Source organism: Canis lupus, chromosome 6 (assembly GCF_003254725.2).
Source record: "Canis lupus dingo isolate Sandy chromosome 6, ASM325472v2, whole genome shotgun sequence".
Taxonomy (NCBI): domain Eukaryota; kingdom Metazoa; phylum Chordata; class Mammalia; order Carnivora; family Canidae; genus Canis; species Canis lupus.
The window spans coordinates 46,753,515-46,825,603 of record NC_064248.1 but is presented as its reverse complement, the minus strand read 5'-3'; the positions used below and the strand labels follow the sequence as shown (position 1 = coordinate 46,825,603).

Genomic DNA, 72,089 nt, shown 5'->3' with positions numbered 1-72,089 from the left:
AACATAATGATGAAATCTAATAATCAGCACCTGGCTGGCTCAGTCAGTGGAGCATGTGACTCTTAAACCAGGGTTGTGATTTTGAACCCCACATAGGGGGGAGAGATTACTTAAAAATAAAATATTTAAAAATTTGTTTAAATATCTAATAATCAAATCAAACTTATAAATAACTATAATACAAAGGAAACTATAAGTGGCATAATAGAAGGTACAAAATATATAGGTCATCAAAGTTTGTATTTGCATGAAGACCAAGAAAGTCATCACCAAGGGGCTGAGAGATGCAGCATATTTAAGTATACAGAGAAGATTATGTGAATGTGTTTGTTTTTTTTTTAAAGAGTAAATACTTCAACTTTCCAATAGCATAAAGTGAATGTAAGGGTAAAACATGAATTAGAGTCAAATAAAGGAGTAACTCAAGAGATTAGGGAGATAAAATTAGTCTCTATTTTCTCTGCTTTCTTACACAGCTTCCTGTAACAGCTCAGTTACATGCTAGTTTTCATTTGTAATGTAGTTGGTCTGTCTTTTTAAATTCATTGAGGGTGTTAGGCACAGAAAATGATGTTCAAAAATGATTAATGAATCTGCTCAAAGACCACGAAAGTATACCACATCTATAATCTGACAAACAGGTTTATTTGCTGCCATAGAAATTTCATATTAGCAGAACTGTGGGTCATTTTACCATAACAAAGGTAGAGCCAGTGGGTGGTCTTCCTTGTTAGTTTGGGGGCAAGGTGGAGTTTAATTTAAAAAAATACTTTTAGGGATCCCTGAGTGGCGCAGTGGTTTGGCGCCTGCCTTTGGCCCAGGGCGCGATCCTGGAGACCCAGGATCGAATCCCACATCAGGCTCCCGGTGCATGGAGCCTGCTTCTCCCTCTGCCTGTGTCTCTGCCTCTCTTTCTCTCTGTAACTATCATAAATAAAAATAAAAATTAAAAAAAAATATTTATTTATCTTAATTCCAGTATAATTAACATATGATGTTATATTAGTTTCAGGAATACAATATAATGATTCAACAATTTTATACATTACTCAGTGCTCATTTCCGTATGTATACTCTTCATCCTTTTCATCTATTTCACCTATCCCACTACCCACCTCCCCTTTGGTAACCATCAGTTTTCTATATTTAAGAATCTATTATTTCATCTTTCTTTCTTTGTTCCTTTGTTTTGTTTCTTAAATTCCACATAGGCACGAAATCACGTGGTCTTTGTCTTTCTCTGACGGATTTATTTCACTTAGCATTATACCCTATGGGTCCACTCATGTTGTTGCAAATGGAATATATCATTCTTTTTTGTGGTTAACATACCATTTTGTGTATATGCGTGTGCGCATGTGTGCATGTATATATATATATATATATATATATCTGATATATATGTGTCTGCGTGTGTGTATATATATTTTTTTATTCATTCATCTTTTCATCATCCTTTTTTTTAAATAATAAATTTTTTATTGGTGTTCAATTTGCCAACATACAGAATAACACCCAGTGCTCATCCCATCAAGTGTCCCCCTCAGTGCCCGTCACCCATTCACCCCTACCTCCCACCCTCCTCCCTTTCCACCACCCCTAGTTCGTTTCCCAGTGTTAGGAGTCTTTATGTTCTGTCTCCCTTTCTGATATTTCCTACCCATTTCTTCCCCCTTCCTTTCTATTCCCTTTCACTATTATTTATATTCCCCAAATGAATGAGAACTTATAATGTTTGTCCTTCTCCGACTGACTCATTTCACTCAGCATAATACCCTCCAATTCCATCCACATTGAAGCAAATGGTGGGTATTTGTCATTTCTAATGGCTGAGGAATATTCCATTGTATACATAAACCACATCTTCTTTATCCATTCATCTTTCGATGGACCCCGAGGCTCCTTCCACAGTTTGGCTATTGTGGACATTGCTGCTAGAAACATTGGGGTGCAGGTGTCCCGGCATTTCACTGCATCTGTATCTTTGGGGTAAATCCCCAGCAGTGAAATTGCTGGGTCATAGGGCAGGTCTATTTTTAACTCTTTGAGGAACCTCCACACAGTTTTCCAGAGTGGCTGCACCAGTTCACATTCCCACCAACAGTGTAAGAGGGTTCCCTTTTCTCCACATCCTCTCCAACATTTGTGGTTTCCTGCCTCGTTAATTTTCCCCATTCTCACTGATGTGAGGTGGGATCTCATTGTGGTTTTGATTTGTATTTCCCTGATGGCAAGTGATGCAGAGCATTTTCTCATGTGCATGTTGGCCATGTCTATGTCTTCCTCTGTGAGATTTCTGTTCATGTCTTTTGCCCATTTCATGATTGTTTCTTTAGTGTTGAGTTTAATAAGTTCTTTATAGATCTTGGAAACTAGCCCTTTATCTGATGGGTCATTTGCAAATATCTTCTCCCATTCTGTAGGTTGTCTTTTAGTTTTGTTGACTGTATCCTTTGCTGTGCAAAAGCTTCTTATCTTGATGAAGTCCCAATAGTTCATTTTTGCTTTTGTTTCTTTTGCCTTCGTGGATGTATCTTGCAAGAAGTTACTGTGGCCGAGTTCAAAAAGGGTGTTGCCTGTGTTCTTCTCTAGGATTTTGATGGAATCTTGTCTCACATTTAGATCTTTCATCCATTTTGAGTTTATCTTTGTGTATGGTGAAAGAGAGTGGTCTAGTTTCATTCTTCTGCATGTGGATGTCCAATTTCCCCAGCACCATTTATTGAAGAGACTGTATTTCTTCCAGTGGATAGTCTTTCCTCCTTTATCGAATATTAGTTGACCATAAAGTTGAGTGTCCACTTCTGGATTCTCTATTCTGTTCCATTGATCTATGTGTCTGTTTTTGTGCCAGTACCACACTGTCTTGATGACCACAGCTTTGTAGTACAACCTGAAATCTGGCACTGTGATGCCTCCAGCTATGGTTTTCTTTTTTAAAATTCCCCTGGCTATTCATCCTTTTATTTTGTGAGTCCCTTGCTGCATTCTTTTAGAGAAATATTCATTAGTAAAAACTCCTTTTGTGTTTCCTACCTTCATGTTGTCATTTTTAGGTGGTCTTTCCTTTCTACTCCAATAGCCCTCTTCAAATATTTCTTGCAGGGCTGGTTTAGTGGTCAAGAATTCTTTTAAGTTTTGTTTGTCTGGGAAACTATATCTCTCCTATTCTGAATGCCTTGCTGGATAGAATATTCTTTTCCCCCTTCAATATTTTGGATATATCATGCTGCTCCTTTCTGGCTGCAAAGTTTCTGTTGAAAAATCTGCTGATAGCCTTATGAGGTTTCCTCTGTATGTAACTATCTTCTTTTGTCTTGCTTCTTCTAATATTTGTTCTTTATCATTATATTTGGCCTTTTTAATTACAGTATGCCTTGGTGTGGATCTGCTTTTGTTGATTTTGTTGGGTGTTCTCTGTATCTCCTGGATCTGGATATCTGTTTCCTTCCTCAGATTAAGAAAGTTTTATTCCTTCAAGTAAATTCTCTGGTCTCCTTTTCTCTCTCTTCTTCTTCTAGGACTCCTATAATATGAATTTTAATGTCTGATGAAGTCACTGAATTCCCTAAATTTATTCTCATTTTGCATAATTCTTTTTTCTCTCTTTTGTTCAGCTTCATTGTTTTCCATTACTATCTTCTAGGGCATTAACTCTTTCCTCTACTTCTTCCAGCCTGCTGCTAATTCCATCAAGCATGTTTCTCGTTTAGTTTATTGAGGTCTTGATCTCTGTAATACTTTTCCTTACCTGTGTTAATGTTCTCACTCATCTCCTTCACTCTTTTCTCCAATCCAGTGAGTACTCTTATGATCATTGCTTTAAATTCTCCAACAGGTGTGTTACTTATATCTGATGTTTCAGTTAGATCTCTGGCCATGGCCTTATCCTATTCTTCCAATGGGACAAGTTCCTCTGCCTTCTTAGTTTGTCTAAGCCTCTGTGCCTGTGCCTATGTTAGGGAAGTCAGCCATAGCTCATTTTTGAGGGTAGCGGGTTTATGAGGATGAGGTCTTATAGTATGCTGCTGCATAGTGTCTGTCCCCTGTTCCCCACGCTTTGGCACTTTCAGAAATACAGCCAGTTCTGCTGCATGCACTTTGCTTTTCTATCATGGCTGCTTTATCCTTCAAGCCAATCATCTGCAGAGGTTTTCTGTCTGTTGTAGGCAATGTTTGGTCCCTGGCCTGAATGTGGCATGTTTTAACTGGGTGTGTTCTAGTCTGCTTGTAAAATGAGAACTGCCACTGGAAGCAAGATCCTATAAACTCCTGGACTCAGAGATGCTATGTTGTCAGGGGTTTTGGCTAGTTTTCTAGGAGAGGGGGTCCTCAGCACTGGGACTGAAGCATTCATGACTGGGAAGGGTGGTTCTTGCAGAGCATGGGGTGCATAAGCAAATTAGGTAAGGAAGCCAGCACTGTACTGGTTCCTGTTCCTGGCTCTGTGTTTATGCTGAGGGACAGGGAGAGGAAAATGGTGCTTGCCAATTCCTTTGTTCCCAGAGGGTTCTCTTTGTGAATGCTGCTTCTTTGGGAAATGCTCCAAGATAAACAACTAACCTCCCCACTCTTCCCCAGGCACTCTTCAGATGCCTGTTTCTATGCTATATGTCTGTGGCCTGTTTGCTTGCCTTCTCTCCAAGAGAAGCCCCAGTGTTCTCGGAGGTCTCCCAGGGCCAAGCATGCTAACCTTTAAAATTCCAGGCTTTAAGCCCCACTGATTGCAGGAACTTAAAAAATTCGGACTCTCTCACTTTCCAAGCCAAATGCTACAGGGATTCATTTTTCTCATGTGCTCCTGAGTGTTAGTCTATCTCTTGACCTTCTCCACAACCATGGCTCCCTCCCACTACAGTGGCCACGATACATTTCTCTCCTAAGCCACATCTTTGTTCTTTCTCTTTCTTCAATGTGGCTTCTTTTCTATCTTTAGTTGTGGATTTTGTTCTGCCAATCTTCAGATCAACTTCTGGAGTACTTAGGATGGTTTGGTAGTTATCTAGTTGTATTTGTGGGATAAGGCCAGCCTAAAGTCCTTCTACTGCCAGAAGGAGGCAGAATAAGTCTGCTGCCATCTTCCCCCTCCAAAACATATTCTTATTATAAGACTAATATATGTTATAATATATAGTCTTACTATGTATAGAAATTAAATTTTAAAATCTTGTAGTACATAAAAATTATATATTCACATGGAGAAGATAGATACTAGTTTTGAGGAATTGACTCCTGTGATTATGGAGGCTGAAAAGTCCCACAGTTTTTCTTCTGTCAGCTGGAGATCTAGGAAAGCTGGTGATATAAATCAGACCAAATCTGAAAGCCTGAGAACCAGGGGAGCTGATGGCATAAATCCTAGTAAAGATCAGAGGTGAAAGATTTCAGCTTAACAGTGAGATAAGAAAAAAGAGGTAGACTTTTCCTTCATCCATCTTTTATTTTACCTAGGCCCTCAAAGGATTGTGTGATCCCCATCTATATTAGATTAGACAAGCTACTTTATTGAGTCCACCAAATCAAATGCTAATCTCATATAATACCACTTTCAGAGACAAACCAAGAAATAATGTTTAATCTGGGCATCCTGCAGCCAGTCAAGTTGATACATAAAATGAACCATCAGAGTGTATTTTTAATCATGATAGAATTAGCTTTGCTATAGTTAAAAAATATTAACCCTAAACTATTAGTGCATTTAACATAATAAAAGTTATTTCTTAATTATGCAAAGTTTGATGGGTATCCAGTAATTTTGTAATGCAGTTGTTATTGACATGGTAACTAGGTATTTTGTTATGTTTACCTGTCTGCCTATGTTTGCCTTATCTCTATAATCTCATTATGTGACCTCCATGATCACTGCTTTCACATCTACTCTTCCATGCTATAGTCTGGAATTGACACGTTACTTTCAGTAACAGCCCACTGACCAGAATGAATTACATAGTCCCACCTAAGAACAAGGGAGTTGGGAAATGAAGAACACATAGAATAACTGTTGAGCCTGATTGTGTCTGCCCAGGGGTCAAGGACAAAAGTAGCATAGCCATGAGGCTACTCCAATTTCACAAAGTTCATGGTGGCTTTGACAGAGTGGTAACAGTGAAGATGGAGAAAAATGGTTCAATTTATTATATATTTTAAAGGTAAAATCAGTATTTGCTGAATGAAGACTCACGGAATATAAAAGATAAAATCAAAATGGAGTTAGAAAAAGCTTCAGAGGGATCCCTGGGTGGCGCAGCGGTTTAGCACCTGCCTTTGGCCCAGGGCGCGATCTTGGAGACCCGGGATCGAGTCCCAAGTCAGGCTCCCGGTGCATGGAGCCTGCTTCTCCCTCTGCCTATATCTCTGCCTCTCTCTCTCTCTCTCTATCATAAATAAAAAAAAAAGAAAAGAAAAGAAAAGAAAAAGCTTCAGAGACTTAAAGAATATCAAGAGCTCAGTTTTAAACATGCTATGATTGAAATTATTATAGAACATGGAGGAGGTGTCAAAGTAAGCACTTAGATTTATGGTTTCAAGTTGTATGGAGAAGAGGTACAGGCTAGAGATATAAATTAGGAGTCATCAATATATGCATGTTTTTTAAAGCCATGAAACTTGTTGATATTGCCTGTAGGATGAATAGAGTAAGAAGAAAAGATTGAATCCTGAGAAATTCCTACATTTGGAGGTCAAAATGAGGAGGAATCAGCAAAAGAAACAAAGATAGTGACCAGAATGGAGGGAAAACATAGAAAGTGTGGTACCCAGCAGTTTTTCCAGAACATCTAGTCACCCAAACAACAGGATCCTTTGAATTGGGATCCAGAAAGGCTTCTATAACCTGTTAACAGGCTTGAGCATAAGATATGAGAGATTTAACAATAGTCAGTCATACTAGCATGAGACAACAAGGGATCGGTAGAAGGTTGTACACCAATAGATACTGGTCTGCCTATGACTATCTCACATGGTATGAGATTATACTTCCCAAATGGGGAACTTCTAACAGTCAGTAAGACCATGGGCAATACCTTAGAACAGGGAAGTCCAATAGTTTTGGCAAGTTTAGAAATGTTCAGTTTGAGGATCCCATTAATTCTCTCAACCTTGTCTGATGATTGAAGTGATAGGGATAGTGATAATTCCAAAAAGTTTTCAAGGTTTTCATTAAGGTTTATATGATTTTCCCAGTAAAGCACAGGTGTCTTGATCACTGGAGATCATGGAAAGTATACTAAGTAGGAAACACATTTTCTAACAGTTTTTTGCCACTGTGAGGACATTAATCTTAGAGTAAGGGAAATCTTCAACCCATCCAGAAAACACACATATAAGAATATTGAAAAAGGATGCCTAGGTGGCTTAGTTGGTTAAGCATCTGCCTTTGGCTCAGGTCATTATCTCAGGATCTTGGGATCGAGCCCCATATCAGTCTTCCTGCTCAGCGGGGACCCAGCTTCTCCCTCTCCCTCTGCCTGCTTCTCGCCCTGCCTGTGCTCTCTCTCTGTTAAATAAATAAAAAAATACAATCTTCTAAAATATTAAATTAAAAAAAAAAGAATAAGAACATAGTGGTAACCCATATTAAGTGACAGTTGAATGAAGTCCATCCAACTGGAGGTGATCAAAGGGACCAGAGGGAGGTGTGAAGCCTCTTGAAAAATAAAACAAAATGGTTTATCCAGGATTATGAATGTGAAATGGTTTATCCAGGATTATGAACGTGATGAGTCAGACATTGTTGGTAGACTATGTTTGCAATTTTATAAAAGTTTTCCCAACAATGTTTATTAATAATTTGAGTCATCTTGAATGCACAAGAGTATATGCAGATGTGTAAACACCAAAAATAAGCCTTGCCTGAGAGCCAGAAAGAACTGCACAGCCATCCTGGGTTTCCCATGGCCCTAACTGTTCATTTAATTTATAATTATTGTTTCTTGTTTCTTTGATTTAGAAGCAGACTGTTGCCATGTGACAAGGACATCAGGATGGCAAAAGTCTGGCACCAAGGGGTCATTTGCTGCAGAAGTAGAATAGATTTCATCCATATGTTCCACAATCTTTACAGATTCTGTTGCTGCTGCCTTTGCATGAAAGGCAGCTAAAGCATTTCCCTGATACTCAGATTTAGTCCTTTTAGTATGAGCCTCAATCTTGATGAAAACAACTTCAGAAGATAAAAGAATAATATAAAGTAATAATGTTATATCAAGTCACATGTGTCTAGGAATTTCACATAATTTCTAGAACTCTTACATACCGATACAAACACAAGGAAGGCATGGTATTAGTTCTTATTTGACAATATTTTCCATATAATTTACCATATCAAGTAAGTGTAATTTGCTTAACAAAACCTTTGGAATGTTAAAGGAAACTTCATCTAGGACAAAAAAAAGACTATTTAGAATTTGATTTTGGTAAGTTCGTCAAAATCACACACAAAGAAAATTTTAAAGTGCTTGTCTGAACAGTATCATAGATTATTATGAGACAATAATTATCTATTAGCAAAATTTAGCTCTTTTAATATTAAGAAGACTCTGTTTTCCTAGGTAATCAAAGAACTAATAAAAACAGCAGACATAGGAAATTATTTTTTAAAACAAAATCTTTGTTTTCTTAAAAGGTAAAGAAATTTTCATAATCTGTTATCAAAAGCAGACCAAAAGTCCAACACTTTGGAATGGGGCTCGATCCCAAGGACCCCGAGATCATGACCTGAGCCAAAATCAAGAGCCAGAGACTTAACTGACTGAGCCATCCAGGAGCCCCTGTCTGTTTTTCCTCTTTAGACAACCAGGCTCATTTTAGAACAAAATTACTTTCTTTTCTATCAACAAAAAAATGCATCTTGATTTCTCATACTTTCTCTTATTGAAAATACATGCTACTTTCTCGGTATAAGGATATGTTTCATTTATTATTTCTAGTAGTTTTAATCACACATATTAAAATTCTTAACCCTTAAAACCTTAATTTGTAGTGAAAATTTTAAGTTAGCAATTGTGAACCATTATACCTGAGAGTTGTAAGTAAGAAACAAGTGGGACCAGGTAGGAAAAGACAGGTAGGGGGCTACGTGACAAGCTCACAGAAATCCCAGAAATGCTGAAGTATACAGAAACCAGAAATCAGGGAATATAATCAGACAGCCTCGTTAAACATTACTGATGAGATATTCAAAGAAGTAATCATGGTGCTTTCAGTGGTGACATCAAGAAGATTTAAGTTCCCTGATCCATTTTCTATGGATCATTTTCTATGGATCCATTTTCTATGACCATTAAAGCCCTAGTGGCAACCCATTTGGGGGCCCTCTCACTCCAGTGGGCTTTCTTTGGGTTCTCATCTTCACTTATAAACTATCACTACACCCTTTTATGTCCCTTCATAAAAGGGACATGATTCATTTTTCAACTCCTAGAGACAAGAAAACTGCAACCCTGTAACACCAGCATTCTTTAGATTGGCAAATTTATGAATACATTTCATAATTTCTAGAAGCAGGTGCCTTTTTCAATAGAGCACTAACACATCCAAATATCTTTTAGTTTCTATGTAAGAAGAGTGGAAAATAGATAAATCTATCTTCAGTAATTAATGTTCCATTATTATCTTATTAGAAAATGATCCTGAAATTCAATGAATTTAACTTAACTCATCACTTAGCAAAACCTTAAGGTTTCAAGTTACTAAGATTTGGGGAAACTATTTTTTAAATGTACCTAAATTTTACTTATTCAATCTACTTGTTCTTAACAATTCTGTTTAGATTATGCATAAAAACTTCATGAGACACCAAAGTCAACTATAATTCTAAATTAGTTTTGCTGACAAACTGAAAATATTACATGAATTTAATTAGTAAATAAATTTAACTAGTAGAATAAATGTTGTTTACCAGAATTATATTCAATGTTGATAACTCTAAAGACATGCTTGTTTTAATTAAACCAATGAATTTATTAAACTCACTAATTTACTGAAGATAATCCCAGATCACAAGAACTTAAAAAACATTTAGGTTACTTTCTATTATATTTCTGAGAACTTTTAGGAATACTAATTTATGTAAAGTGCCTGTTTAAGCCAATTAAGCAGAGCTTTTTGAAATTAATTTTGGCAATACTATCTGGAGGTAGAAAATACCACACATCTACAACATAGATATAGATACACGTGAAATGTATGTTCAGATGCAACAGAGATTTTATAGCTTCTGTTTTAAAATTATTGCCATGAAATTGGTGCAAAATTCACTAGTTATAAAAGCTGGATCTAGGTTTGTTTTTCGGGTAAATGGAATAAGCTAAAATTACCTGTTTAGATGGCTAAAGATTTTTGTAGTATTTGTGGAGAAGACACCTAAGATTTGTTATTTATCCTTAACAAATCAAGTTCTAAATAATCTTTTTGTTTTCACTTTTTTCCTAATAAGAACTATCTCCCCAAAATTTGCTTTTTAAAAAGATGGTCTAGATAAAAGTTTTGGAGAAGACCTTGGGTAAAACATTTATAATTCAAAGGAAAAAATAAAGCAAGATGCTCTTAGAATGTTTGTTCCCTTTGTTCCCTTGTGGCCAGAGGTTTTACAAGTTTTACTTAGAATCTTTTTGAGATAAATAAGGGTGGTTTGGGGATAGGTAAAAAGAATCAGTGCACTGCAAATCGCTTCTGGACTCACACCATTGGTCCTATAAACACTAGATTTGTAAAACAAAGGCAACTATTTCAAATTCCTCAAACAATTAGTTTGGTTGCTACCAATGATATCACAGGACTGATGTACCCATCCACCTATGTTAGAATATCTTCTTTCCTTTTGGTTACATTTAGCCTATGGGAGAATGCCTAAAAAACTTTCTGTCAGGCTCTGAAGATCAGCTTCCACTTTGTCCAAATTTCTGATCATAGTTATTAAATCCTTCCAAGTATCTTGTTAGGTTTCAGCCCTGGCCAATCAATATTTCTGGCAGTATTAAACAACCTCATGGACCTATGAGGTGTCCTCAAAGAGGGTGCAAAGATTGTATCTTCACAAGATCTAGAGTTACTGTCAAAGATAGAGAAAGAACCAATAACCTGCACGTCCCAGGCAGGCAAAAAGACAAGTCAAATTCTTAGGATGCAAAAAGTAGATAAACAAAAAGGGAATAGCTATCCTGGGAGAGAAAGAATCAATAACCAATTGGCCTGGATTTGGAAAGAGAGAGACAGTGTGAAATTTTATTTTCCTCTGTTGACTGGGCTCAGGAGGCAATCTTTTTACAAAAAATTTTGAAGATCCTCCCTGGGTTTAAAAAAATCTTAATGATAGCCCTTAGTTTGGTCTTTGACTAAAGAGTAAAAGATACCTGAAGATTACCTGTAGCATTGAGTGGTCTTAATTTAAAAGGCAACTGTTTAATAGTCTCCTCAGAATGGATACAAATATTAAAATATTTTAGGTACCTTTTCTCTCTTTAATTTTTTATTAACCTTTTGCAATGAACCTTCCACTGAAATGATTTTGGAAGTTTGAAAACTTTTGAGGACTTCTGTGTGCAAATCAAAATAAGTATCCCGTTCTACTTAATTTGGGAACCATTAATTACATGTATTCTTCTTTTCTTTTTTAAGATTTTATTTATTTATTCATGAGAGACACACAGATAGAGAGGGTGAGAGAGAGGCAGAGACACAAGGTAGAGGGAGAAGCAGGCTCCATGCAGGGAGCCTGACATGGGACTCCATCCCAAGTCTCCAGGATCACACCCTAGGCTAAAGGCAACACTAAACTGCTGAGCCACTGGGGCTGCCCTACATGTATTCTTCTTAAACGTTTCTTACCTAATTGTAGCATTCCCCAAAATGGCCATTATAATTTCTGGTTGTTTTTAGTAAAATTGTTCCATCTTGCTAGATATCTCTAACTACCAAAACTATAGTTCTGAGTCACAAAATAAGCAGGTGTGCCAGAGGCAGTGTGCTCAACTCCCTAAAGTATCCTATTTCTTTTAGCTGGGCCTTTTAGCTACGTCTTTTGGAGGCAAACTAACATATATAAGAAAGATAGGCCAAGGGGTTGATATTTGTAGGGTTTTATAGTGTACCTCATTGCATGTAAATTTTCTTGAAGTTGGCAAGTAACCTACCATCAGTCTAAACCATTCCATAACCAACTTATCCTAACATGGGAGTTTCTTGAGGTGGCAAAACCTTTAAATGCTCAACCCATGCCCACCAGTGTTTGCAGCTTTATTTCTGGTTTCTAAGATTCCATTAGCAACTAGTTTTCATTTAAAATACCAAGACCTCACATTAAATGCAGTCCTGCTCAAATCAGACCCAGTTCAATCCCAGACCCATTCTGGTTCTTAGATCCAGTCTGATCCTGAACTCAGTCTGGTTCTTAAGTCCGACCCAATCCAGCTCTGGCTAGTTTAACATGGACTAAGCCAACAAACCCCAATAATAAAGACTGCAGACTGGAACTAGAGAAGGGATTCCAATATGGAATGGTAGTCTAAACTGAGGACTGACTGATGACCTGTTAGTGCTTCCTCTTAGTCTAGAGTGATCTGTTAAACCTGGACAAAAAAGCCAATTAGATCAGAAGCTCAAATGCAAAGCGTACAGAGTTCAAACTGAGAGGAACTCACCAACGGGCTTTGGAAACAGCTAGAAAGACCATGAATTAAAAAGGGTTCACAAGATGCTGTGCTTGTGTTTCTCACTCTCCCTGAATGTTGATGGAGATTTACTTCAGATCCCGTTGCTGCCACCAAATCTGTTAAAGAACAAAAATTCAATTGTTAAATTTAAAGATTCAATTGGTTTTAGTAAGTGATTCATAAACCAGGGAGTATCCCATCTAGCAAGTGGAGGGGAGCTCCAAGAAATAGTACAAAATAAAATGTTTTCATGGGAAGGAGAGTGGAGCAAGTTATTAGTAAAAGAAAAGAAAGGATTTTCCCTGGCAAGGTCACCTTCCCTTATGGGGGAATGGTAGGAGGGCTTATTAGGTAGCTTACCTCATCTTTATTTGGGGGCTGGAAAGGGCCCATCTGACAGATTACTTCACTGATCCTTAACAGGAAATTCCTGACTAATTAAGATTTTATGTCCAGGGGAGCTTGAAACTGTAATTCGGTTACATATTAAGCCTTGTTTCAGTGACTTGACCCAGTGATGTCATTTTGGGCCTGCAGGATTTTTTTCTTTTTAACAAATCTAAAGAAAATATGGGGGAATAAAAGGGAGACAACAAATACAAACCACTATTTCTAGGAGTTTTGCTATAAACAGAAAGAGATGGAGTGGTAGCTGGAGAGGAAGTGGAAACAAAAGCTTTTTTAAATCTGTATACTTGGTGCTATAAAATGTTGAGGTTTGGGAGAAAATGGTCAAGAAAGAATTCTTGAAATGTCCTTGGTGCAAAAAGGTGTTATTATAGTAGGAGGACAGAATCTGAGGGCAGAAAAGAGTTGCATTGGGAATGTAAAGAGTGATTGATTATATAAGACTTTTTATTCTATGGAGAGGAGGGTGATATTAGGGCTCCAGGAAATTGAGTCTATAGGTTTTTGGAGATCACTTTTTTCTTGTAAATCATTAAGACAATGCAAACTAATGGAGTCTCCTGTCCTGCATGACTGTGATCTCTATGAGCTAACCACTCGTTTTTTAATCTTTCCTTAGTTCTAGGCCAGCCAGGGGTGCCTGAGGAATGTCACACATCTTCCATAGGGGTGGGATTGGGTGGTTGGGTGTTAGCTTGTGCTTTGCCCTCATTTTGCCTTTTGCTCCTTCAATATGGGGGTAGAGATAAAGGAAGTTTCAAAAGGGACTTTTATATGTTAAAGAAGACTTATAGGGTTCTGGAGGTTGAGAGATTATCAAGCTAAGGTTGCCTTTTGCCTCTAGCAAAGTATTAACATTAAGGTAGTTGATTATCTGGAGGAAGGTCACTTTGCTTGTTCCAAGAATCTGCCAATGGCTATAGGTCACAAGGAAGTTTAATTTTTTTTCTATATTTCTTTTGCCTTTTCCCCCCCATATTATTCACTTTGCTTTTTTAAAAATCAAAATGATAGTAGCATATATACTAAATTGATTCAGTAGAGTACATGAGAAGGCAAGGGATCTACTTCTGAAGTGAGAGGTTGCCTTAACGAAGGAGGACAAATTCAAGTATAATTGATGGGTATGGAAGTCTTCAAGTTTTTTCAGTTAGAATAAGAAACAAGGTTATCATTTAAAAGTAAAGGTGGAAAGAAGGTTCAAAGGGGACAGAAGAGAAAAAAATGAAGTTGAAAATTTACCAAAATCAGTCCAAAGAGAAAGTGAGCTAGAATAAAAAAAGAGAAATTGTATGTTTTGTAAACCAAGGGAAGATGATGTTTCAAAAAGAATGTGGTCAAAGGTCTCAAGTACTACTGAAAAGCTAAAATGAGAACTGAAAAAGTCCAATCAATTTAGCGATTTGGAGGTAATTGTTAATCCTAGCAAGAATTATTTTATGGACTGATGGGATCAGGAGCCCCAGATGGAAATATATTCTGGATTGAGCAGAAGGTAAAGAAATAAGGATAACTTACTTCTCTTGATGTAGGAAAGATGTTGAGGTTCAGAGTGAACAGCCAAGAAGTCTTGAGACATCTTTGGAGCAAAAAGGTGGTTTTGTTAAAGCACAGAAATAGGACCCATGGACAGAAAGAGCTGCACTGGAGTCATGAGGATTGGCCGATTACATACTTTCAAATCGAGAGGGGGTTACGGACAGTGTAAGTCTCTGAGGAATTTTGGAAGCAAGGTTTCCAGGACCTTGAGGGGACCAGCTATGGTTAAAAAAGGTAATTTATTACTGTCTAATATAACCTGAGTCATGAGACCCTTTAGATGTATATCCATGAGTCATGCTTAGGGGATGACTGCCAAAAAATATCTTGGTAGGCACAGATAAAGGACACTTCCAGAGGTATTTTTAAAAATATTTTATTTACTTATTTGAGAGAGAGAGAGAGAGAGAGAGAGAGAGCATGAGCAAGAGGCTAAGCACGGAGCCCAATATGGGGCTCAATTCCAGGACACTGAGATCATAAAGGCAGATACTCAACTGACTGAGCCACACAGCCGCCCCTCCAAAGGTATTTTTTATGTTTAAGTAGACTTCTAGGATTCTGGAGATAGGCAAAGGCTGCCTTTAAACCTTAGCAAAGTATTAATATTGAGGCAGCTAAGTTCATACAGGAATGTTAGCCTGTTTCAAGGGTTTATTAATAGGCTGGCTATAAGTAGTAATGGAATTTAATTTTTCTTTTGCCTTTGCTTCCCATATCAAATCTTTAAAAGTTTGCTGTGAAGGAAGAGAATGCTTTAGCTAAAAATTAGGAAAAGAATTCATAGAACTAAATTGCAAAAAAAATATACAATAATAATTAAAAATGAGCAGAAAATCTAAGTAGACATTTTTCCAAAGAAGACGTACTGATGGCTAGCAGATAAACAAAAAAGATGCTCAACATTACTAAACTTCAGAGAAATGCAAATCAAAACCACAATGAAATATCACTCACACTTTTTAGAATGGCTATTATCAACAAACAAACAAGAAATAACAAGTGTTATAGCATGGATGTAAAGAAAATGGGACCCCTGTGCAATGTTGGCAGAAAAGTATACTGGTAGAGCCCCTATGGAAAACAGTATGGGGGCTCCTCAAACAATTAAAGATAGAACTACTATATGATCCAGTAATTCTACTCTGGGTATTTAGCTGAAGAAAACTAACTCAAAAAGATATGTGTATCCTCAAATCCACTGCAGCAGTATTTACAATAGCCAAGATATAGGCTAAACAACCTATGTATCCCTGAATGAATGAATGAATGAATGAATGAATGAATGAATGAGTATAATGAAATATTTTGAATTATTTTTCAGAAATAAAAATTTGTGGCAAAACAGATGGCTCTCGAGGGCATTTTGCTAAGTGAAATAAGTCAAACAGAGAAAGACAAATGCCATCTGATCTCACTTATATGGGACTCAAAAACAAAAGAAAGCAAAACCAAGCTCACAGATACAGAGAATAGATTGATGGTTGCCAGAGGCAAGTATGGAAGATGGGAGAAACTGGTCAAGGGTGTCAAAGACATAAACTTCTAGCAATAAAATCAATAAATCCTGGAGATATAATGTATTGCATGGTGACTATAGTTAAAAGTTGCTATGAGAGTAGATCTCAAAAGTTTTATTCATAAGAAAAAAGTCTTGTAACTATGTATGATGAATGTAAACTAGATTTATTGTGGTGAACATTTTGCAGTGTATACAAACATATCATTATGCTGTATATCTGAAACTAATACAATGTTCTATATCAATTGTATCTTAAGTAAAAAAAAAAAAAAAGAAAAAGAAAACTCAGAAAAATAAAAGGAGTAAATTCTTTTCTCAGATTGGTTCTTCAAGGCATTCCAGAAATAGTAGAAACAGGGCCCAGGAGTTCTTCTGGCTTCATAAGAAAAAATAGGGAACTCAAAAATTGAAAGGAATGTCCAAATAGACACATGGCTAAGTGAGGTAAACTAGAGATATCAACTAAAGGCCAAAGAGGGGAAAGCTACTCTTGCCTGAAAGGGTATGCAGTGATAGAGGGGGAATTGATGAATATGAGCCCCCAAGAAACCACATTAGTAGAGGCTTCCATCACCAGAATCAAAATCAGAGTGAGATAAAGAACCAACATTTGGTCAATGAAGAAAGATACTCCCAGCCTCTAACTTTCTCTCCTACTCTGCAGTGAAGAAAATCAAAACTAAAACATTATATGCTAGTAGAGCCACAGTTTTGAGACTATGTGCTGAGGTATCCCAGGTGTCCCAGCTATCCCACAGGGGTGCTGTGGAATTTTTTTTTAATAGGGTTTGAACTCATGACCCCAAGATCAAGACTGAGCCAGCCAGATGCCCTGCTATGGAGTATTTTATATATTCAAGGGAAACAGCAATCCTATCTGCCAGACACTACATGAAACCCCAGCTTGAAATAGTTTTGGATTTAAAAATTTTTGCAAAGCTGGGTTTTGTTTTTTTTTTTTTTTTTCTGTTGTTTTGATAAAGAACAAATGCCTCTTGAGAATCTGGGTGGAAGAGGAAGCAAGGAGGCACTAAGGGATGCTGTTAAGAAAGCAAAACAAAACAATACTACTAAGACAATAAATGCACCATTACCTAAGGAAGTTTGGGAACCTCTGTGGTATCCCAGGCATCCCAAGAAAAGACAGTGAGAAATGTGCAACACAGAGCAGACCACACTCACTTCTACTCAAAGGTGGGAGAAATGAAAGCAAATTAATCTCTCTCCTCTTAGGTGAAGCCTGATATGTGAAGAGGGTAAAAATTGAGGCCTGAACGTAATCCGGAGTCAACATTTCGAGCCCCCCAGGACTATTAACTGGAAATGACTAAGAAATCATGAAATCTATTGACAAGACAAGGGTAAGACAGATTTAAGTCAGTACAACTGAAAGTAATTAAGTGGAGAGAGAAAATTCTGTCCCTTTACTATCCCGATGAGTTGTGATGTCTCAATCATAGTAGAGAAGGACCCTTAAATTTATTTTGATGGCCTATGAAACAATTCTTGACCAAAAGAGGCAGTTATAAATATTAAAGTTAATCCATTCCCACATTCATTCGCTGAACATATATTTATATGTCTATTATATGCTAATCATTTTACTGATGGTAAAAGACATGGACAAAAGCCCACAGAGGATAGTGTTTAGCGTAGCATGCCTTCTCCAATCAGTTTATCCCTCTATCCTGTCTCTGCTTTTTTTCCTTCAAAGAATATATTAATCTCCAAAGGAATTTACTCACTTACTTACAGGTTACGGTCTATCTAGAGTGTCAGGGCCAAGAGAGAAAGGATTATTATCTTGGTCTTCCCCTCTCCTCCATCTCTCCACATTGGGATGCTTCATAAATCAATACTGGGTCCCTGTCTCCCTGCCTATAATACCTCTTATCTTTGAATATAAGTATTATATGTGTTGATGCTATACGTGTATCCTGTTGATACTACCAAATGTACATCCAGTTGCCTTCTTGAAACACAGGCACTGAATAGGTATTTTAGCTCTAATACATACTCCTCCCTTTCCTACCCTTCACTGCAGTCCCTAATCTGGCTCCCTAGTGCCTCTTCTCATGCCCAACAGAGCATCATCATCCACCCAGACGGTGACAGTCTGAGAGGCTCAAGCCAAAACCCCAGAATTATCCTTAATTACTTTTTTTCACCTACAAGTCTATCAATTCTACTTCCAAAATGTATCTCAATTCCAATTTCTTTTCTCTATATCCACAGTTACTAAACTATTTCAAACAATGTTTTTTGGCCAGACTACTGTAGTAGTCCAACTGTCTTCTGGCTTCTACTCTGTTTTTTGCAACTGTAACCAAAGAGAAATGTTCATGTCCAAAATTTAATCATCACACACACACACACACACACACACGCCTATTAGAAAAATCTGTCCGTTTCCAATTACTCTCCAGATAATCAAGGCTCCAAACAAACCTACAGGGCCATCAGGGTCTGGCTTTACCTGACCTTTGGGGGTTTTCCCATGTTTTTATCTGTTTCTATTAATGTCTGTCCCTCCTTTGCTTCTCAAACAAGGCGCCACGAAAGCAGAAGTTTGACACAATGTTTACTGTAGCATCTTCAACATCTAATTAGGAAGAAAACCCAAAGCGCGGGCCGAGGCCCCGGGGTCTGCGGGCCGTGGCTACCCGAGCGCGAAGAGCCGAGGCCGAGGGGGCCTCCCCGGGCCCGCAGGCCCTCACTGTACCGGGCGGGGCCGGCTGCGCCTGCAGCTCCGGGGCGATCTCGGCTTCACCGCGGGCGGACACGAGGCGCAGGGCGGGCGGCGGCGCCGGCCGGTCCCGCTAGCAGCTCGGACGTCCGCCTGCCGCCTGCCGGCCGTGCGGCTCCAGGTCTCGGAGCGTCAGTATCCTCAGCGCTAAGACGGGGCCACGTCGGCGTCCTTTAAGGTTTCATGAGAATCAAGTATGTGAAGATCCATCTATCGATTAATTTATCCATAGGATTCTCTGGGCAGCCCGGGTGGCCCAGCGGTTGAGCGCCTGCCTTCGGCCCCGGGGCGTGATCCTGGGGTCCCGGGTTCGAGTCCCGCGTTGGGCTCCCTGCATGGAGCCTGCTTCTCCCACCGCCTGGGTCGCTGCCTCTCTGTCTTTCATGAATAAATAAAACCTTTAAAAAAAAAAAAGGATTGTCTATAGTCATTAGGCTGCCAGTCCGTGAAAGGAACACTGAGCTGAGCCTATTCAACGGCTGCATGCACGACGATTCTTGCTCCTTTAGCTGAGCTCGGCCTGCGGGGAGGGAGCCCGCCCTCTTGAGGCTCCACGCGGCCCCGACGGCGCCCCGGCCCTGCCCGCGCCCTGCCCGCGCCCTGCCCGCGCCCTCCCCGCGCCCTCCCGGCGCCCGCCAGCCGCGGCCCGGCACCGGCTTCCGACCGACGCTCCGCCGCAGACCGGCCGCCGCGCCCACACCCTCCGCCCCGCCGGCGCTTCCGCTCCTCGGCTTCACAACCTTCTCCTTCACGCGGCCGACGCCCCCTCCTCCTCCCCTGACAGGGTTTTAAATCCCCGCGCTTCTCTGGGGCGACGCTTCCTCCCCAATCCCTGCGCCCGCTCCCTGGAATTTAAGTCACTTCGCGTTCCCACCGCGGTGCAACCTGGTCCTTCGCTTTAAGGAGACCGCCTCTGAAGAGGGGTCAGCCGCCCCCGCCCCGCCCCGCCCCGCCCGGGCGCAAGTCTCGCGAGAAGGAGACCATCTATCGCGGTACTTCCTTGTTTCCAGAATCCCTAGCGCGAGGCGGAAAAACACTCTTTTCCCTCAGCCTCTGTGGCCGGGCGTGTTGTCGCTGCAAGCTCTTCTCGCGTCGCCGTCGCCGTCGCCGAGGGAAATGGCGGCTCCCGAGCAGCCGCTACCGCCCATGTCCAGGGGATGCCAGAGCTCCGCCTCGCTCTCTCCGCCGCGGGGCGACCGGACCCTTCTAGTGAGGCACCTGCCGGCCGAGCTGACCGCCGAGGAGAAAGAGGACTTGCTTAAGTACTTCGGGGCTCAGTCGGTGCGCGTCCTGTCGGATAAGGGACGGCTGGTAAGGGCGCGCCGGTCCCGCGCTCCGGAAGGCCCGCGGCTGCTGGCGCCTGGGGGGGGGGGGCGGGGGGGGGGCGGCCGTGACAGCTGGAGGCCGAGCCGAGTGCGCCCGTGGAGCGGGGTCGTGCCCGTCCGCGCTCACGTCCAGACGTCGTGAGGCCGCGGGAAGCTGCGGGGGCTGGCGCCTGTGCTCGTCACGGCGCTGCCGGACCGGGCGGCTGAGAGTCGGGGCCTGAGGAGGCCGAATGGCGTCTTCCCTCCCCTCACCCCCCGGGAGAATCTCCACACTCCTCCGAGTTTGAGAGCGTTTCCTTTGGACTCCGAGTACTCTCGGGGATGAGCCACAAAGAAATGTCGATTCATTTATAAGCAGCTGTTAAGACATTCATTAAAGTAGAGGAGAAAGTACAGTAGAAACCTCAGTAAACCGGGTAACAGCATTTCTACTAGATTTTTTAGGAAAAAAAATTCTTCATGAAATTTCTGACGGAATCCGTTGGAATAGTATTTTAAGGTTTCTACGTAGGTATTTACGGGTTTATTCTATTTACTTTCATATCCGAAGATGTTTTAGGTGGATTTCTCTCCGTTACTCTAGTAATGAGGATGTTAAGTTTCTGCCAGATAGTCTGTGATTGTGCAAAATATTAGTGGTTTTAGTCTTCTCACGTGGTTCTGGTATGAACCAGCGTTGAGAAGTACCGGGAAGACTGACCACTTGTGATCAAAGTGTCAAGTACACCAGCAAATACTAATATTCTCTGTCGTTAATGTAAGTACTCTTAATGAGGTCATCTTGGATCAGAGTAGACGAAATTAGAATGTGATATAATTACTCAAGCAACTTGTAAATGCTTTAATAAGCTCTAGTAACATTATCTGTAGCATAATGATTCATTTACTCTCGACTTACCTTTTTTTTTTTTTTCTGATGGCTTTTACACTATTTACAATTTATATTTAAAAATACATTTCTCCCATTGAATCCTTATCACAGGGATAAAGCACAAAGGAACTATGCACTTAGGAATGCTTTTTTGTTGATAAACATTTTTAAACTTTGCATTTGGCTGTACAGAAGTATGCTTAAGATCTTTAGATGTATTATAAATTAAAGATCGAAATATCAGAAAGGGAGACAGAACGTAAAGACTGCTAACTCTGGGAAACGAACTAGGGGTGGTAGAAGGGGAGGAGGGCGGGGGGGTGGGAGTGAATGGGTGACGGGCACTGGGTATTATTCTGTATGTTAGTAAATTGAACACCAATAAAAAAAAAAAGAAATTAAAAAAAAAAAAAAAAGATCTTTTGTATATTGTGATAGTTTAAGGGCCATCCTCTGTGTATAGTAGGGGTTTTTAAACTTCTGGTCTGTTAAACTATTTGAAAACATATATAAAACATGCTGTATAAGTGTGTACACCTTTATTTTTTTTAAAGGTTTTATTTATTTATTCGTAAGAGACACTGAGAGAGAAAGGCAGAGACACAGGCAGAGGGAGAAGCAGGCTCCATGCAGGGAGCCCAATTCAGGACTTGATCCCAGGACTCTGGGATCACAAAGTGAGCCCAAGGCTGACGCTAAACCGCTGAGCTACCCAGATGCCTCTGTGTGTACCCCTTTATAGAAGAGCCTCCATAGCTATCAACTCAAGGAACTCTGATTCAAAAAAGATTCAGAACTACAGTGCTGAAATTAATGAGCAGTTACAGTGATCTCGATTTTCCATGACTTTATTAATTTGTGAAATAAATAACTGTCAGCTGGTAAAATCAGACTTCTTACGAGAAACTGAAATTGTATTAGAAATAATTTGTTCTGGATCCCGGGGTGGCACAGCGGTTTGGCGCCTGCCTTTGGCCCAGGGCGCAATCCTGGAGACCTGGGATCGAATCCCACATCGGGCTCCCGGTGCATGGAGCCTGCTTCTCCCTCTGCCTGTGTCTCTGCCTCTCTCTCTTTCTCTCTCTCTCTCTCTGTGACTATCATAAATAAATAAATAAATAAATAAATAAATAAATAAATAAATAAAAATAATTTGTTCCTTAATTCTTTTTCAGAAACATACAGCTTTTGCTACTTTCCCTAATGAAAAGGCAGCTATAAAGGTATGACTTTATTATTATTATTAAAGTTATCAACAATTTCCTATTTACTAATGTTTGGTCAAAAGTGAGACATTGTTGAACTATGGTTTTCAAAAGCAAAAGTTTCTGTATTTCAGGAGTTTATTCCACAGACTGCATTTGGTTTATTCTCAAATCTTCCCCAAAGTTTAAGTATTTAGATGTAAGAATAGATTAATTTAAAGCAAATTAAAATTGAATTGGAATTTTATATGCAAGTAAAGATAAGTTCTAAAGAATGCAAAGATTAATAACTCTTTAACTGCCACAGATGTTTTCAGTATTAAAAGGAACATACATTAAAAAATAAATCCTAGAGATTCGTTCACGAAGGAGGTGACATTTGAGGTAGACCTTTAATGATTAGTTGGATTTTGAGCAGAAAACAAAGGGAGATGGGCCTGTCAGGTGGAGAGAACACTAACTGAAGCTATAGGGCATGAAAAGCTGTAAGAGCAAAAACTAAGGGTTGAGATGGAACTAGGACATGGAAAGTAGGTTGAATTTAAATTTGGGTGGGAGGAAGGGATTGAATTTTTAGTAGATACTACTTCCGGCATGTGCATACATAGTCACAGTTTGAGCTGCACAATATGGTCAGGCCTGTGAAAGATGTGGTAGATTAAATGTGGAAAAGATGGGAGGTAGGAAGGCCAAGTAGAAATTCAAGATAAGAGAACTCTTATAATGACCAAGGCAAGATAAAGGATCCTAATAAATCAAGAAAAAGGCAAAGGGAAGAAGTAGGTATATACCTGATAGAGATTGAGTTTGCAGGCCTCGTGATCCCTATTGATACACAGCTTAAGAAAGGGAATACTTAAGATTTTTGGACTGAGGTATTGGGTTATTACATTAGCTGACAGGGCAGGATTTGGAGGATGTTTGCAAAGGTAGGTAATGAATTCAGGTGTTAACTTTGAAGAGTCATTGAGCTACTTCTATGGAAAAATTTTTTAAAGATTATTTATTTGAGATGGACTCATAGAGCATGAGCAAGGGGAGGGGCCGAAGGAGGGAGAAGCAGACTCCCTGCTGAGTGGAGAACCCTACATGGGACTGGATCCCAAGAACTGAAGTCAGCAGCTTAACCAACCGAGTATCCCAGGCACCCCAGAATATTTTTGATGCAGTTAAAAAATATGGCTCTATTGCTGAGATAAGGTCAAATATGAAGTATCTTGAATCAGATGAATGGATGTGGTTGTCCAAGGGAAGATGAGCCAGGAAAGGAGAATGAGAGGGAGAAATTCAAAAAGGAAGTAGAACTAGGAAAAAAAAAAATCATGGTTGAAAAGAGAAGAGTTTTTTTACAAGATGAGATCTTGTGATGACACAAAATAGGGAACAAATAGTGTATCAATAAAGGATTTTTTTTTTATTGTGAAACAATAGAAGTCACCCAAATTCTCATCAGTAAGGGGAAGGGATACCTTTATTCCTAGGCTGGACTACTGTTGGAGAATGAGGTCAAATGATTATGTATTAATAAGTAATGTAGCCTAGGTAAAGTACATGAATAAAGTTGCCACACATTATGTATGAGATGTAACATTGGCTTTTTGGAAATCCAGTAGTACGTATGTTGGTTTATGCATAGGAAGAAAATGTAGCAAAGCTGTATACCAAATGGTTAATAAATGTCTTTCTGTCAAGGAGGGATTATAGAAGACTTTCACATTATATGTATTTTTTTAACATACAGGCCCCGGCCCCCCCCCACCCCTAAAAGATTCTTATATATATAGCGTAAGATGTTATAAATAAAATATGGCAATGAAACCCATATTGTTTTATGGTCAAGATTAACTTAGAGGAGAGGGTATGGAGCCAGTGTCTTTGGGAAATGTTTATAGTAGAGAAGGAATGAGAAGATGATAGCATCAATATGGTGTTTAGGTTACAGTGCATGTGACTGATAGATTTTTTTAAAAACCAGGGTTTAAGAATAAAGTAGCTGAGAGAATTGAGGAAATTAGTTAACATTAAAAATGAAAAATCATATATCCTGAAAGAGAATAGGTGTGATACCCATTTTGCAAACAAGAAAGTTGAAGTAATTAGAGCTTAGATGCCTTTTATTTCAGACAATCGAAGATTCACTGATAATGAAGAGGTCTAGAGTTGATTTAGGGACTTGAAAACTATTGAAACATTTTATTTTTTTATTGAAACATTTTAAAATGAAAGAATCAAATAAGGATACATAAGCATAGTAAAACAAAATTATCGTCCCAATTAAGGCTTATAGTTCCATTTATTCAAAAATATGAAATGCTTACAATATGCTAGATGCTGCTTTAGGTCTTGGGATAAATCCATGAATAATATTTACAAAAAAATAGGTAAATAGATACTTATGTCCTCATTGGGGCTCACATTCTCAAAAAAAGATTATAAATAACAAACTTGTTTACTATTTTAGAACATGTTAAATACTGTGAGGTAAAAAGGCAAAAGAGCAATAGGATAAAGAGTATAAGATGGGGATAGTTAAGTTGCAGTTAAGGTGTTTAGGGTCATAGTTGAGTAACAATTTGAAGGAGTTGAAGTTAGCTAAAGAAATATATGGGGAAAGTACATTCCAGTCAACGTAATGACTGGAACAAGGGCACTAGGGTAGGAGAATGCCTGTCGTGTGCAAGTAAGCCAGAATGGCATAGGCAGACAGAATGAGGGGGATGTAGTTAGAATTTAAGGTCAGAGAATAAGAGACCATTTCATGTAGGTACTCTAAATATCCTGGATTTTATGCTGAATAAAATGGGGAGCTCTTGTAGTATAGGGTCATAGTTGAGTAACAATTTGAAGGAGTTGAAGTTAGCTAAAGAAATATATGGGGAAAGTACATTCCAGTCAACGTAATGACTGGAACAAGGGCACTAGGGTAGGAGAATGCCTGTCGTGTGCAAGTAAGCCAGAATGGCATAGGCAGACAGAATGAGGGGGATGTAGTTAGAATTTAAGGTCAGAGAATAAGAGACCATTTCATGTAGGTACTCTAAATATCCTGGATTTTATGCTGAATAAAATGGGGAGCTCTTGTAGTATTTTGAGCAAAGCACTAACATAATGTAACATCTTTTTTTTTTTTTTTTAACATTTTTTTAAAGATTTTATTTATTTATTCATGGGGGAGGGGCAGAGGGAGAAGCAGGCTCCATGCAGGGAGCCTGAATTGGGATTCGATCCCAGATCTCCGGGATCAGGCCCTGGGCTGAAGGTGGCGCTAAACCGCTGAGCCACCCGGGCTGCCCTAATCTAACATATCTTTAAAAGGATGTTGTGTTGAGAAGAGATGGGAGACAGGGATGAGTAAAAACAGGGAAATCTGTAAAAAAGTTATGGTAATTTAGCTCAGAGATGATGGCCGTTTAGACTGAAGTGGTAAGAAGTGATTAGATTCTGGATATATTTGAATGTAGAAGCAACAATTTCTTGATGGCTTGGATATGCAATATGGGAAAGAAGTCTTACAGATGATTCCAATATTTTTGACAGGAGTAAGTGAAAGAACTGGGTTACCATCAACTGAAATATGAAAGGCTCCAGATAGAAAACATTTGGGGGGATGAGGAGAGAACATAGTGGTTCAATTTCTGAAGTGTCAATTTTGAGATGTTTGTTAGACACGTAAGGAGAGCTGTCTGGTATGTTTTCTTGGAGTTTAGGACTAGGCTTGGGCTGAGGTTATAAATTAGGGAATTAGGAGCAATGTGGGCATGGAATTTAAATTTAGGATTAGATCACTAAGAGAGCTAGAAAGAGGACCAATAATAGAACCCTGGAGTATGTCAACTTCCAGACTTCAAGAAGGCACAAACCAAGAGATCACAGAGTAGAAGCCAGTAAGCTAGGAAGAAAATTGCAGGAAGTATGTGTTGACATCAAGCAAACAACATGTATAAAGGAGAGAGCTATCAACTGTATTAAATGCAACAAAATGAAGATGGAAAGTAGACCATTGCGTTGGCAGTACAGAATTTGTCATCTTTGACAAACAGTGCCAGTGGACTGATGATAAGACATAAGACTGATTGAAATGAGTTGGAGACTGCATGGGAGGAGAGGAGTTTTAGGTAAAAGACTTGGCTAACTTTTGTTTTTTAAGATTTTATTTATTTGAAAGAGAGAGTGTGCACATGCATTAGAGAGCACAAGCAGTGGAGAGAGAGAGAAGTGGGCTGCCCATCCAGCAGGGAGCGCGGTGTGGGGCTTGAAGACAGGACTCTGTGATCATGAACTGAGCCACCCAGGTCCCCCGGCTTAGATAAATCTTAAGGAGTTTTTTGTTTTGTTTTGTTTTGTTTTTTGTTTTGTTTTTTTTTTTTTTTTTTTGTATTCTTAAGTTTTACTGCAACTGTAATTGAAAGGAGGGGAGCAAAATGGGATCAATAGATGAATAAAAACGAATTAGTATGGGAGAAGTTAGAAGCATATTTGTATGCTAATATGGATGATTCCGTACAGGACAGAAAATTAACAATGTACTTAAAAACACTCCCCAGGGATCTCTGGGTGGTGCAGCGGTTTGGCACCTGCCTTTGGCCCAGGGCGCAATCCTGGAGACCCAGGATCGAATCCCACGTCGGGCTCCCGGTGCATGGAGCCTGCTTCTCCCTCTGCCTGGGTCTCTGCCTCTCTCTCTCTCTCTCTCTCTGTGTGTGTGACTATCATAAATAAATAAAAATTAAAAAAAAAAAAAAACACTCCCCATTCGGAGTGGAAGAGAGATCTTGAGTAGATGGAGGGTGGAATTTAGTATACAAGTCAAACAATTAGATTTAGGTAAGAATTTGGATAGTTAATACCTTAACAACAGAAGGTAGATTCATTTGCTGGTAGATGGGAATATGATTGCAATCTGAAGTTCTCATCTGGTTATTTTGATTTTCCCAAAGTAGGAAGCAAAGTCCTAGGCTAAAAGGATGGGAAAGGAATGTTATGAGGTTAATAAACAAGGAGAAAGTACAAAATAATATTCTAAGAGATTAGAAAAAATGAACTAAAAATGTAATAAGTATGGCATCATTAAGTTTCACCCCCAGATTTGCAATTGTGATCATGACTTTAAAGTGAATCTAGGCTGATTATGTTTTTCTAACTGTTTTCAGTTGCATTCACTTTAAAGTGAATCTAGGCTGATTATGTATGTTTTTCTATTTTCAGTTGCTAACTATTTTCAGTTGCATAGGTGAAGAGGGGTTTGGGTTTATCCAGATTTTAGTTTTGCTAAGTGGTAGGAAGCAGTCCCTTAATAAATGACAAAGGCTAAGCATCTAGAGATTAGAAATGATTAAGAGATAGCCAGAGATATATTAGCAGTATTCACAAAGATCATGTATAAATTATTTTGGAGATATTCTCTAACAAATAATTTTTTTATCATAATTATCAAATATTTACTCTTGTTTTTCCAACTAAAGGCATTGACAAGACTACATCAGCTGAAACTTCTAGGTCATACTTTAGTTGTTGAATTTGCAAAAGAGCAAGATCGAGTTCATTCCCCATGTCCCCCTTCAGACCCTGAAAAAAAGAAAAGGTATGTAGTTAGGTTTTCCTAATATTTTAAAGTGTTTTTAAATCAGTTGTATTGGGTTAATCAATTGGGTTTCATTAATTGGGTTGTTTTCATACTAGCAAGTAAATAACTTGACATAATAAATTATATATGTTTCTGTTTAACCTAGTATATTTATTTTGTTCCTAATTGTGCATTAAGAATCTGAGTGTTCATTTAATAATAAGAATTAATCAGTGGGAAGTGGGAAGAGGGTGGGGTGAAAAGCATTCAACTTTAAGTGGAGGAATATAACTAGTATAATATTGTATTATATTATAATAAAATATAATATTATACTAGTTATATAGTATATAACTATACTTGTATTACAGACAGCAAGGTGTTATGAATAGGCATGGCCTTTGGTTCCCAGCAGTGACTCTTTGTAATTATAAAGCCTTTACAAATTTGCCCTTCCACTAGTGGTTCTCATAGTAGTCCCTGGGCTAGCTGCATTATGTAGGATCTTGATTGGAATACAGATTTTTGGACCTTACCCTAGTTCCACTGAATTTGAAATTTGAGGGGTGGAAGGGGAAGATAAGGCTCACCAGTGTGAGTTTTAACAAACCTTCTTAGTGATTTTGATGCACATGAAAGACATTTGTGTATCACTGTTGTATACCATGTGAACTTCAGGGTTGATTTTTTTGGCGTGTGTGTGTGTTTTTTTGTTTTGTTTTGTTTTAATTATTTTTTGTCTGTCAGTGAAATTTATCATACCATCTTCATAGGGTTTCATTGAAGAATAAAAAGAATAATGAAAATGTGTGCCTTGTATGTCTGGAATAGAGAAGGAATAGTAAAGGTTGAATCTATTTCCCTTTCTTTTTGCTATTTGCTTGAGAAATGGTTTAAAGTTTTATTTATTATGGAACTGTTTTCATAATACTCTGTTTAAAAAGATAATATGTCTTTTCTGTATGCAATTTTTTACTCTATTTCTAAAGATAAAATCAACTTTAATTCTGTATTTTCTAGATCTGATGACCCTGTGGAAGATGATAAAGAAAAGAAAGAACTTGGTTGTATAACCATAGAAAATGGAATTGCACCAAACCATGGGTTCGCGTTTTTTTCTCTATTTTGTTGTTTCTGTTTTGTTTGGTTTTGTTTTGAGTACGTATATATAGATGTGTATATATATTGTGAATAAGATATTTCAAAGGATATTTTATTATGGCATGTATATTTTCAATATATTGATTAAACGTTTTGAGCTATTAGAGTTTATCACTGAATTTGGGTCCATTAAAATGTTAAGAGAATAAAATAAGCTCTAGTAAGAAATACCTTACTTTTCACTAGTACAGTCAGAAAACAAGTTTCTTTTTCTTTTTTAAAGTTTTTATTTACTTGAGAGAAAGAGAATGCTCAGGCATGTGCACACGTACACAAACCTTGGGGGATGTGGGCAGAGGAAAATGAAGAATCAGACTCCCTGCTGAACAGGGAGCCCAAAGGCAGCTTGATCTCAGGACCCTGAGATCATGACCTGAGCCAAAGGCAGGCACTTAACCAACTGACCACCCAAGTGCCCCAAAGCAAGTTTCTTCTTAAATGTACTTATTTGGAATTATTAGGAACAAGGTAAAAGTACTGAATTATTTGAGCAGTTATATACTTCCTTAGGTTATCTAAAAATAAGTTATTGATATGAAACTTATTTAAAACATGATAAGCAGGGATCCCTGGGTGGCGCAGCGGTTTGGCGCCTGCCTTTGGCCCAGGGCGCGATCCTGGAGACCCGGGATCCAATCCCACGTCGGGCTCCCGGTGCATGGAGCCTGCTTCTCCCTCTGCCTGTGTCTCTGCCTCTCTCTCTCTCTCTGTGAGACTATCATAATAAATAAAAATTTATAAAAAAAAAAAAAAAAAAAAAACATGATAAGCATTTTAAATATATTTTTTAGGCTGACTTTTCCTCTGAATTCATGCCTCAAGTATATGTACCCACCACCTTCAAGCACAATCCTAGCAAACATAGTAAATGCTTTGGCAAGTGTGCCGAAGTTCTATGTACAGGTAAGTAGAATGCAATTTACTTTCCAAAAATAAATGCTTGAATAGCTTGATAAGTTTTTTTCCATGCTAATTTTTATACTTTTCATAATAGTGTTTGTTAATCAGACTAATTCAGTCAGGCAATGATATTAAAATTATTTAAGGATATCTTCTCAGCTTGAGCTGCTATAACTAAGTACCGTGGATTGGGTGGCTTATAAACAACAGAAAATTATTTCTCAGAGATTGGAGCTCCGAGATTAGGGTGCCAGCAAGATTGAGTTCTGGTAAGGGTCCTCTCCTGGGTTGCAAATGGCTATTTTCTCTTTGTATCTTCACCTAGCTGAAAAGAGATGAGATAGCTCTCTGGGGTCCCTTTTATAAGAAACCCTAATCTCATTCAGAGGAGTCTATCCTTATGATTTAATTATTTCCCAAAGACCCTACCTTCTGATGCCGTCACATTGAGGGTTAGGTTTCAGCATTTGTATGTGGGTTAAGTCCATTGCAAAAGGTAATGAAATTTACTGCAGTCAAGTAAATGTATATATAAACTATGGTGTAAACGTTACTAACGTGTAGTATGTTAATACTAATAAACATAAGCTAATTTGGGAAATAAAACTTCTGGCAATTTTTGTTACTTGAGCATATACCTTTAACGTGGAGATTCTTTCTTAAAGGAAAAAACATAATAGATCCCTCAGCAAATGCTTGAAAGTATCAACAGTAGTAAGATACTTTGAAGTACAAAATACAGGTGTTATTTATTTCTTGAATGTACTTTTTGTTTCATAATTCCATAGTAATCAAGGGAAAGACAACATTTTGGTAGCATTTACATTGCAAGAACATGATATTTTTAATAATGAAAATAATGAGTATTTGTAGAACTGACAAACATTTTAGGAAGGGGTAATCTTCTGAGATATACAGGTGGTGGTAATAGCCCTTTTTTGTGATAAAGTGAGAAGTGGCCAGCCTTTGCACTAAATCAGGAGTGTTACTGCAAAGTTTTAAAGTACATAAAATCTAAGATGTGAGTTGAATTATCATTTTACTATGTGATTTCCAATGTTTTGCTGCTTTAAGGTGCTTCATCTTATGAATAAAATGAATTTGCCCACACCATTTGGACCAATAACGGCACGACCTCCCATGGTAAGAAATGTCTTAGAATTTTAAAGATTCATGGGGCGCCTGGGTGGTGCAGTCAGTTGAGTGTCTGACTCTTGGTTTCAGCTGGGATCGTGATCTCAGGGTCATGAAATCTAGTCCTACGTTGGGCTCCATCCTCACTCAGCAGAGTCTGTTTAAGGCCATCCCCTCACACACCCCCACCCCCTACCTCCCACTCCTGGTTAAATAAATAAATCTTTAAAGAAAAAAAAATTTTTTTGAAGGTTCAAAACTTCTCTTCTGATGTGGGATTATTGAGGCTGACCTTCACAAATATTGTGCCACTAACCTTTAATGAGCTTTGAAATTAAGGGACAAATTTAAGTTATTATGATAATTATAGTTGAAGACCTGCAACTGTAGGGGAAAGCCAGAACATGAAAGAGAGGCTTTTCGTAATAGAGGCTGTCATTTCTGCCAGTGTTGTTCAGTCCTTGACTCAGAACATTTTGCTATTTTATAAAATAATTACATTTAACTTAATTATGTAAAATTTCCATTGTTGTGCTTTTATTGCATATGGAGTTTCATTTACAGAAGACAAAAGAAAGATAGCCAATAATTTTTATTAGAATATGCTATGCAGATACATCAATTTTAGATGGCAATCTGTGTCTGTTATTGAATCATTCTAGTTACTATTTTGTTATAGTCCTTACTACTTGTTTAGATAATAGCAATGAGAAAGTAATTTGAGTCCTGACACTTAAATAGAAAATTTGCTTTTCTATTCTGTATTGCATATAGATTCCTTTTCTAATATATATACCATTGGCTTCATATTTTTTCTTGTATTCCCAACACCTCAATGCCTACCTAGTACATTACAGGAATATTCATTAAGATTAGGCTAACTGCTACAAACAAAAAACTCAAATCTTAGTCACTTAAGTATATATAGCAGTATAAGTTACTTGTGCATGTCAAGTCCATTCCAAAAGTAGAGCGGAATGATATCTTACTCTAAGTCATTCAAAAGACCTAACTTTTCTTCACTATGTGCATCCCCAGATTGATGAGGGCATTACCATATATCCTGCAGATCAAGAAGGAAGAGAAGACTATGGGTAGATTTTTTTTTTTTTTAATGTTAGCATTCTGTTGGCTAAAACTCAGTTACATGGTGAATCTAACTGTAAAAGAGGTTTGGAGATTTATTCCAGCTAGGTGCCAAGGAAGAATAAACAAGTTTTGTGATCAACTAGCGGTCTTTCTGTAGCAGGTGTTCCCTTAGTATGTGTTGAATGTGTGAAAGAATATCATTAGGGAGAAAGATGAGAATAACCTATCTGAACAGAAGTGGTTTTTCTATCCTATAAATATCATGGATTACCATAAGAATACCATCTTCTTTTAATTAGTATGAAGACTATATGCCATTGCATGCACCTCTTCCACCTGCATCTCCTCAGCCACCAGAGGAACCACCTTTGCCAGATGAGGATGAGGAATTATCAAGTAAAGAATCAGAATATGAAAGCAGTGATGATGAAGACCGACAGAGGTTTGTAATATCAAAGGATATTTGTTTAGATTCTAAGAACAGATATGAGAAAGAGATTGTTTTTGCTCTTCTTAAATTTTGCCTGTAGTTCTTCATAATTTGGGGTCATTAGAATTTTTCCCCAACTCCCCCAACCCCTCAAGCATATATAATAGGAATAGGTATAGATTAAGATCTGATGGGGGACGCCTGGGTGGCTCAGCAGTTGAGCATCAGCCTTTGGGTCAGATCATGATCCCAGGATTCAGGATCGAGTCCTGCACCCAGCTCCTTGTGGGAAGCCTGCTTTTCCCTCTGCCTATGTCTCTGCCTCTCTATCTCTCATGAATAAATAAAATTAAAAAAAAAAAAAAAAAGATTAAGCTCTGAGACTATGCATCCAGACCTAAGGAAAATTTTAGATTATGAGTAAGTTTTTAGATTGATAATTATGGTATTATAAAATGCAGTTGATCCTCATAATTTGTGGATTATGTATTTGGGAATTTGTCTACATGCTAAAATTTATTTGTAACCCCAAAATCAATACTTGTTGTGTTTTTATGGTCTTTTGCAAATGTGGGTATGCACAGAATGGTGAAAAATTGGAGTCACTTGGCATGCACATTCCTAGATGAGGTAGAGCAGGGTGACATTCTGTCTTCTTACATTAGCTCCCATACTATAAACAAGTATCCTTTTTGTGATCTGTTTAATACCAAGCCTTTCACATTTTTATGCTGTTTTTTGGTGATTTTGCTATTTACAGTGGTCCCCAAGCAGTGGTCCCTAAGCATAGTGTTAAAAGTGCTAACGTTTCCAAAATCAAGAAGGCTGTGATGTGCCTGACAGAGAAAACATGTTAGATAAGCCTTGTTCAGACTTGAGTTATAGTGCTGTGGATTATGAATTCAGTGTTAGTGAATCAGCGATACATAAAATAAGGTGTCCTTAAGCAGAGACAGATATGAAACAAGGTGTGTGGGGTGCCTGGGTGTTCCAGTCAGTTGAGTGTCTGCCTTCAGCTCAGGTTGTGATCCCAGGGTCCTGGGATGGAGCCCCACATCGGGCTCCCTGCTCAGCGGGACCCCTCTTCTCCCTCTGCCTCTGCTGTTCGCCCTGCTGGTGCTCCCTGGTGCTCTAAATAAATAAAATCTTAAAAAAAAAAAAAAAAAAAGGTGTGTATTGATCAGTTGGTGAAATTCTAGAGCATAGGCTTGCAGGTCCCAATCCTGACTTTCCCCTAGGGGCATTGATTCATTATTCACTAATTATTTATGGAGATTTATAAAACACAACTATTTCAAATAATAAGAATAAGAATAGATTATATTCATATTTTTTCCAGCTTATTCCCCTAAATTTTATTCACCTCAGAATAAATTTCCAGAGCATTTCTGTGGGATTTTATACAAATCAATTCGTACTAATGCAGATTAACTTTTTTATCAGTGGTTCTTGACAACCTACATATATTTTATTTAAATATTCTGGTGGGGATCCCTGGGTGGCGCAGTGGTTTGGTGCCTGCCTTTGGCCCAGGGCACGGTCCTGGAGACCTCGGATCGAATCCCATGTCGGGCTCCGTGCATGGAGCCGGCTTCTCCCTCTGCCTGTGTCTCTGCCTCTTTCTCTCTCTGTGTGTGACTATCATAAATAAATAAAAATTAAAAATAAATAAATAAATAAATATTCTGGTGAAAAGCAGTAAGTTATTAATAATGTTTAGATGTATAATCCACAGCATAGCCTAGAACAGGAATTGCTAAACATTTTCTGTATAGGGCTAGAGTTTTGTTTTAATAGGAAAGCAGCTATAGGCAATACCTAAGCGAGTGAATATGGCTGTGTTTCAGCAAAACTTTCTGTTTACAAAGAGGTAAAGAGAATTCAGCTGGCTAAATTTGGTCCTAGGGCTATAATGATATAATTGATATCCTCTAGCCTAGAAGACTACTCTGGGCATATGAAGGGAATCCTTTCTTTTTTTTTTTTTTTTTTTTTTTTTTTTTGAGATTTTTTAAATTTTTAAGTGATTGTTAGACCCAGTTTGGGGCTCGAACTCACAACTCCAAGATCAAGCGTCACCAACTGAGCCAGCCAGGCACCCCAAATGATGAGAATCTTCGGTAACTGTATAGAAGTCAGATACAGGAAGTGGTTGATAGGAGTCAAAACCCAAGCAGAGAATCCAGGCAATATTTACAAATAATCAGCAACAATGTGGGTATTATCTCGTCACTGTTAACTTAAGCACTGGCTCAATAGACATTCCTTTTGGAGAAAGAGTTAAAAATATAGGTGGTGCCAAAACTACAAAAATGCTGTGAATAGAGGCGTTTAGGAAAGCTGGCAGTTCTTGATAGACTGTAACTTTAACTTGTTTCTAAGTAAACAGCATTATAAAGTATTGCGTTGGGTTAATTACATAATCTCTATAAATTTTACTTTCTTTATAAAAATAATGATAGTAATCAGGAATGCTTTATGCAGACTGGCCAAAATATTTTTTGTTTTGCTTTGTTTATTTGGGTTTCTGTTTAGGGATGTAGTGAGGAATTCTGCAAGTAATTCATCTTAAGTAATGAGAATAGAATCCTTGCAAGAAACAATCTCTGGTTTCATGCTTTTCTACTATCTTCTGGAAACTTAAAAAACAAAACATAATATTCAGCAAATATTTATCTTATGCTGGGCACTGTTGAGAGACTTAGTATATTTTGGGTGAGCAATTCATGAGTAGAAACATGTTTTGTATAATTGGATTTCTTCATAAAATTTTGGGTAAACCTTGATGGTTGAAAAGCCTTACAAATGTATAACGTGTTTACATTTTTTTTTTTGTCATTTAGTTTAAAGCTTATTTTAACCAAATTCATATGTTTATATTTTTTCCTCACTTGGGTTTAAAGCTTATTTTAACTACATTCTCCTTTCTTGCATTTTGTTTGCATGTTTATTTTGCTTTTAAATTCCACAAATGTAACAGAAATAGAGCTGTGACTACTGGTTTTGAGCTTGTGCTCAGTGGAAACACTGTATCTGATTCTGTGGAAGATACAAAAATGCCTAGACAAGATCTATTTGAAATATCATACATAATGAGGACAAACTGGGTACAGTGTATTAATTATCACACCTTGATAATTACTTATAAAAAGCAACTTCAGAGTATATTATTGAAAACTTTGTTCTTAAGTAAGTTATCTTGTTTGTGTATTGATTCATGTGCAACAATTCCGAAAATGCTTTAAAATAAAAATAACTTCAGCTTAGGCTCTTTTTAATTAGAATAAGAATCAAAATAATCATACTGTATTTGTGAGGTATTTTGAATATCAGTCAAGAAAAGTAATAAAGTTACATATGTTACTATATCCTGTTCAACTTTTTGGCATCAAATGCAGCCATTTTATTTGGACAACTAATAATTTTCATAATAATACATATCTTTAACAGATAAATGGAGAAGCACCTGGGTGGCTCAGTTGGCTGAGCATCTGACTCTTGATTTCTGCTCATATCATGCTCTCAGAGTTGCGAGATAACTTCTCATTGGGCTCCGGGAGGCTACTTAATATTCTCTCTCCCTTCTTCTCCTCCTGCTTGTGTTGTGCGCAGAGTGCCGCGCGTGTGTGTGTGTGTGTGTGTGTGTGTGTGTCTCAAATAAATCTTTAAGAAACAAAAAGATAAATTGAAACCAAGTAAATGACCAGTTCCTTTTAAAGTAAAATGAAAGTTGGCCAAGGAAATTTAGAACTTGAGCTTATTTTAAATTATCTTAATTGATGGTTTAGAAACTATACTTCTATGTAAATCCTAACTTACGATGTAACATGTATAATTTATATTTATAGTTTAATTATACTATATGCTTCTACATGAAGAATTTCTGTTTTTACTTACTCTTTTCATAATGTAGAATGACCAAACTAATGGAATTAGCAAATCTTCAGCCCAAAAGACCAAAAGCAATAAAGCAGCACCATGTGAGAAAAAAGCAAAAAATAAAGGATATGTTGAAAACACCTTCATCTGCTTCACATGGGTAATTTTGTTTTGAATTATGAAATAAGATTTTTCTGTATAATTTGCCTATTTGCTTAACTTGTGTCGTTTATAAACAATTACGGCAGACATTTTACTTGCCTGTTTGCCATGGAATTCTATGTACTTTAATAATCACATAAAATTAATATTAATTGCAATTTTAATTTCATTTAGCAATTCTACAATGTAAATTTCACTCAAACTTGTAAATAACTTCATAAATTGAGAATGGGTTTGTTAGAAATCTTTTTTCCCTTTTAAAGTAATGTCTTTAATCTGTGTTTTTTAAAATTTAACATTAGGTATAAATATGATCTATGTTTCTCACCTGTGTATGTCTTAATACTGCAATCCCATGCTTTTGATCTCTAGCAGCACTGAACAGTTAAAAATAATGTGAACCAAATTCAGTTTTCCAGTAGCCACATTAAAGGAGTAACCAAAAGAAAATAAAAATAAAAATAAAAAATAAAAGAGTAACAGGAAGCAGATGAAATTAATTTTGATAATATATTTTATTTAACTCATTATATCCAAAATATTTCAGCATATAATTAATACAAAAATTATTGATATGTCACCTTTTTTTGTACAGAGTTGTTATAAGTCTAGTGTGTATTTTATGTACTTATATTTTAATTTAACAGCTATATTTCAAGTGCTCATTAGCCATACATGTGGCTAGTGGCAATTCTTTCAGAGAGATAGCTTTCTTACATAGTACACAGTACATAAAAATGCTTATATTAAACATAAAATGAATGTCTTTGTATATCGGTAAATATCCTTAAGTTTAGATTCAGTAGTCCCCAGGTACTGTTTCTGTCATTAGTGAGTGATATCCCTTAATCTTATAGTCTTCTAGTCTAAATAGTAATTTAACAGTATTCATATTAGAAAATTTGTTGGGATTTCTTGAAGTGGTAAATGTAAGTTTGTGCAATGCCTATAGTATTATGAATACTTTGTCAGTGTTAATTTAAGGTAAATATGAGTAATGTTTTACTCAAGATTTTATTTGCATTTGCAAAATAATGTTGTCACTATTTATAAACAGCAGTTTACATCCAGTGCTGTTACCTTCGGATGTATTTGACCAACCACAGCCTGTAGGTAATAAGAAAATTGAATTTCATATATCTACTGACATGCCATCTGCATTTAAGAAAGATCTAGAAAAAGAACAAAATTGTGAAGAACAAAGTTATGGTAAGTATATTCTAGTTGTTTATATGCTATGTAAAAATTCTTCTCATTCTGCCTTTTTGTTAGAATTAAATTTTAAAAATACGCAGTTAGTCTTTTTTAATATGGAATACTGTCCATTTTGAACTTTTTCATATAACTAAAAAAATGTTTAATGATGAGACCATCACTGTTGCCTTTTGCTAGTCATGAACTTCAGGGTGAAATTTAGTCTGGTTTTTGTTGTTTACACTAAAGATGCAATAGAACAATTATTTTTTTTCATTGTTAGATGTCATATTCTGTGGCTTTATTAGTATATTTATATTATTGATAAGTAAACAAGCAGTGTGACTATTGTGTGTATTGTAGATTTAATGTAATTTTTTTTTTTTTTTTTTATCCAAAAGACATAGATTATTTACTAAGATACTATTCTTAAGTTTAAAGACAGTTTATTGGGCAGCCCGGGTGGTTCAGTGGTTTAGCGCCGCCTTCGGCCTAGGGCGTGATCCTGGAGACCAGGATCGAGTCCCACGTCGGGCTCCCTTCATGGAGCTTGCTTCTCGCTCTGCTTGTGTCTCTGTCTTGGTCTCTCTCTGATTCTCATGAATAAATAAATAAAATCTAAAAAAAAAAGAAGCTTATTAAAATTACAGGTATTTGTTTTAGGCATTAATTTGATACTATAGTGGCATTCCTTTGTTTAATTTTAATTTCATAAAACAGATTTCTAGAAACAGTAAAACAGGAGCTTATAGAGTAAAAATTTAAAAGGTTAACACCTCAAACCCCACTTTCCCCTATCTCACTACCATTGTTAATAATTTAGAATATAGCTATTCATTCCAGATCTTATCCCTATACATGTGTAAACACATTTTCTCTTCTTGTTTTAAATGAGCATCATGTTTTGTGTAATGTTTGTCATTGACTTAATATTGACTTATTGAAATCATACAGCATAACAGCTTTGTGCTGGGCTCTAAAGGACAAGTTAGATGTGGTCTGTGATCTTTAGGAGTTTAAAGTTTACTTATCAATAAAAAATATATACCTTATTTTTTTAATGGCTGCATTATACTACATAATATAGCTACATCAATCTTTAATTATGCTCTGTTGATAGAAGTTGAGGTTATTTCTGTTTTTTTTTTACTATTTGAGAAACTACTCGTCGTACATTTTTGCACATATATCTTTGACCATTTGTGTGAATATGAGATTCTAGAGTTCCAGTAAGTATTGCAAATGTAGCGAGTGAAAAACTAATTTTAATTTCTTTCTCATGGTTAGAATGCATTGCCTTTTCAGATAGCTTCTTGTTTTTTTCTCTTTCTTAGGGAAATAGATAATTTATTTAACAGCTAAACCTTATTTGTAACTTTACAGTATTTCGCTGTATGGTATGAGGCTGCCGTTTGTACTCTTGTCCTGGCCCTATTGGCATTAGAGATGGACTCGGGTCAGCCATTGGACCATAATCTCCAGAGGGGCAGCATGTGCAGAACCTCTGCCCCAGAGCGCAGTGCCTGTGAAGCATATGACAAATATTGGCTGTGAGACAAGATGATCCAAGTAAAAATGCATGGTGCAAATGTCTAAATATTAGCTATTATTTGTTTTTTAAGATTTTATTTATTTATTCATGAGAGACAGAGAGAGAGAGAGAGAGAGAGGCAGAGACACAGGCAGAGGGAGAAGCAGGCTCCATGCAGGGAGCCTGACATGGGATTCGATCCCGGGTCTCCGAGATCAGGCCCTCGGCTGAAGGCAGCTCTAAACCACTGAGCCACCCGGGCTGCCCTATTGTGTGTTGAATAAATGAACAGTACATAGGGCACACAGATGGCTCCATTTTTGTTTCAATATATATATATATTTTTTTTCTTTTTGAATATTTTTCTTCATTTCATGTTAATCACCCTTAGACACAATATTTTTGTTTTTTTAAGCTTAAATTACTCAAGGGTCTAGGTGATTTTGGCAGGGTGACAGTCCTCCCATTCAACATCAGTGTCAAGTAGCAATGTTGAAGTAACGGTAGAAGCAGTCTTAAGTTTTTCTCTTATGGATGCTTTCAGGCTACAGGAAGGAGATCGGTTTCTATAACAATTTTTTAACATTATTAAGAGACTTACGATCTTAAGTGTAGCATGTTCTTTGCATCATGCTCATAGCTTTTTAGAGTGTTTTTTGTTTGTTTTTTGGTAGTATGACGAATTTTTCTAGTGAACATTTAACCCTATCCTTGCTGTGCCAGTTTAATTTCTGCAGTGTTTTTGAATTTTCCTAATTGAATAATTTCTTAAGTATGAATACTTGTTTTCCTTTACTACTTGTAAAGCTTTTATGAAACTTTTTTGGTATCGTCAAATGGAAATGACATGATTTCATCATAGGTCCTGATCTTAATCTTTTAATCATCTTTGATAAGATTGAAGGCTGTTTGATAATATTTTGATGTAGCACTCTGAAGTCTTCAGACCCATTGTATAAATAATCTTGAATGATGACATTCCATTACAGTAATGAAGTACAAATTTCTTTCATGTAATTATTAATAATTCAAAGTGAATAGGTTAAACAAAATATTTATTATTGACCCCACCAACCTTCATTCTGCCAATCTTGCCAATACATTTTATTTTTTTAGGTGCCCCTCTGGCACCTCAAACTAATAAATACGTTGAAAATGAATTCATTTTCTTTCCACTTTGCAGGCCCTATAAGTAGCATCACAAAGCAGCTGTTTGGCTGTTAGCTTATTGTGTGGCTGTTTTCATATTATTATGGCAGAGCTTAATAGCCATGACAGAAACCATATGGCCTACAAAGCCTAAAATATTTGCTATTTGACCTTTTACAAAAAAAGTTTGCCTACCCCTGCTCTGAAGCATTGAGAAAAATACCGAAGTTTTAGTGCCAAAAGATACCGAATTTTTTTTTTTAAGATTTTATTTATTCATAAGAGACACACAGATAGGCAGAGACATAGGCAAAGGGAGAAGCAGGCCCTATGCAGGGAGCCCAACATGGGACTCGATTATCGCACTCTGGGCCGACGGGAGGTGCTCAACCGCTGAGCCACCCAGGGGTCCCCGCCAAAGGATATCTTAAAGTTAAAAATGGAAAACAAAGCCTGTTTTAAAAAGTGGGAATTTTTAATGGCTCATGTTAATGTTAACTTTCAGATTTGCCTGCTCCTGAAGGTGATGCCCCCAATGTAGGATTTGGAAAAATCTTCCCCAAACCTAATTTGAACATCACAGAAGAGATTAAAGAGGACTGTGATGAAATGCCATCAGAATGTATTTCTAGAAGGGAGTTGGAAAAAGGCAGAATTTCTAGAGAAGGTAACTAACTTCATGAAATGTTTATTCCATTTCTTTGATGTGTCAGAAACAACAAATTTCGTGTTCTTTATTTTGATTAAGGCATGTATTTCAACACATCTTTCCGGTTAATGTTTTTAATCACTGCTTTTGGTTTTAATACCCATATTTTGTAGGGAGGATAGTCTCTCTCAATACAGTGTTTTCAGTTTATTAAGAAAAAAAATTGTTTTCATTCCTAAAACTTTTTATATAACATTAAAAAAAAAATCAAGTGACCCATTGTCTGGAGTTTTGTGTTCCAAATACAGTGGATATATCATCATAGTTTTGTGTTTGAGATGCATGCAATGCAGTTTAAAAAAGAATAGTTTCAATTATTTGGTGGTTAAAAGTCTGTGTTTAAGGATTTTATATCCTAACGTGATAGATTTTTTTACTTCTAAAGAAATTTTCTGGGCAGCCCAGGTGGCTCAGTGGTTTAGGGCTGCCTTCAGCTTAGGGTGTGATCCTGGAGACCCAGGATCAAGTCCCACGTCGGGCTCCCTGCATGGAGCCTGCTTCTCCCTCTGCCTCTGTCTCTGCCTCTCTCTCTCTCTCTCTAATGAATAAATAAAATCTTGAAAAAAGTAAAAATAAAGAAATTTTCCTGGTTTGTACTTTTTAGGAAGTTATTTAGAGATTGACATGTAACATTATAATTTTTCCCATAAAAATGGGGAATAAACTTCCAATTAGCATTTTCGCATAGAACATCAGTTGCCAGGAACTGATTATTGAACTAGCAGTAGCTATATAGGGATCCAGAAGCCACAGTTTATATGAAGTACTTAATTAGGTTTGAGTAATTTATTCTCCTGTTTGACCGTTGGTGTCTGGTGGTTTGGGAAATTGACTTTAAGTTAAACAGTGACACAAATGGTTGATAACGTACTTATCTGCTTCATTTTTTTTTTTTTTTTTGCTTCAATCTTAATAAAGTAAAAAGCTTTTATTGTAAAGGAGCTTCAATAGTAGATATTTTATTGAACAAATTTTAGTTATGCTAGATGGCCTGAAATTTTTAAGCTTATTTGCATATTACCAATTCAGATTTTTAATTAGTGTTTTTATTCATGACATTGCTATTAATGGTTATTATGGTTGTGACAGTTTCATAATGCTTAATTTATTTAGTGCTTGTATTTGAATGTTGTTAAAGCTTTTCTTTGAGAAAATTAATGAAAAAATCCTAATTTATATCCTCCTTTTGTTTTGTTTTTAAATAAGAAATGGAAACACTGTCAGTTTTCAGAAGTTATGAACCTGGTGAACCAAACTGTAGAGTTTATGTAAAGAATTTAGCTAAACATGTTCAAGAAAAGGTAAGTTGAAACTTGTAAATTGGCACTATTGTTTTACCTCTTTTTTCCTGAACCTTCTTACTTGTCTTTTTCTTATTAAAATTCTAGGACCTTAAATTTATTTTTGGGAGATATGTTGACTTTTCATCAGAAACACAACGGATAATGTAAGTAGGAGTCATATTCTCAAATTATGTTTTGTTTTTATCCGTTATGAATTAGCTCTTAAATCCCAGCACTTTCCCTTTAGAGATAAAAATTACAGGAAGAAATTGCTCTTATCTGTTACATGATTTTTAGATGTCTAAAGCAGTAGTCCGCAAAAATCTTTGTAAATGGGAAGATAGTAACCATTTCATATTTTTATTTTATTATAGGCCGTACGGGGTCTGTTGGATCTACTCAGTTCTATCTTTGTATCATGAAAGTAGGCATTAACAATATACACACTAACATTTATGGCTGAGTTCCCATAAAATTTTATACAAACAGCGTAAATTGCAGCCCTAATCCCTATTTCTAAATTAGTGGTTCTCAAACTTTAACCTGCATAAGAATCACCTGGAGAGCTTGGTACCATTTCCTAGGCACATCTAGGTTAAGGTAGGGCCTATGAATTTATATTTCTAAAAAGTTCATTGATCATGCCAAAAATGCTGGTTCAAAGATTGCACTCTGAAAACTACTGTTTTAATGACTCATTCAGCAGTATACACAGCAATCCAGCAGAATTTTTCAGATTCTTAACCTTGACAGTAACTTCCCTTCGTTTAATTAGTCTACATTAAGCAAGGCTCCCGATTTTATGAGTGCAAAAGATAGGAATATGATCTGTAAATGCTATAAAGCTAATATTTAGAGTTACAATTTTGTTCTTTAAAATGCCACAGTTAGTTAGCTCCAAAGTATATAAGATCCTTGGCCATATAAGTTAGAAGTAGAGAAAAGTAGAAAAGGTAGAGAGATAGACTTGAGTGGTGGTAAAATGGAGGAGTAACTGGAACTAGTTAGTTTTGTTTTAATCTTTTAAATCTTAGCTAGCCTGTTTATACTCATTAGTGGCAGAAATCTTTCCTTATCAGTCTACCAAAAGTTTCTTTTGCTAGGCATGCAAAATACTGGCCCTTTATTTTTGTTGCTACCTTTAAATCATGATTATAAGAAACAGAAAAAAAGTATATATGAAATGTTTTACATACATAAATACATACTAGTTTACGTCTGTTTTTTAGTATTGCTGCAATTAGTATTTGAGGGGGAAAATAATTTTATATGGAGAAAGCTATATACATCAAATGATAAATTATAGTTTTCCCAAATTTTTGAAAAATGAATAATTATGGAATAATAGAACATTATACCTGGAATAAAAAAAAAATCTGGCTTGTATTTCTGCTCTAGTTTTAGCTGTCTGTATTACCTGGAAGCAGTCACTCATAATCTGTAGACGTCACCTGTAAAATGATGATTTTTGACTAGATGATCAATAAGGTCCTTTCCCTTTCTATTCTGAAGTTCTGTGTCACTTTTCTGAAGTTCCTTTCAGCCTTTCTATTCTTGGTTATTTGGTTTTTTGTCATGTGAGTAAACAATATTGAGTTGGCTGTATGAAATTTTTTAAACAGAGATATGAAATAAAGGTTTAAGTTTGCTTTTGTAATTTGCAGTAATTTTTAAATTACATAAATACATTTAACATAGCTTAGAAGGATAGATACTGAAGGTTATTATCAAACTTTTATTACTTAGAATCAATTTTAGAACAGAATACAGAACATAATTTTATAAAGTCTAATGTTTTATTCCGACACAGTCAGTTTTACTCTGAAATAGCAAGCATTGGGCAGCCCTGGTGGCTCAGCGGTTTAGCATTACCTTTGGCCTGGGGTGGGATCCTGGAAACCTGGGATTGAGTCCCATGTCGGGCTCCCTGCATGGAGCCTGCTTCTCCCTCTGCCTGTGCCTCTGCCTCTCTCTCTCTCTCTCTCTCTCTCTCTCTCATGAATAAATAAATAAAATCTTTAAAAAAAAATGAAATAGCAAGCATTTTAAATGTTTAGTACATTTCTATTCCCATGATCAGAATTGTTTGACATTCTTTAAATCAAAACCTCTTTTTCTTCCTTGACTTCTAGGTTTGATATACGTTTGATGAAAGAAGGTCGCATGAAAGGACAAGCTTTCATTGGACTTCCAAATGAAAAAGCAGCAGCAAAAGCCTTAAAGGAAGCTAATGGATATGTTCTTTTTGGAAAACCTATGGTGGTTGTATCCTTTAAATAATCCATTCCAAAGAAAATGTGTTTTTTAGTAGAAAGGTATACCTGAAACTAATTTTTATGTTATCTTTTAGAAATCTCAACCACTGGTATTCTAGCTTGAGATACTCCGTTATAAACATACTTAGCTGAGTGACATGGCTGTTGTTTAGACTTTTATTAGAAAATAAAAGAACCTTAGCAGCATGAGATTATTAGAATATCTAAACATTTCATTCATATAGCTCAGAAGTACATTTTTAGGCTAAGCCTAAAAGACTAAAGTATCTACAGGCACATTTGTAGTCATTAGAAAAGATACAGTTCATTGTAGTTTTTAATGTTTTATTGTAGTATAATTCATACTTCTATTTGGAAATTTTAACAACCAAAATGTATACTTGGATTAAAGATTCTGCTTCTAGTAGTTAATGCAGTTTGCAAACTAGAAATCAGTGGGATAGATGAAGTGAAGATCCAGGTGTAAAAAATGATTATAAATAAAAAGTAAATTTTTTACTTCTGCAAATCATGGGCAGCAGACAGGAGGCGCTCAAAAAAAAAATATTTGATAGATGGCTGAGAGTAGGAAAACAAATATAAGAGTTAAATTTTAAAAACTACTCCTATCCTACATTAGGAAATTCTTATTTATCTAGAGATTACTGTCATGTTTGTGAAGAAACCTTAATTTATAAATATTAGCAATTCGCTCGATCTGCTAGACCAAAACAAGATTCTAAAGAAGGAAAAAGGAAGTGTTAAAAATTAGTAAAGGTAAGTGTGAATCATAACAGAATAAAAGAACAAGACTTTCTTGAGATAAAGTTAAGGATAAACCTTGATAGAGTGGTAATTCAGGTATCTTCTGAGGTTTTTAAAAGATAAGATCAGTTGTTCCATCTATCCATCCATGTCTTTTTCACTCTATGTCACTATCTCTGCAATCAATTCCCAATAAATTTCAGAATTATAACTACAGAATAAAACCCATCTGTTTTTAAAAGGAAGTTTAGAGAATGAATTTATGAGGGAACTATATGTCTTTGTCTTAAAACTTTTTCAGTTTACAGTAAAGCAATGGTTCTTAAACTTTAACATGTCTTACAGTCACCTGAAGGGCTGATAAACCAGTTTGCTAGGCTTCCCCTCACCCTCACCCAGAGGTTCTGATTCAGTAGGTCTGGAGTAGGAGCTTTGGGTCGTCAACCATGCCAGTTTTCCTGTGCTGAGACTGGAAAGCCAAGACAAATTGGTTGCTCTTAATGGGGCCTAGGAATTTGCATTACTAATTACACATGTCACAGAAATGTTTACATATTTTTTGTGGAATGAAATCTTTTGCTTTTTATAGGAGTAATTTAAATGCATACTTATGTAATTTAATGATTAAAAATAATAGAATTAACCATTTTAAACTTCTAAGTTTGTGTAATTGACTTAAGAAACGAGTAGAAATATACTTTTTGTTTTATTTTAAATCTTTCTACCTTTATAAACTGGAAAAACATGAAGTAACTCAGTCAACAGTACTGATGTTAAGCTGAAAAAATTATATAAATAAAGGAAAATTTTGCTTAATGTTATTCCTTTTGTGAAATGCCTTGAATATTTGAATTTTATGAAGTATCTATACTGATTGAATCAGAATTCTTACAAGTACCTTAGTGGAACAGTTAAAATAACAATTTTCAGTGTGTGTTTAAAAATATCATTTATAAATCTAATGTAAAAATTGAGAAAAAAATTAAACTGCATTCTGCTGTTCTTCTTTAGAAGCATTCCTGCGTAAATACTGCTGTAATACTGTCATACAAAGTGTATCCTTTCTTGTTGTATCCTTTTTGGGGCAGTGTTTTCTGTTTTTCCTAGAAATGTTTTGTCCCCCATTGATTCAGATTAAGCAATATTTTTTTATAATTTATTCAGAAGAGATATTTCTAAAATTATCAGTGTTGATTGGACAAATCATTTATCTCCTTTTTAGATCTGCTGTGAATTTTCTGTGCTATTCTTAGGTTATGTAATTTTTCCAGAGAAAGTTAGTGAATCAGGTCAACTTATTTACTTGGAGAATGTATTCATCTGTTTTAACACAGAATTTAGTCTTGTTTCTTATATTTATGTATTTCCTAAACCTAATTCAGTAACACATGCTTTCTGTTTTATGATGTATCTGGCTTAGGTGTTCTATATAACATGTTGTAAAATTTGGAAAAAGGACTTTTTTTCTTTTAAAAAAGTATATATACTGAAAAAAACTGAATTTCTTTGTAAATTCCAAGTAAGAGAGCAGACCTCACATCTGAGGTTTTATTATTGGTATCTCCTTTGAGATAACAAGTAGAAGTATTTTTTTTCCCTCTTTTTCTAAACAAAACTAAAGGAATAAGAAAAGAGGAACAGAGGGAAGAAGACATAATGTTGACTCAGGGTAGCACATTAAGTGGAACAAAAAAAAAACAGTCCTGGTAGGTATATGTAGTAACAATGGTTTCCAGACTGGTTGATTACCGGAATTCCCCGAAACCGTGATTCTTAGTCATGGCCACATTTTGGAATCACCTGGGAAACTTAAAAAAAAAAAAAAAAAAAAAAGATGAAATAAAAGGCTAAAAAATGTACTAATGCCTAAGTTTCTCCCCATTTTGATTTAACTCGTCTGGTGTACAGCATAGATACTGGAATTTTTCAAACCTCCTAATGTGTGACGAAGGTTGAGAACCACTGAAGAAGGATTTTTAGATAGATTCCTGGACACTCTCCTAAAACTAATAAATCAGAATTTCTGGTAATGGGACCAAGAATCTAATTTGAAAAGATTTATTTAGTAATTCTAAGGGATGACCAGTTTGGATACTAGTTTGTTAGAGTAAAATGGTTAGATACTTAATGCCAACCTAGTCATTCAACCTCCTGTAAGTAGGAAAATCAAGAATTGGAGCCTCTGCACTTCTTGCAAATCCTGCTATTGCTAATACTATGAAAACAATGAAAAATTCTGTTAGTAATTATTGTCACATTAAGAATACAAAAAATTACAGATACTGAAATTGCTATTTTTATAGAAGTTAAAATGTTTTATTTTTTAATGTTTTAATCAGTTTCCTTATAAGCAATTTATTTAGACAATTAAAAGTTTGTAGTACTGACATGATTCACTAATTTTCTAAATATGAATGCTTTTAGTTATTTTAAAACCAATTAACTGTTTTATAATCATTATTATTTTTAATGAATTCTTATGGTGTTTTAGGTTCCTTTTGATTCCGTGTCTTCCAACTGCTTTCCAAATTTAAGGAGAAGAAAATGACACCTGGTCTATGGAACTGTGCGTAACAGCTTTTAAAGTATATTTAAAAGTTAAAATCTATATGCATTAAATCAGTTTATTGGAGATATATTACATGTATTTTAATCATCTTCCTCATATATAATAAATTATTTTCTTTCCAATAAAATATTGTTCTTAATTTTTCTTTATGTTGTTTAATACATTTAGAAAGTATAATTTGATAATCACATAAAATTTTTTGAGGTAATTTTATAATACTAAATAGAAATTTTCTCTTATGATTACAGATACTGCCCTTTTTCATTGCCTGGATACTAATACACTTAAACATAGTCTTTTATAGTAATGTTATTTCTTATATTTATTTATGCAGTTTTATTTGGCTATGAGGCTTTTGTTTTTTTGTTGTTTTTTGTTTTGTTTTAGTAGTAGGAGATTTTCCCCACTTTGGGAAATTTGTATTCCTGCCCTAATTTAGTCTTTTATTTTGGTGCTCCCAAATCTATTAGATTATCATGTAAAGGTGTAAGTGTTTCTCATACAAAAGTATTGGTATCTTAGTGAAATTAGTTTTAGCTATGTGTTAATAAGAAAACTTTGCATATTAATAGTGTCCTATGAGTATATAATAATTTAACCAGAATCAATGCCCAAAGATTTGGTCTTTGTGGGAATGCTGTTGTGAATCACAGCTTCTTCCTCATAGCACTGTGAAATAAGGAAATTGGGAATTTTAAAGATAGGAATTAGGAGTATGGAGAAGTGAATCCTGTAACAGCTCATTTTTAGATGTCAATATATAGACTGAGGAATAGGTAGAAACCAAATGAAAATATCTCAAGTAGGAAGGGGTGGTGAAATACGTCAGATCTGTTCTTGACAGACCTCTCCTTGACAAACTGGTTTGATGGAGGGAAGAAATGAGAGGAGATATTAAAGAAAATATTAGGAATTTAATATAGTGAGAATTGAAGACAGCCGTGTCAGAGAGCAGCCTTGTTCTCAGGGACATACAGTATCAAAAAGGTTTTTTTTGTGTGTGTGTTTTGGGGTTTTTTTTAAAGATTTTATTTATTCATGAGAGACTCAGAGAGAGAGGCAGACACATAGGCAAAAGGAGAGACAGGCTTCTTGTGGGAAGCTTGATGTGGGACTTGATCCCAGGACCCTGGGATGGGCATGTAAACGGCTCATAATTTTAAAGATGGGCATGTAAACGGCTCATAATAGCAATGGGAGAAAGGAGAGATTGTGTAGGTCTAGATATTTGTAGTTTGCTAGGTACATAGTAGGGGCATGTAAAACTTACATTTTTTTCAGTGAAACACAAGCAAGGTCACAGAGGGAAAGAGTGTTGGATTGAGGAAAGAAAAGAAAGTGTAAAATAGATACTTGGGAAAGTGGTAAAGACATTCTTACAAGGATGGCTAGACAATACTTAAAGTGGTCATTGAAGTCTGTTGTTAATTTAAGTGATAGTAGACAAATTACTTTGTGTTTTTCTCCAGTTATGTTTAGCCTTGATGCTATCACTGAGTAGACAGTTGAATTTAATCAAAGTTGGAGTTTACCTAGATGAAGACAACAAAGCGGGAGAAAGGAAAGGGTGTTGATGTATTCAAGAGAATGATTAAAAAGAAAAGACATAGAGCTCTGGGTAAAGAGCAAGGTGAGAAAATGAAGGTTGAGATACAGTGGAGAAATGATAATCATCAGTTATAGATTGTAGTATGATTGAAGATATATTGGAATTATTTACTAGAGATAGGATGTAGAAATTTGGGAGATTGAAATAAGAGAATAAGGTGACAAATTGACAAAGGTAGAGAGAATACAGTAATTAATGACGAAGTTCCAGGGTGTGAACATGGTAGTTGAGTGAAAAGAGTCATGGAAAGAGGTGAAATTAAAGAAATTGAGAAACTTGAGTATTAAAAGGATCATCTAAGTGGATTTTGAAATTATTAAGAATTATGACAGGAATAGTGAGCCAAGATCTAAATAAAATTATTCCTTAGAACATGTAATTCTGTTAGGTATGCCAAAACCCGTATTTAAAAATATCAATTTATAAAATCCCTATGTGTCTCCCTCTTTCTACAGAGACAAGCAATTCAGCCTAATTTACTGAAAACTAGTGTATGACAGTGGTTTTGTAGGTGTAGATTCTAACATTAGATCTTGTTTCTAAGGTTTATTGCTTTGTGGCCTTGGGCAAGTTCTGTCAGTGCCCAAGGAGATAGTCATGATACTTATCTTAGGGTTATTGTAAATATGATTTGATGAATGTAAAATACTTAAAACAAGTATGATAATGTGTGTATGTAAGTGTGTGTAGTCAAGTTCTTTAGTAAATATTAGCTCTTGTGATGGTTGTGGTTGGTTCTCAACTCATACTAATTCCAAAGGTGGTATAAAGATTTTGGTGTCTCAGACAAGATTTCAGTCATTTTTCCACTGTGATGACCAGCACTTCTCTTGGTTCTGAGGGAGGAAAATTTTCCTTGATTATTCAAGGTTCTTCAGTCTAAAAATTAAACTGACATGAGATATAATTCATAATTTCAAGATATGTGCTTCTCCAATAAATCTTTCAGTAAAGCACAAGAAAATATTTACTATCAGATCCAAATTTATCTTTAGTTTCTCTGCAATAATGAAGCCAAATTTGAACCTATTATGTTCAATAGTTAATGTTTGGGTTTTTATCATATTTGGAAGTGATCTGTTAGACTTCCATGAATTTAACTTACCACTTAGTAAAACTTTTAGGTTTCAGATTACCGAAAAGGTTTGAGATTCATATTTTAAAAGTTTACCCAAAACCTTTACATCTACTTAATTTACTTGTTCTTAGCAGTTATGTGTAGGTTACCTACAAAAACTTGATGAGACATCAGAGAAAGTCAGACATTATTGTAAATTTGTTTTGTTTGGGGTTGACAAATTTTGCTAGAGATAATTTGAACTTACTTTCAGTAAACCCAGGCAGAATAAAAGTATTATTTTAATGCTGATAACTCTAAGGACATGTCTATTTTAATTAAACCAACAACGTTGTTAGCCTTAATACTGAATATTTTCCTAGCACACAGGAACTTGAAATTCATTGAATTGAGTTTCTTTTTTTATTTTTGAAAAATTTTAAGAATTCAAAACTTTATATAAGTGCTTAATTTTCTTTAAGCCAATTAAATAGAACTCTTTTACAAATTAAGTTTAGCAATTCTAACCAGAGGTGGAAAAATGCCTAATATCCACAATAGACATACTGACAGATGCAGAAATCTTACTGTTATTAATATTTGAGGAGAAAAAGGGCAGGAGAACCTTTTGCAGTTCGTATTTTTTTTTTTTTTAAGATTTTATTTATTTATTCATGAGAGACTCAGAGAGAAGGAGAGGCAGAGAGACACAGGCAGAGGGAGAAGCAGGCTCCTCGCAGGGAGCCCGACGTGGGACTCGATCCCGGGTCTCCAGGATCAGGCCTTGGGCTGAAGGCGGCGCTAAACCGCTGAGCCACCTGGGCTGCCCTGCAGTTCGTATTTTTTAAAAAGACCTTCCATCTTTTTTTTCTTTTACTCAAGCAATTATGGGCTGTGTTTATACTTCAGAGATAGAAGATTTATAACTTTAAGGGACAGAGAAAGAATGTAATATAAGTTGTGGGGTTTTTTTTTCCTAAGAATTATAAGGTAATTGCTATTTAGAATTTACTTTCCTTAAGTACAGGATAATTTTGTTTCAGTAACCTGATTTTTTTGTAATATCTATAAGTGTTTTGAGACGAATAGATGAAGTTTTGGGATTGATAGAGATGTGGGGGGCTTTGATTTGCATTTCTGGTTTTGTAGAGATTTGCCAGGCAAAGTTGTTTCTAATTCCCACGAAGAGCTGATTTATAGCCTGAATATCAAGAGATTGATCAGCCTTTTTAGAGCAAGATTTCCAACTAATGTAGAGATCAGAAGGTTTATATCTTTGTAAAAAAAAAAAAAAAAAAAAAGAGGAATCTGTATAAAGCATTTTAACAAAAGCCAGTCCGGTCTTGGCTTCTATTCGCCCCTGAATATCAACCTAAGAATAAGAATGCCTAAACTGGCAGAGCCTGATTATAGAGCTTTGGAAAGTAGGAATTGTAAGAAATAGCAAAGTAAGTCCTATTACTTGTCTTCAGTGCTTCTATTAAATTTACTTCATGAATTTTATTTTATTTATTTATTTTTTTAAAAGGTTTTATTTATTTATTCGAGAGAGGCAGACACACAGACAGAGGGAGAAGCAGGCTCCATGCAGGGAACCCAATATGGGACTTAATCCTGGGACTAGGATCACGCCCTGGACCAAAGACAGACCCTCAACCGCTGAGCCACCCAGGCGTCCCTCACTTCATGGTTTTTAGCATTCACATGAGTAACCTGTATACTTTAAATCTAGAGTTTAGGCCGGCGTGCTCTCTCTAAATCTTGTAAGGAAGGGTAAGTTAAAACAGGCAGATGGAGCTGGTTTTTAAGAAGCGAATTTACCTTGGATGTGAACATCAGTTTTTCTCTTAAGTCTAACTTCTGGTCTTTCACCTTGTCAAGGGAGTCCCTAAGGCTAGTAGATACACTAATAAGACAATTGAGAGCTCTGTATAAGGATTTTTTTTCTTTGAAATGTAGCTAATTTAAAGGATTTATTGTCTGACCATTGATAAGTAGGATCTTACTAAATTTTTTTTTTACATTTTTTTAATTTAAATTCAATTTGGCAACATACAGCGTAACACCCATTGGTTATCTCATCACATGCCCTCCTCGTTGCCCATCACCAAGTTACCCCATCCTCTTCCCTTCCACAACCCTTTGTTCATTTCCCAGAGTTAGGTGTCTCTCATGGTTTGTCTCCCTCTCTGATTTTTCCCACTCCGTTATCTTCCTTTCCCTTTTAATCCCTTTCACTATTTCTTATATTCCACATATGAGTGAAACCATATGATTGTCCTCTGATTGACTTATTTCACTCAGCATAGTACCCTCTAGTTCCATCCACGTCAAAGCAAATGTTGGGTATTTGTCCTTTCTGATAGCCGAGTAATATTCCATTGTATATATAGACCACATCTTTATCCATTTATCTGTCGAAGGACATCCTGGCTCCTTCCACAGTTTGGCTATTGTGGACATTGATGCTGTAATCTTTGGGGTGCCCATATCCCAGCATTTCACTTCATCAGTATCTTTGGGGTAAATACCCAGTAGTGCAATTGCTGGGTTGTAGGATAACTTTATTTTTAACTTCTTGAGGAATCTCCACACTGCTTTCCAGAGTGGCTGTACCAGTTCGCATTCCCACCAACAGTGCAAGAGGATTCCCCTTTCTCCACATCCTCTCCAACATTTGTTGTTTCCTGTCTTGTTAATTTTCACCATTCTCACTGGTGTGAGGTGGTATCTCATTGTGGTTTTGATTTGTATTGCCCTGATGGCAAGTGATGCAGAGCATTGTTTCACCTGCTTGTTGGCCATGTCTGTGTCTTCTTTGGAGAACTGTCTGTTCATGTCTTCTGCCCATTTCATGACTGGATTGTTTCTTTTCTGTTGAGTTTAGTAAGTTCTTTATAGATCTTGGATACTAGCCCTTTATCTGATAGGTCATTTGCAAATATCTTCTCCCATTCTGTAGGTTGTCTTTTAGTTTTGTTGACTGTATCCTTTGCTGTGAAAAAGCTTATCTTGATGAAGTCCCAATGGTTCATTTTTGCTTTTGTTTCCCTTGCTTTTGTAGATGTGTCTTGCAAGAAATTGCTGTGGCCAAGTTTAAAACGGTTGTTGCTGGTGTTCTCCTCTAGGATTTTGATGGATCCTTATCTCACATTCAAATCTTTCAATCATTTTGAGTTTCTCTTTGTGTATGGTATAAGAGAATCGTCCAGTTCATTCTTCTGTACATGGCTGTCCAATTTTCCCAACACCATTTATTGAAGAGACTGTCATTTTTTCAGTGGATGGTCTTTCCTGTTTTGTTGAATATTAGTTGACCCTAGAATTGAGAGACAATTTCTAGGTTCTCCATTCTGTTCCATTGATCTATGTGTCTGTTTTTGTGCCAGTACCACACTGTCTTGATGACTACAGCTTTGTTTGTAATACAGCCTGAAATCCACCATTGCAATGCCCCTGGCTCTGGTTTTCTTTTTCAATATTCCCCTGACTATTTGGAGTCTTTTCTGATTCCACACAAATCTTAAGATGATTTGTTCCATTTCTGTGAAGAAAGTCCATGGTATTTTGTTAGGGATCGCACTGAATGTGTAAATTGCCGAGTAGCATTGACATTTTCACAATATTTATTCTTCCAATCCGTGAGCATGGACTGTTTTTCCATCTCTTTATGTCTTCCTCTATTTCTTTCAGAAGTGTTCTGTAGTGTTTAGAATGTAGATCCTTTACCTGTTTGGTTAGGTTTATTCCTAAGTGTCTTATGCTTTTGGGTGCAATAATTGTAAATAAGGTTGACTCCTTAATTTATCTTTCTTCAGTCTCATTGTTAGTGTGCCCAGTGGCATTTCTGGGCATTGATTTTGTATCCTGCCACACTGCTGAATTGCTGTATGAGTTCTAGCAATTTTGGGGTGGAGTCTTCTGGGTTTTCTATGTACAGTATCATGTCATCTGTGAAAAGGAAGAGTTTGACTTCTTCTTTGCCAATTTGAATGCCTTTTATTTCTTTTTGTTGCCTGATTGCTGAGGCTAGGTCTTCTAGTACTATTTTGAATAGCAGTGGTGAGAGTGGACATTCCTGTCGTGTTCCTGATCTTAGGGGAAAGGTCTCAGTTTTTCCCCATGGAGAATGATACTTACTGTGGACCTTTCATAAATGGTTTTTAAGATATTGAGGAATGTTCCCTCTATCCCTACACTTTGAAGAATAGGTGGTGAAATGGGTGCTGTATTTTTTCAAATGCTTTCTCTGCATCTAGAGTGGACCATATGATTCTTGTTTTTTCTTTTACTTAATGTGCTCTATCCTGTTGGTTGTTTTACACGTGTTAAAGCACCCTTGCATCCCAGGGATAAATCCCATTTGGTTGTGGTGAATAATCTTTTTAATGTACTGTTGTATCTATTGGCTATGTCTTGGTGAGAATTTTTGCATCCATGTCCATCAGGGGTATTATTCTATAATTCTCCTTTTTTGGTGGAGTCATTGTCTGGTTTTGGGAGCAAGGTAGTGCTGACCTCATAGGACAAGTTTGGAAGTATTCCGTCTCTTTCATCCTTCGAAACAGCTTTGTAGAATAGGTATTACTTCTTCTTTAAACGTTTGATAGAATTCCCCTGGGAAGCCATCTGGCCCTGGATTTTTGTGTCTTGGGAGGTTTTTGTTGATGGCTTCAATTTCCTCACTGGTTATACTGCCCTGTTCAGGTTTTCTATTTCTTCCTGTTCTAGTTTGGTAATTTGTGGGTTTCCAGAAATGCATCCATTTCTTCTAGATTGGTAACTTGTTGGCATACAGCTGCTCATAATACATTTTAAAATCATTTGTATTTCCTTGGTATTGGATGTGATCTCTATTCTTGTTTGTGATTTTACTAATTTGAGTCTTTTATGTTTTCTTTTTATTAAATCTGGCTAGGGGGATCCCTGGGTGGCGCAGCGGTTTGGCACCCGCCTTTGGCCCAGGGCGCGATCCTGGAGACCCGGGATCGAATCCCACATCGGGCTCCCGGTACATGGAGCCTGCTTCTCCCTCTGCCTGTGTCTCTGCCTCTCTCTCTCTCTCTCTCTCTGTGTGACTATCATAAATAAATAAAAATAAAAAATAAAAATAAAATATAAATCTGGCTAGGGGTTTATCTATCTTACTGACTGTTTCTAAGAACCAGCTCCTGGTGTGTTAATCTGTTTTACAGTTTTTCTGGTCTCTACTTCATTCAGTTTTGTTCTAATCTTTATTATCTCTCTTCTGTTTGGTTTAGGCTTCATTTGCTGTTCTTCCTCCAATTCCTTTAGGTGTGAGGTTAGTTTGTGTATTTGAGTTTTTTCTGATTTTTTTGAGGGAGACTTGTATTGCAATGTATTTCCCTCTTAGGATCGCTTTTGCTGTATCCCAAAGATTTTGAATAGTTGTATCTTCATTTTCATTAGTTTCTATGAATCTTTTTAATTCTCCTAATTTCCTGGTTGAGCCATTCTTCTTTTAGCAGAATGCTCTTTAACCTCCGGGTTTTGAGTTTCTTCCAAATTTCTTGTGATTGAGTTCTAGTTTCAAAGCATTATGGTCTGAAAATATGCAGGGGACAATCTCAATCTTTTGGTATCAGTTAAGACCTGTTTTGTGACCCAGTATGTGGTCTATTCTGGAGAAAGTTCCATGTGCACTTGAGAAGAATGTATTCAGTTGCGTTCGGATGGAAAGTCCTGTATATATATCTGTGAAATCCATTTGGTCCAGTGTATCATTTAAGGCCCTTGTTTCTTTGGTGATGTTCTGCTTAGAATATCTCTCCTTTGCTGAAAATGCCATGTTGAAATCTCCTACTATTAGTGTGTTATTATCTAAGTAATCTGTTTACATTGGTTATTAATTTTTTTTTAAGATTTTATTTATTTATTCATGATAGTTACACAGAGAGAGACAGAGAGGCAGAGACACAGGCAGAGGGAGAAGCAGGCTCCATGCAGGGAGCCCGACGTGGGATTCGATCCCGGTCTCCAGGATCGTGCCCCAGGCCAAAGGCAGGCACCAAACCGCTGCGCCACCCAGGGATCCCTACATTGGTTATTAATTGATTGATATACTTGGCTCCCACAGTAGGTGCATAAATATTTGTGATTTTTAGGTCCTCTTGTTGGATAGGCCCTTTAAGTATGATATAGTGTTCCTCTTCATCTCTTACTACAGTCTTTGGGATAAACTTTAATTTATCTAATATGAAGATTGCTACCCCAACTTTCTTTTGAGGACCATTTGAATGGTAAATGGTTTTCCACCCCTTCATTTTCAGGCTGGAGGTGTCCTTATGTCTAAAATGATTCTCTTTAAGACAGCATATAGATGGGTCTTGCTATTTTATCCAGTCTGATACCCTGTGTCTTTTGAAGAGATCATTTAGTCCATTCATGTTCAGAGTAACTATTGAAAGATACGAATTTAGTATCATAGTATTACCTATACTGTTCCTGTTTCTGTGGATTGTTTCTTTGGGCTCCTTCCTTTGCTTACAAAGTCCCCCTTAATATTTCTTGCAGAGCAGGTTTGGTGGTTACATATTCTTTCAGTTTCTACCTATCCTGGAAGCTCTTTATCTCTCCTTCTATTCTGAATGACAGCTTTGCTGAATAAAGTATTCTTGGCTACATGTTCTTCTTATTTAGTACCCTGTATATATCATGCAGCCCTTTCTGGCCTGCCAGGTGTCCTTTGATAGGTCTGCAGTTAATCTGATATTTCTCCCCATATAAGTTAATAATCTCCTGTCTTGAGCTGCTTTAAGAATTTACTCTTTATCTTTGATATTTGCAGTTTCACTATTAAATGTCAAGGTGTTGAATGTTTTTTATTGATTTTGGTGGGGGTCCTCTCTGTCTCTTGGATCTGAATGCCTGTTTCCTTCCGCAGATTAGGGAAGTTCTCAGCTATGATTTCTTCAAATATACTTTGTGGTCCTCTCTCAGCCTCTTCTGGAATCCCAATTAGATGTATAAGCTTCCTTCTCAGGCTATCATTTATTTCCCTAAGCCTTTCCTCGTGGGCTCTTAATTGTTTTTCTGTTTTTTCCTCTACTTCCTTCCTTTCCATCAACTTGTCTTCTTTGTCACTCACTCTCTTCTAACTCAGGAACCCTAGCAGAGCATCCAGTTTGGATTGCATCTAAGTTAAACTATTTTTAATTTTGGCCTGATTAGATCTCAGTTCTTCAGTAACAAAGTCTCTGGAGTCCTTTATGCTCTTTTCCAGAGCCACCAGTAACTTTATGATTGTGCTTCTGAATTGAATTTCTGACATCTAATTGAAATCCACATTCTGTAATTCTATGGCAGAGAGTATTGCTTCTGGTTCTTTATTTTGTGGTGAATTCTTCCTTCTAGTCATTTTGTCCAGTGCAGAGTGCAAGAGTGACCTGAGTCAAAAAATACCAACCACGACCTATGTAAAATACACCCTAGATGATTCCGAAGAGATCAGAGACCAGAAAATAAAAGAAAAAGAAGAACAGAAGAAAATAAAAGAACCACTAAAGTGAAAAAGTAGTAAGAATAAAAAAATAAAATAAAATAAAAAAGAAAGAAAAAATGGGGGGAGATGGTTGTGGTGAGGAAGTGGTAGTGGAGAATGAATGTAGTCTCCCTGAGGGGATCTAGAGGGTGATCCTCTGGGTTCCAGTTGTGTTCTGTTTTGTATGTTAGAAGATGCTCAATCCTAAATTTATATAAACCAGCAATACTTATAAGAAAGCCCCTACATTGACCACAAAAACATAAACAAGATAAAAGAAGGAGGCAAGATGGGAAGGAAGAGAGAATTTAATCTCATAGAATGAACCAGTGTGGTGTTCCACTTGGTTCTGGGTGTGTTTTGGTCCTGTGTTAGAAGGTACTAAACTTTCACCATCAGAAAACAAGACAGAAAAAACAAAAACAAAAAGCCGTATCTGGTATATCTACCAAAATTAAATTGAATATGTTGAGGGGAATCCAGAAGTGCAAAATAAATATAAGATACGTAATTGTAGAAATATGAAAGTCAAAAAGGAAAAGAAATTAAAAATGCAGAGTTGGTAAAATATTGTAGTTAAGATGGGAAAAGAGAAAATATATTGGAAATTTTTAGCCTGATAAAAAAATTGAGTCATAATGGGGGGGGGGGAAGGGCCCTCAAGGTTCTATATACTATTTTCCCATAGTCCTGGAGCTTTCCAGTGCTGTTTCTTAAGTAAACTTGCTTTTCCCTTGTACTTTCTGCAGTTCTTCTGGGGGAGGGGTCTGCTGTGCTGATTCTCAAGTATCTGTGCCTGGGTGGAGATGCCCTGCCCCTTGCCAGGTGCTGGGCTCAGTATGAGCTGTTTATCATGTGGGGCGTTTGTTCCATAGATGCCCCTACTCTCCCAGATGCAAGGTGAATCGAAGAGGAAAAAAAAATGGTGGCAGCAAGAGATCCTGCTCTGGTGTGGAGTTTCCAAGAGTAATTAACTGCAGTCTTCCAGTCCACACTGGCCTAGCTGCTCCTGGGGGCAGGTGTGGGTCCTCTGATCTGCACAGCTTGCGGGGTGCCCTCAAATCGAGGGCTCTGTGCCATTGAACCCATACTCCTAGGGTCTGCCTCTCCCGAAGGGAATGGAGGGCAGCCGTCTCCATCGTTGCTGGGCTCTGGGGTAAAGGGAACTCCAGGAGTAACCGGTTTACTTCTGCAAATGCCCTGGAGGGCTGTGGCACTCCAGCCCTTTACTGAGATCGGACTGCAGTTTGGGGTGAGCTTTTTCCTGGGTGCCCCAGTCATACAGTGTCTCAGAGAATCTTGATACTTCACTGGCCCTCCTGCAGTTCTGCCCATTTTCCTGCTACGCGCTTTTCATCAGGTAACACTCAGGTGTGGATTTTTAAAATTTCTGTTCGTACGGGCTGGGCTTTTGTTCCCTGAAAGCATTCGCCACTCCACTTCAGCCATGCTAGTCATGGTTCCCCTCTGCCACGTTTTTTTTTTTTTTTTTCTTTTCCCTTCAAAAGTTTTTAGAAGCAAAAGCTTTCCTCTCTGTAGCATTCTAGCTGTTCTCTCTTCACATCTCACAGCGAATGCATAGGTATTCAGGATGTTTTGAAAGTTATCTAGGTAAGTGTGGGACCAGGTGAGTTGAGGACCCCTGCTCTTTTGCCATCTTGCCAGTCTCCTCGGATCTTACTCATTTTAATAACAACTCAAACCAGTATGCCTTTTTTTTTTTTTTTTTTTTTGGAAAGACCCAAAAGCAAGTTTCTAGGCTTAGACCATGGAAGTAAGAGGCATCCCTGGAGAGGACATGGATGATACAGTCCCCATGATCCAAAAGTTTACTCCCAAAAATAGTCTTAAGAAAGCAAAAGCCTTTGTTACACAGGCAGTAAGTATGGGTTAGTGAAAATCGTGTCTTTGATTACCCAAAAAATCCTGAAATGCCTCCAGTCGCAGATCTACTAATGTGTGGCATAAGGTGGGTGCTACTGGAATGGGACTTTTCAGTACTAATAGGCAACAAAGGTTGAGAGCATAAAAGTCCCTTATGGACTGGTACCTCTTATTATTTACCTTTCTGAGAGCTGGCATGGCTGGACAAAGAGTGCTGCTAGCAACTTTAGGTACCAAGGTGGATCCCAGTAAGTGCACTATCTGCCTGGTGGAGACCAGATAATATTTTCACTGGTCACTGGTCACAAAGCAAGTTCTCAGGACAAGGAAAAAACCTTATCCAGATTTCATATGTGAGACCCACAGCAAGGTTTGTGGGAACATACTAGTCTGATAGGAACCATGAACTCAGCAGTCTATAATGTTAATTTGAACAGTAGGCATATAAGGGTCTATGCTGGTATTCTTTCCCTATAGTAATTCCTTTTTATAACAACACAAAAGACAAAAATAGTGACAATCTCTGGGTGGAAATGGATCAATAAAACCAAGATTACCAAATTTATCAGAGATGCTGAGCCAAAGGAACTATTTCCAAAAATATTTTCTGCTCATCTTAACTTAAAAAGAAAAAACACTCTTATACCACTAGGTCTTGCAGACAATTTCCAGGAGTGTGACATGGTAAGAAATCATACCTTTTGCTAGCTGTTTGTCAAATGTCCCAGTATTTCTTAACTACAGCGATCTCAGAGTGAGCAGTATTTAGCCATTTGAAGTTTATCCTGCCAACTAGCCAACTGTTAGGGCCGAAAAAAATTTCCTTCAAGATTCTTCTAACTGGTCTAAGAATTAAATTGACATGGGACAGATTAATAGTAGGAAAAAACATACTATAATTACATGCACATGGAGGCCTAATATAAATAGTCTCAACGAAACGTCCAAGTCTTGTGCTTTTATTGTATACATTTTAGACAGGTGAACTGGGGAGAACCTGGGCCCTGAGTCCTCAACCCAGCCCATCTTGAAGTAGTCATTAAAAGTTCTCTCTCAAAAAAAAAAAGTTCTCTCACGTCTTGAGAAAGAATTCAAGGACAGACATGTAACAGTGAATAAGTGACATAAGTGTGAAAGTTTAATAAAATGAAAAGTACACTCTAGAGATATGAGAGCAGGGGGGCTCGAGACAGCAAGAACTGCATGCCCTGAAGGTTCTTTTATTGACCATTGTTAACTAGAGGGTGGAATATTTATTACTTAGAGCAGGAAGCAGGGTTTTGTACTTTTTCTTCCTATTTTGGTCAGGGTTTCTTTTTTTTTTTTTTTTTAAGAGTTTATTTATTTATTTTTTAAAAAGATTTTATTTATTAATTCATGAAAGATACAGAGACAGAGAGAGGCAGAGACCCAGGCAGAGGGAGAAGCAGGCTCCATGCAGGAAGCCCGATGTGGAACTCGATCCCGGGTCTCCAGAATCGCACCCCAGGCTGCAGGCGGCGCTAAACCACTGCGCCACCGAGCCTGACCTGGTCAAGGGTTTCTTGTCATGACATCCATCATCTTGGGCCTGATTTGATCAGGTTTCTTGTAGAATGCTACCAGGACAGGCCTCTGACTTTCTTAATAGCTGGCCTCCAAGTATTTTATTAGAACCTAACTGCCTACTCCAATATGAGACATAACGAGGAATTGACAGGATAAAGAAAACTTGTTTGGGAGCTTTACATAGTAAAGGATTTTAAACAATTTGGACTAAGATTATAAATTATTAAAATTAATAGGCTTATTTATATAACGTTCTTACCTCTGAGTTTCCTGTCTTGTGATAAGGATATCTTAGGGAGAATGCCTTTCACGTGGGAGATTTATTTCCTGCTTTCTGGAAATGAAGTGGGAAGGGGAAGAGCATTCTTAATCAGTATGCCAAAGTGGCACATTTGGGACTGTCTATGCTCAGCCGCTACATTTCCTTGGCACAAATGGACCATGAAACTTTAACAAGGGTAAGAATGTTGGTGTCTAGGAATTAACTATTCGTGAATAATGCAAAACCATTCCACTCTATTTCATAAATTGAGAATGTGACCCAAATAGATCCAATTAGAGGAATTTCCAGGGCTTGTACAGATTTTTTTTTTTTTTTAACTAGGTAGAGCTATGCCTGGTGCTGCTAATAAACATTATCCTGATAATTAGGATGACAGTTCATTATCAGTTTTTTAAAAAAATTCATCATGAAGAAGTGCTAATAGCTTAAACCAACAGCATAAGCCCTAGCAGCTAGTGTATCATGGATTTTTTTTTTTTTTTTTTTTTTAGTTTAAATGAAGTAAACTTGAAATAAGTTTTTTTTTTCTTTTGCTGGAGGGATTTGGCATAGGCTAACTATGGGTCATATATGTCACCCTTACGGTATAAGGAGTGAAGTTTCATATGGACCACGTGAAGTGAGAGAAAGGCCTTGTTCCCCAAAGGAAAAGCATAGAGCTATTAAGAGAAAGTAGGTACTACACAACCAAAAACAAATGTGATACTAAAGTATATAATATATAAAACACGTATTTCCATGTAGTGGTTTTTCACTTGTGCCTTCTATAAGAGCTGGGAATGGTATGAGGCAAGTGAGGCACATATAGTATAAAATTTAAGAAGTAATTGTGAGAATAATGCAAGTGCTCTTCATCCCAGTCTAGCATGGCTCTGCCTCCTATACTGTTAGTAACATGAATAGAATCAGCATAATACTGATTAGATAAATCAAACAAAAGGCATTAGCATTCAGGTTGCTGCTTTAGATGATTTGGAAAGTATTTGCTATGCAAATGAAACTCCTTTAAAATCAGTATCAAGAAATATCAAGGCTTTTAAAGAAAGTAAGGGAAAATATTTATTAAGCACCTAAAATTCAAAAGGCAGTGTACTGAGTACTTGTAGCAATTTGATCTTAACCACTCTATAAAGAAGAGAATACTTCCCTTATGAATAATGGAGTTTTTTTAATAAACTTTATCTGTAAGTTAATAAAATACTTGGTTATATTTATAACTTATTAATTCATATGAAACAAAAAATATTGACCTTAAATGATTGTTTAGGATTGATGAGAGCCAACCATATCACTTAAGAGAACTGATAATTCCTGGAAGAATAGTGTTCTCACTCCAAGAACTTAAGCTACTTTATATCCTACTCTGACATTTCCTAAAAGTAAACTATTGTAGAGGTATAGCATTCACATAAAGGCCAGTAGGTAATCTAAACAAATAAAACTCACTAAATTTTGAAGAAGAAAAAAATACTAGGAAAGAGAGACCCTGTAGTCAACAAGCATAATCTTTAATGGCTTGAGGTGAAGCTAGGGAATCAAACAAAACTTCAGAACATCTGATTAAAAGGAGTTATATCTACTAAAACATTACATCAACTGAAATGAGAAAAGGTATTTGACTACACAGAAGAAATTTTAATTTTTTCAAATGATGTAGCACTTATCTACCAGGATACTTGAAAATCTTAAGAATTCAAGAAGAAAGTCTGAATAAGAGATTATTGTATGAGGCTTCTCAGAGCTTAGAAAAAGATATACAAAGTACCATTAAATATTGTTTATGGAGACATTTAATATCTTGCTGTGTAAGAAACGGATGGAAGGGAAAGAAAGATTGAGGTTTGAGTGGGCAGCTCTGTATATATTGTACATTTCTTTAAAAAAATTATTTGAAGGATATTTTGATAAAATGTTAACATTAAATCTGGGTCTTGGGAAATGGGGCTGATAATTTTGGGAGGCTGATAAATTTTTCTGTATGACGTAAATCACAACTTGAATGAAAATAAAATAGTGGAACACCTCTAATCCAGTGTTTTGCAGCTATGTTTTCATATTGTCCCCCAAAGGAACATTTTTAGAATTTTTTTCACTACTTGCTCTACATGAAATTTTAGTATCACAGTGTATTTTTTTATTTTGAACTGTATGTGTATCTGTCTTTTTGGATAAAGATAGGAAGATTTTCTTCCACCCAAGAACTAAACGGTGAATACATGATTTGGTACCATAAGACATTAACAATTTCAGATCATATGTTCTCTGACCTTAGCTGAACTAAATTATAAATTAGGTGTCAGTAATACATTTGAAAAATGTTTAAATTTATGAATATTAAATAAAATTTCTAAATAACATGAAGCAGGGCAGAATTCTTAAGGGAAATTAGAAAGTTTTTAAACTGAATTAAAGTGAAAATTCATCAAAAATTTATGGAATACACCAAAGGAGTGTTTAAAGGGAATCTGCTTATATTAGAAAAGAAAAGTCACAGATTGCTGATTCAACTTTAAGGAACTAGAAAAAGAAGAGCAAATTAAACCCAGAGCAAACAGAAAAAGGAAGTAAAGCATAAGTCAATGAATTTGTAACCAGAACAGTAGAAAATATTGTAAATAAAACTGGTTCCTGTAAAGATTGATAACATTGAAAAAGTTTTAGCCAGATGCAAAGAAAAAAAAACGCCCCTAAAATTGTAAGAAAATATCTGGAATATTTTGAACAATTGTATTTATATAAATTTCTAACTTTGATGAAATGGGCTAATATCATAAAAGTGACAAACTACCAAAGCTTGTTTGAGAAGTAGGTAACCTGAACAGTCCTATGCCACTTAATAAATTTACTTTGTAGTTAAAAATCTTCCTGCAAAGAAACCTTAAGGCCTAGGATAAATACTTTCACTGGTGAATTTTGCTAAACATTAAATGAAAAAACCAACAATTCTACAAGACAGTACTTCCAAATTCATTTTATGAGTCCTGTACCCTGATGCTGAAATAAGGTAAGACACAAGAAAACTATTTCTCATGAAAATAAATGTAAAAATCCCATCAAAATATTAAGTTGAATTGAGTAATATGTGGAAAGCATATTATAAATCATGATCAAATGCAGTTTTTATTGGGATATGCAGGCTAGTCCAACCTTTGAAAATCAAATGTAATCCATAGCAACAGACTAAGGAAGAAAAAGCATGTGATCATTTTAATAAATGAAAGCATTTGATAAACATTCCTAATAACTCAATAATACAAGAATGGAAGAGAGCTTTCTTAATCTGGTAAATAGTATTTACAAAACTTACAGCTATCCTAATGGTTAAAAATGGAATGTTTTTCCTACAAAATTGAGAACAAGTTAAGAAAGTGCACACTAATCCCTCCTATTCAACATCTACTGACAGCTAGTACATAAAACAAAAAGCCATTGTAATTGGAAATGAAGATGTAAAATTGTCCCCATTCAGAGATGACAATTGTTTATGTAGAAAATCCCAAAGAATTAAAATGACTCCTGTAACTAGTAAGTGAGGTAAGCAAGGTTGCAAAATAAAAAGACAATAACTGGATATTGAAATTTTTTTCTAAAAATAGTACTTGCAGTAATACCAAAACAAACCTATATAGTCTACCAAAATGTGTACTAGACCTGACACCCCTTCACCAATTTTGATAATGAAAGGTGAAGAAGATCTAAGTGGGAGAGATACTGTGTATGAGTCAGAAAACTCACGATTTTTAAGAATATCAATTTTTCCAAATTGACTCATTACTATTTAAAAATCTTAGCAGTATAGTATTTTGCTTTTGCCAAGCTGAATTAAATTTCTCTGGAAAAGCAACAACGAGAATAGGCAGCACAATTTTGAAAGAAAAAAAAAATTGGATGACTTAGACTACCTAATTCTAAGACTTACTACAAAGCTAGAGTGATCAAATGGATTTGGTATTGACAAAGAGATGGACACATAGAACACTGGAATGTAAAAATCCAGGAATAAACCCACACATGAACAATAATTTTTTACAAAAGTGACAAGGCAATTGGAGAAAGGATAGTCATTTTGACATATGCTAGAGTAATTGGATATCTATATGCTAAAAAAATAAAAGAAAAAACCCAGTATGTTGCTCTCATGCAAAAACTTTCAAAAATGAGTCGTAGTCCTAAGTATAAAGTGTAAAAGTATAGAATCCGAGGGAGAAAAAAACAGGATAAAGTCTGCATGACCTTAGACAAGTTCTTATATACAACACCATTAAAAATAAATGTGCCTTCATCAAATAAAAACCTTGAACTTTTCAGAAGACACTAGTAAATTAAAACGCAAATCACACAGTGAGAAAAATCTTTGCAAAGTATGTGTTTCAATTTTATCCAGAATATATAAAGAACTTTCAAAACTCCGAAAATAAAAAGGACAATAAATTTGAATATAATTTACCAAAGACTTAGAGATAGCCAATAAGCACGTGACAAGATGCCCTAGCCCATTAGTCCTTAGACAAATGTAAAACAGCCACAATAATACAGCACTACACACCTATCAGAATGCCTTAAAGTGAATTCTGACAGTACCAACACTTGTCAAGAATGGAGCACTACAGTTTACATGCATTGCTAATGGAAGTACAAAATGGTACAGCTGCTTTGAAAACCAGATTGAAGAAGTTTGTTAAGGTTAAAAGGTTAAATATGACACTTATGTGTGACCTAGCTATCGCACTTCGGAGTATTTAAGAAGAACAATAAAAAAAAAAAAGTTCACAGAAAAAAAAAAAAAACTTGTACGTGAAAGGGTACTGGGAACATGGCATAGGAAGTGTCAGGAATCCATTAACCCACCTAGATAACAATTGCAGTGGTAGAATTTATTTGATGTAATTATTTTGGAACTGGAGTCATATTAAGGCTTTGCAATTCAACAGGGAAAAGCTTGGACAGTAAGTTGTTAATTTCATTCAAATTTGGCCCTTAACACAGCAGCTACCCATTTCCCAACTTCAGCCATGTAGCAGGCAACTGTGTGTGTTCCTTAAAGAGCTTGCGCACAGCCCATAGGAGCCAGGGTAGGCAAAAAGAACCTTCAACTCCAGATATTGGGAATCCGTGCTGATAGCTGACTTCTGCATTCGATTACAGAGGTGCAGAGTGGGAAACCATGGTGGTTCTACCTCTTTCCATTGTAACCACACACCCCTACACTTTGTGAAGTGACTTCCAAGGGTATAAAAGGACTGACATCCCCTTTATTTCCTTTCGGTTTCTTTTTTCTTTGGGGGGCCAGACATTAAAGGCCAGGCCATTCAAAAACAACTGCACATATGGGAAAAATTAGAAATTGAACATGAATGTCCAGGGAATGATCCAAACAAGATCTGAGAACTTGGGTTTTATACCTTTGATGATCGTTAGCACAGAGGGGAAAAGAACAACCAGCAAACAATAGGGTGCCTGGGTGGCTCAGTTGGTTAAGCATCTCATTCTTGATTTTGGCTCAGTTCATGATCTCAGACTCCTGAGATCGAGCCTTGTATCAGGCTCCATCCACACTGGGGGTGAAGCCTGCTTAGGATTCTTCTCTCTCAGCCCCCTCCCCCACTCATGGGAAGGCATATGTGTGCACTCTCTCTAAAAAAATAACCCAAACAGCAAACCCCGGGAAAAGAAAAAAAAAAATCTGATTTCCAGGATTAAGATATTGTTAAAATGTCACTTTCAACAGAAAACGATAACAAAAACAGGAATATATGACCCATTCAAATGGGAAACAAAAACAAACCACCTGAGATAGACCTGGTGGCATTTACTAGACACATAGACTTTTTTTTTTTTTTTTTAGATTTTATTTGTTTTATTCATGAGATACACACAGGCAGAGGGAGAAGCAGGCTCTGTGCAGGGAGCCCAACTTGGGACTCAAACTTTGGACCCTGGGATCATGACCTGAGCCAAAGACAGATGCTCAACCATGGAGCCACCCAGGCGTCCTGACAAAGAGACTTTAAAACAACGTATAAAGATACTCAGAAGACTACAGAAAGATGTTCAGAAGGCTAAAAAAGCAAAAGGAATTCTGTAGCTGAAAATAAATGAAAAAAAAAAAAAATCCCTAGAAGGGCTCCAAGAAAGATATGAGTAGGCAGAAGAAAGAGACGACATTATTAAGTCTGAAGAACAGAAGCAAAAAAGATTGAAGAAAGGTGAACAGAGGCTGAGGGACTTATGGGACACCATCAAGCAGATGTGTACACATTGTGCGGGAGTCCCAAAAGGAGAGAGAGAGAATATTTGAAAAACTAATGGTTGGGAATTTTCTGAATCTGATGAAAATTATGAATATAGAGATCCAAGAAGCTGAACAAATTTCCAGTAGGATGAACTCAGAAACCCACATTCAACACTGTACTCAGACATTCAACAGACAAAGACACACTGTACTCAGACATTCAACAGACAAGAATCTGGAAAACAGCAAGAAATAATTGAATTGTCACATACAGGGGGATACTTAATGAGATTATCAGGAGATTTTTTTTTTTTTCGATCACAAACTTTGGAGAACTAGAAGGAAATGGGATGATAGTTACAAAGTGGTAAAAAGGAAAAAAAAAAAAACTGTCAACCAGGAATCCTATAAGCAAAACCATTCTTCAAAAGTGAGGGAGAAATTAAGATAATTTCAAAAAAAGTTTGAAAGTTTGTGAACATCACATCGGTTCTGCAAGAAATACTCAAGGGAGTCTTGCAGAGTGAACTTAAAGGACATGACAGTAATTCAAAGATGTTTGGAGAAATACAGATCTCAATAAAGGGAAATATATGGGCAGTTATAAAAGTTAATATCGTAATAGTGGTTTATAACTACACCTGTTTTCTACATGACTGAAGAGGCTTATACATTTTTTAAACAATTATTAGTTTTTAAGTCAGAATTGTGATTGTGGCTAGTAACTTTATCTGTTGTTTTCTACATAATTTGAGACTAATGACATTTAAAATAATTAGTTTTATGTTTTGGGATACACATATATGAAGATGTGATTTGGGGGACTTCAACAATGAAAAGAAGTGAGGACATCAGTTAAGTCAGAGTTTTTGTATATTGAAGTTATTAAGTGTTAAAGCTCTAGGGTTGCTAAACCTAAACCTCATGATAACCACAAATGAAAGAGCTACAGAATAAACACGAAGGAAATGAATGAGAAAGTAAACATGTCACAACAAAAAAATTAACTCAGCATAAGACTATAAGGCAGGGAGTGAGGAACAAAAAAGCTATAGAGCATATAGAAAACAGGCAAATTGGCATGAGTCTCTCATTTTAAGTAAGTATAAATGAATTTAACTCCTTGATCAAAACAACTGGCAGAATGTATGAAGATACTTAATTCACCTACATGCTGTCCACAAGAAACACTTTAGATGGAAAGACAGATTTAAAGTGTAAGGATGGAAAAAAGTTTTTTAAAAAAGTGAAAAGATAGGAAAAGTTACTGCATGCAAAGAGTAATCAAAAGAAAGCAGGGGTGGTTTTACTGATATCAGACAGAAGAGTTTAAATCGAAAAGATTGCAAGAGACAAGATTTTAATAAAAGTTTCATTACAGCAAAATAATGTATTTATGAATTATAAACAAATTGTAAATCTAGAAATACATAAATTGTAAACATTTATGTGCCCAATGAATATGAAATGAATGAAATACGAAGCAAAACTGAAGAAGAGTGAAATAGACAATTTTAAATAATACTTCAAAACTTTAGTACTCCTTTTATGATCATGGATATACTGAGATAGAAGAGAAGGTAATAGATGGCACAAACAATAGATTAACCACATCTAACATATACAGAACACTACCTAAGAACAGCAGCATACACATTCTTCCCAAAAGCAAATGAGACATTTTCTAAGACCTCATATCAAGCCACAAATTAAGTTTCAGTAGGTTTATGAAAAGAGGCATACAAAGTAGTTGCCTAACACAGTAGGATTCAGTTAGAAATCAATTAACAAAGGAAAGTTGGAAAATTCACTTTACCATTAATATTAGGCAACATTCTTGAACAACCAATAGGTGAAAAAAGAAATCACATGGGAAATTAGAAAATACAACTGAAAATGAAACAATGTAACAAAACTATGGAATGCAGCAAAAGTGGTGCTAAGGGGAGACAAAGCTCCCAAACCAACAAGCTAAATTTTACAATTTAGGAAAATAGAAAAAGTAAAATAATTAAATACAAACCTAGTAGAAGGAGGAAATGACAAAGATTACAGACAAATGAAATAGAATAGAAAAATAATAGAGAAAATCACTGAAACCAAAAATTGTGTGAAAGCATCAGCAAATTTGACACATTTAGAACTGGATGAACTAGTAAAAAAGACTCAAATTACTGAAATCAGAAGTGAAGGTGGGTACATTACTACAGATTCTACAGAAATAAGAGTGTGAAGAACAATTCTCAAATTGGATAACTAGATGAAGTGGAAAAGCTCCTAGAAATACAAAACCTACTAGGACTAAATTACACACAAAAATAGAAATTCTGAATAGACCTATAACTAGTAAGGAGATTGAATCAGTAATCAAAAATCTGACAATGAAAAATCCTGGAAATGACAGCTTTACTATTGAGTTCTACCAAACATTCAAGGGAAAAATAATACCGATCCTTCCTTTAAACTGTCCTAAAATTTGAAGAAGGAATAAAAGGAAACTACCTCAACATAATAAAAGCCATATATGGAAAATCACAGTGAACATCATACTCCATGCTGAAAAAGTAGGGAAATGTTTTCTTGTGCAATCAGGAGCAGGTCAAGGAATCTCACTTTCACCATTTCTCTTCAACCTAGTTCTACCAAAATTTTTGTATTTATGTCATCACCAGTCTCATTTAATCTTCTACTCTCTAAGTTTGACTTCTTCCCTCTCTTTTTTTAGATTCTACTTACAAGTGATACTATACAGTATTTTTCTTTCTCTCTGGCTTATTTCAATAAGCATAATGTTCTTTAAGTCCATCCATGTAGTCACAAATTACTGGCATTACCATATGGTAATTCTGTTTTTACTTTTTTGAGGAACCCCCTTAATGTTTTCCATAGTGGTTGTATTACTTTACATTCACATCTACAGTGTACAGGTTCTCCTTTTTCCACATCTTTGCCTGCATTTGTTATCTCAGATCTTTTTTATGATAACTATTCTAACAGGTGTGAAGAGGTCGCTCTCTGTGGTTTTGATTTACATTTTCCTGCTGTTTTGTGATATTGAGTACCTTTTGTATAGCAGTGTCCTATTTGTATTTCTTCTTTGGAAAAATGTCTAGTTAGGCACTTTGTCCACTTCTTAATTAAGATATTTGGGTTTTACTTGAGTTGTAAATATAATCTTATATATAGTAAACCCTAAAGATTCCACCAAAAAAAACTTGATAGAAAAAAAACTTTTCAGAATAAAATTCAGCAAAGAAGTGGGATACAAAGTCAACATGCAGTTAAGTCAGTTGTATTTCTGTAAGCTAATGAACAATCTGAAAAGGAAGTTATGGGAAAAAATCCATTTATAATAGCATGAAAATGAATAAAATACTTAGGAATCAGCCAATGAGGTGAAAAACATGTACAATGAAAACTATAGAATATTACTTGAAAGATATTAAAGAAGATATAAATAAATTGAAACATTCCTATTTTCATGGGTTGGAATACTTAATAGTATCAAAATGTCAGTTTACCCCAAATGATCTATAGCAGTCTCTATCCAAATCCCACTGACTTAAAAAAGAAAAAAGAAATCCTATCCTAAAATTTGTTTCTCAAGGGATCCTGAGTAGCCAAAACAATCTTGAAAAAGAACAACAAAACTGGGGGACTCTTCTGGTTTTAAAACCAATTATAAGCCTATAATAATCAAAACATTGTGGTACTGGGATAAAGACAGACATAAATCTATGGACTAGAATAAAATCCAGAAAACTGTCTTCTCATATATGGTCAAATGATTTTTTTAAGATTTATTTATTGTATTTATTAGAGAAAGCCTGAACAATTGGGAGGGGCAAAGGGAGAGAGAGAATCCCAAGCAGAATCCATGCTCAGCATGGAGCCTGATTCGGGGCTCAACCCCAGGACCCCGAGATCACAACCTGA

General features: G+C 36.4%; 1 protein-coding gene across 8 annotated transcripts; it reads left to right on the top strand.

The window, feature by feature from the left end:
* Window positions 1-19,845: 19,845 nt before the first annotated feature.
* RNPC3 (RNA binding region (RNP1, RRM) containing 3) lies at window positions 19,846-48,020 on the top strand. 8 transcript variants are annotated; one of them, XR_007411397.1, is made up of 17 exons: window positions 19,846-20,176; window positions 22,237-22,284; window positions 27,729-27,847; window positions 28,850-28,933; window positions 29,782-29,893; window positions 30,965-31,033; window positions 32,413-32,555; window positions 36,457-36,582; window positions 37,642-37,793; window positions 40,964-41,125; window positions 42,374-42,468; window positions 42,556-42,614; window positions 44,583-44,715; window positions 45,411-45,482; window positions 46,482-46,525; window positions 47,092-47,176; window positions 47,962-48,020. XR_007411397.1 is itself a non-coding variant. In XM_049111611.1 (15 exons), the coding sequence occupies exons 1-14, from the start codon at window positions 19,982-19,984 to the stop codon at window positions 45,468-45,470; spliced, it is 1,554 nt and encodes a 517-aa protein (XP_048967568.1). In that variant the 5' UTR covers window positions 19,846-19,981; the 3' UTR covers window positions 45,471-45,482; window positions 47,962-48,020. The 8 variants fall into 8 exon arrangements, 5 of the variants coding, with proteins under 5 accessions (XP_048967568.1, XP_048967567.1, XP_025273243.1 ...); XR_007411398.1 differs by having other exon boundaries at window positions 46,482-46,540; XR_007411396.1 differs by having other exon boundaries at window positions 46,482-47,176.
* Window positions 48,021-72,089: the final 24,069 nt, after the last annotated feature.

Excerpts from the sequence above, each read along its gene's own strand:
- RNPC3 (XM_025417458.3), top strand. The coding sequence starts at position 19,982 with ATGGCGGCTCCCGAGCAGCCGCTACCGCCCATGTCCAGGGGATGCCAG. Across the intron at positions 41,126-42,373 it reads AGGCAGAATTTCTAGAGAAG|AAATGGAAACACTGTCAGTT; the intron begins GTAACTAACTTC and ends TTTTTAAATAAG. Across the intron at positions 44,716-45,410 it reads TTGGAAAACCTATGGTGGTT|CAATTCGCTCGATCTGCTAG; the intron begins GTATCCTTTAAA and ends TATAAATATTAG.